The following is a 72089-nucleotide window of genomic DNA, read 5'->3' as shown; positions in this document are numbered from 1 at the left end:
TAAAGTAGAAGTGGACAATGCTGAGGATAGAAATGGTGAATATTATCTGTTTGCTGAAGAAATACAAAACTAGCTATAGTTCCAAGTTCAGCATTTATGTCATGAGGGAACGTAAGATTGGATACTTTCTTGGAATAAAATGAGTGCATAGTGTGGAGCAAGGTATGTCTTTATGTTCAATTACTGTTAAGATAATGAAGGTTCTAAATATGGTTTAAGAGAAGAAAGGGCCTTGCCTTCAATGTGAGTAGAGTGGCCTGGTGGAAATCTAGAGGTGCAGAGATGAAAGGGTGAGGGAGATTGGTCAAGAGACTTCCTTAAAGTTGGGTAAGGTGAATAAATGAAGAAACGCAGGGCAGAAAAGAGAAAGGATAAATGAAAGTAAAACATTTGTGTAGAGGATAGGAACACATGTGAGGAGAGAAATGCCTTCTGGAGTGTGATTGATTCATTGTCGAGGTAGAATAAGTATGAATAAGACCAGGAAATAAGTTGCAAGCCTGGTAAACTAAAATGTCATTATGTGTAACTGAGCCAGGTAAGTAGGTATTTAACCATGTACTATCCTATAATTTGCATAAGGGTAATTGTTATGGTATGTAGGTCAGGTCATGACACTTTCTTTTGTATTGTTCCTTTTGTAAAGCAAAAGGTCGATGTGTAGTATCTCAAAGTGCAACTGAGCGATGCAGCACAGAATAAAGAAGTGTGGAATTCAGGTGGAATTTGAATATGAAGGGCTTCTGAGGGACAACTTGAAGGAATGTGGGATCACAGGAGTTGAAGGCTGAAGGTTTCAGATCTTTAATATAAACCTTCTACCTATGGCTTCTGTGATGCTTCAGGAGGGAAGGAGGAATGGAGAAGAAGCAGTAGGCCTCGCTGTTAGCAATAAAATATTGAATTCCAGGTCACTTAAAAAGTAACAATAATTGACAGAGCAAGGTTTTCTTTTCTTACTTCTCAAGAGTCACAGAGAAGCGCATATTTTGTGACTGGTAAATATAAAAGTGTGTACGGAAAAGCCATGTTTTCAGTGCCTTGTACCCTCCAGAATATTATTTTAAGATTTTGGGACTCTTTCTTTCTTTCTTTCTTTCTTTCTTTCTTTCTTTCTTTCTTTCTTTCTTTCTTTCTTTCTTTCTTTCTTTCTTTCTTTCTTTCTTTCTTTCTTTCTTTCTTTCTTCCTTCTCCATTATGTGATTAGTTTAGAGTCCCTGTTGTGTTCTTTGGACACACCAATCAGCAGTCTCTTTGGTTGGTGTGTTGGATTGTCAAGGTGATTCTTTGTTCGGTTTGCAGCAAATGGAGTGATTTCAGCGCCCTGCTGATATGATCTCATCTTGTTAAGCCCAAGATCCATGCTGTGGTTGAATTCAGAAAAAACAAAATTAATTCAACATGTTTTTCAGTAGTGTGCTGTTAAGGATTTCAATCAGGCGATTGAATCAGTCTGCTCCCAGCCTAGTGTACAGCGCAATGGAAAAACTTATTTGAAATATAGATTCAATTATTTGAAAGATGTTCCACTTGTATCACACCCCGTATTTAAGATACCCCGGGTAACGCTGGACCAGAAATCAGGCTGGTGTGTAAAAGGTATTATTTGTATTATTTATTTACTTAGTTAAGATCAAAAACACAATGGGGGTCATTCCGAGTCTGGAGGTAGGGTACAAACCATGCCGGTATTGATTTACCGGATTGGTTTTCCGCCGCATGCCATTCCGACCCCTCAGACCGTAAATTACGGCACCGTAAACTACAATGCTGTAATTTACGGTCTTGGGTCGCGCGCGCGCACCACCATGGCGAAATTAACGCCATGGCGTAAACCGGAGCTGATTCCAAGTAAGGACCACACGTAAATTACGTCCTCCTCAAGGCCGTAAAGTACCTTACCGGCATGGAGTACATACAGGCATCTCAGAGAAGGAGTAAAGAACCCTGAGCAGTGGGACCCAGAGCCACAGGTGCACACATGCAACACAGACGGAGGCCAGGAGTCTGGCATAGTAGAAAAGGAACACACCCACACACCACCACCCTCCCACACCAAGATGACACCAATTGAACAATCAAGTCCACAACCACACAAACCCCTGCAACAACACCAGGCCCCCCCACTGAGGAGACACAGGGGTAGAAGGAGGGGGGAGACAGGCCCTGCATGCAGCACCAGTGCATCCTCCGTTACCACCCCTGCAGCCCCCAAGCACACGTAGCATGACTTGACGCTCTAGGAGAAGGCCTACCAGACAGACACCCCTGACCACCTAGACTGTGACACCGTCACCACCATATTCCGGCACAGACACAAGACAAGCGAGCACCATACAAAAGTACAGTGCCAACCCGGCAGAAGTGATGGTGTTGCCTGTGCCCCACACCCATGCCAAAGGCACCCACCAGCACACAGTGGCATGTCACAACCGTCCATTATGCGGCCACATACCCAAGTGTCCTTACACCCACCCAAACACATCCCCAAACACACAAGGGTCCACCGATCCCCAACATGGACCACCCATGAGACACACAACAGTAAAGCTGGACCAAAAGCAAATGGAGGCATGGCAAATAATGTTGCCCCTGACAGCACTCACTGGTCGTATGTGGACCAGCTTGGCATGCACGTTGCGGACATCAACTGCAAACAATACCACTCCCCCTACATGTAGATGTAATGCAACACTACCAAGAACCGCACACATGGGTGGGCCCGACACCAAACAACTACACATGACTCAAAGGTCCTGCTGAAATGACATGATATGATATGATATGATATGGCATTTGGAACGCGCCCATACACAAGTGTCTCAAGGCGCGACGAGGCAGGGGGGGGAACAAGGGGAAGACAGACAACAATCCCACCAGGCCAGGTGTGACACAGACCGCGCAAGTGCAGGGGTAGTGAGAATGGAAAAAGTGCAAGTGCAAGTGGATGGGGGAAGTGCATTACAAAGTAAGTCGAATATCAAAAAATAAATTAATAGGGCCAGCTGGTGGCAAGTGCAAGGTAAGTGCAGACAAGTGCTGGGAAGGGGGGGCTGTAGGGATAGAGAGACAGTCCCGCAGTGCAGGGGTTGCCAGGGAGGCAGTGCAAGTGGAGAGTGGCTGGGCCCAGGACCGAGGTCGGCGAGAGTGGCCCAGATCCAGATCCTGTGCAGTATCAGTAAAGAATTCAGCAGGGGAGAGGGAGAGAGAAAGCAGAAGCAAAGAGGAAGGTCATGAGGTGCTTCCGGAACCAGAGATGGTTCTCCTCAAATATCAGGGATGCGGGAAGGCTGTTCCAGAGGGAGGCCCCTGCCGCGGGGAGAGATCTAACCCCAGCTCGTTGCTCTGAGAAGCGGCTGACCCTGAGTGAGTCGGAGACGGATGAGCAAAGGTCTTTGGAAGGAAGACATTCAGGAAGAGAGAGTAGAAGGAATTCATGCCCCAGGCCCCAGAAGGCCTTGTGGACAATGCATAGTGTTTTGAACTTAAGGGAAGGAGGGAGTGGGTGTGCCGATGAGGAGAATCTCAGTCTTACTAGCATTAAGGCAGTGTTCATTGGCTGCACACCATTCCTGGATATCAGACAGACAGTCAGAGATGAGGGAAGGAGAGGAGGACGCCAAGGGTAGGCTGAAAATTTGCCGGGTATCGTCCACATAGCGCTGAAAGTTTGGGCAGAGGGTGGCGATGCAGTGGCCAAGGAGTGCCAAATACTGGTTGAACAGCCAGGGAGGGAGATTAGATACCAGGGGAACACCACAGGTGGAGGAAAAGATGTCAGAGAGGAGGGCCCCAAGTTGGACCTGGGAGGGTTGATTGAAAAGGAAAGAGGTCAGCACGCTACCGCGCCGCATGGCCCAACATGCAGGATGACCTGTCTGGCTGGCTGTTGAGTCGTCTGACTGTGTCATGCAAGTGCACTGGTGACACAGGGTGGGTGCTTGCATGAACCAACTGCGTAAAAAAGATGGAGCCATTGTACGTTGTTCACCCTGACAACAAACCTGCCAAAGAACCAGGGCAACGGCACATATGAACATATTTTCACTTTGCCAGAATAAGGCACCCACATCACACTACATCTACACCAACTGACAAGGGATAGGCACACTACACCAGCACCACTCATTGGCGGACACCACAACCGCAAGTGCATATCCGAGGGCACACTGCACATTCACATTGGGGCATCCCCCAGCCTGGCACCACATTGGAGACCCACCCCTGGAAGTGGAATTCACGGAGGACAGCAGGGGTACGATATCACGTCACCGGCATGGCACCCCCATAGGAGTTTTGGGAATCACCATAGAATGAATCAGAGCTGGATGATGGACATGATCCACAGCCAAATGAGAATGTACACAGTACACAGCACCAGAATGATCCGACATCAGAACAGCAGCATGCGACAAAGGAACATGTACCCCAAGATGTCCACACCACCGTTCACGGACCATCATGTAGACACGACACCCCACAACATTACATTGCATGGGACACATATTTGTGTCCCTGATCGTGCCGAATATATCTATGTACATGTACATATGGCCATCATCGAAAGCCTGCCATGACAGCCAAGTGCTGTTCACCACCATGACATTCCACACACCCACCTCATTTTGCGACACATGCAGCTGTCGGTGGATGTACCCTAACAGCAAGCCACATGGCCCCTGTCATGAACCCCCTGAACAGGCCCATGGGGCAACCAGACCATGGCCATACCCGTGCATGCGTGTAGATGCAGCAGTCACCAGGTTTGCGTGATGCACATATGTGCCCGCGAACCAGGACTGGTGGCTGACCCCTCCACTGATATCTGGTGTCGAATGGGCCCATGCCATATGTGCAGATGGACAAAAAGTGCAATGAAGAATGTCCACAACGGTTCAACTTTGCAACACCAGTTGTGTATTGAGATAACAAGAAATGAAAAAACAGTGCTTACTTCAACAAATGCCCATGCCCCCTCCCCCCTACCCCCAACTCCAGAACACAACATCACCCCCCTCCCCCCAACTCCAGAACACAACATCACCCCCCTCCCCCCAACTCCAGAACACAACACCACCCCCCTCCCCCAACTCCCGAGCAGTCGTCCCATGTAGGATCTTGGGACCACATGTGGCAGGAATGGCTAATGTCCCTTGGAGCCCTTGTCTGGGGGAGGCAAATCCCGTTTGAGCAAGGAACGCCGGAGGCGTCTCTCCGGGCTGCCTTGCGTGGCCTCACTTGTCTCGGACGTGCCCTCCTGCTGCGGCTCCGTATTTTGACTCCCTGCCTTAAGGGCATTAGCATTGCGGTTCAGGACATGGCATAGCCGGGTTGTATTATCCGTCAGGGAGTCGCACAATCTGGTAGTGCAGTCGTTGAGGGACTGGCGCATTTGATCGAGTTCCTCATGCAGTCCAGACCTGGTCTGGCGATTATCCTCAATATAGTTCCCTATGAGATCGCTCAATTGCTGAACTCTGAACTGGTCAGGTGAAGGGGGGCCATCGGATGATCTACTTGCACCAGCATGCTGTGCAGGGGGTTGTATGGGTGGACTGGGGGGAACGACGTCACACCCCAGCGGATCAAGTTCAAGGCTGTGCACTGGTGATGGTGCATCCCCGGAGTCACTGCATGACGCAAGTGTCACGAGGCATGGTTCCAGCATTTGCATGCTCTCCTGGTCGTCCTCCGACATGGGCCCCTGGATGGGTGGCGGCCTGGGCTCCCACTCATCTAGTGCGGTAGCGGCAGCCTCCCCTGAAATGCTCGATTGTGCTGAGGTAGGGGTCTGCTCGGCTGCTGCCACGGTTGTTGTGTGGCTTGCTGGTCTGCCAGCTTCAAGTGGCCTTTCCGGTGGCTGAGGGGTGGTTTTTTTGGCTGCTGGCTTCGGCCTGGCCCTGCCAGTACCCGCAGAGATGCTTGGCCGGCTTCCTTGGGGCTCTGTGCTGTCATGGTCTGTGCCTGTGGGGGTAGGAGAGAGGGACAACATTAGTGTATGTGCTATGTCCTATTTGCATACATGGTTGCATGGACATTTCAGTCATTCACGGGTTGTTCAGTTTGGGGGGTAGCTATGGCAGTGGTACATGTGCATGGTGATGACACATACACATGTTTGGGAGTGATTTGTTGTGCCCTGTTCATGTACATTTCGGCAGGTACTATGCCTACCACGCTGGACGGTGTGCATGATGGGCTGTGCAAGTCAGTCCAGTATGGTTGATGTGCGTTATGTACTCGCACTTGGGCCAGCATTAGGCGGCACTTGCCTCAGCATTTGTTGGATGGGGGGATGCGTTAGATGGGGGGAGGGCAACATGAGAGGGTGCCTTCGATGGCCCCTGGGTCAGTTTATATGACGCAATGGACATTGCCAGTGTGCACTGTCAACACTCACCTCCTTCTGCAGAAGTCGTTCCGCCACACTCCATGGTCCCCACGCCCTCTATGGATTCCGTGCCAATGAGCTGCGCGCAGGTCTCCTCCCACGGCTCTAGTTGGACCTGTGTACTTGGCCCACCTCCCGTCTGCAGGGCCTGGCTGCGGTTGGTGGAGAGGAGGCCCCGCACCCGCACCGCAGGTCGTCCCACCGCTTGCGGCAGTCCCTTGGGGTGCGGGGGGTGCTTCCAACAGCGCTCACCCTCTGTGCCAGTTCTGCCCAGATGGTCTTCTTGCGGAGGGTTGATTCCCTGCGCATGTCGCCACTGAAAACTACATCAGCATGCTCTGCAGGTGGTCTACCATGACCTGCAGTTCGTCGGTGGAGAATTTCACCTTGCGGACGCGATCCGCCGCCCTTTTTGGTGCTTTCGGCATGTCCTGCGGTGCCTGGTCCGGTTCACGACTTTACTTTCCTCACAGGGCTGCTGGCAGCTGCGGATGGCAATGGATTGTGTTTTTAAAGATGGCCGCCGCTCTCCTTCCCGTTCCTGTGCGATGTCGTAATTTCCGGATCCGTTTTTCGGCGGAGACCGTAATTTACGGTTTCTGTAAATTACGGTCACCGTAATTTACGGTCACCGTTATGCACTGTCGCTAATGCTTACAGGGCGGTGTAGTACTTTACGTGTCGGTTGCATGTCGGTAGGGTTTTTCGGGGGATTTTGCGGCAGGCCGCGTGGTCCTTTTCCAGCATGGCGGAAAGCGCGTGTCCGTGAGCTCGGAATGGGCCGTAATTTTCGGACTTCAACCAGCACGGTGTCGTACTTTATGCCATGCCGGAAAATACAGTTACTTACCGGCATGACTCGGAATGAGGCCCAATATATATATTAATAGGTAAACAACAATCACCAAATGGGTGACAGAACACAGAATGATGTTTTTGATACACTAGGACTGAATAATGAGAAAAACAAATGCAGCACAGCAAATAATACTTTTGTGTTGGTTTCAGATCAGATAGCACAATGGTTAGAAATTCCCCCTGCAACACTTCTCAACCCTCCAATAGGCAATGCAGAGAGCTGGAAGGAGAGAGCAGGTATTCAGGAATAGTACAGGTCAAACAGTGTCTCCCTTCTCCCTTCCCCCCTTACACAGAAAGAAAAAAAAACAAAGTGGGCTTTTCAACTGTCAGGATGACTTTTAAAGCGGCTGAGCAAGAACTCTAAATGTGTGGAAGAATGGTTAAATTGTTGTAAATTCCTATGGAAGCCACTTTGAACAGTTGCACACAAACATAAGCAATGATTTAGTCAGCAGAAAACATTTGCAATCTTAAAATCCAAGTCGGAAGTAGTGTAAATCTATTCTTTTTCATGCGCAATATTCACGATAACGGGTGAACTGCATGGTTTTGGGCTCTATGGATAGATATGGATGTTAGCTACAAGTAGGAGTTGAAATTTCGTTCCTATCATACAAACTGAGGGAGTTATAGCGATTTGCGTAAAGGTCGTTTTTGCGAGATAGGCGCGAGAATAGAAAGAGGCTTTAGTTTTAAAATCAGAAAATATTAATATAGAGCATCCAAGCTAAGCCACCAGGGTGGCAAAGGTAAGAGTCAGGAGTGATTTGCGACTCAGTCCTGGTTCCTCGCTGTCCACCTTGGAGCGCTAGGCTGGTCACTCGAATTAAATTAATAGATCAAGTTGACAAATGACTTGGAAAAGATGCTTTTACGGATAGACAGAATAAGATTTCACTACAGATTTTGACAATATTACTGATTATGGAAGTAAGGATAGTAAGGATAGTTCAGAGGTTAGGAGGGGACAAGATAATGCACAGAAATCAACAATTTCTAGCTTTCTGTTAATACTCACAAAACAAAATGGATTTAAGATTTCAGACCGCCAGGATTTTGGACCATCAGGATTCAGGACCTATCAGGGACTGACAGCTGGGCACATCGGACTGGACAGGGTCATCAAGGCGCTTTGGTCACAGCATGGCACAGGACTGGATGGGATCTGCCCTTCTTGGTTCTGAGGATATTTCAATTCCGCAGGCAAGCAGTAACAGCACAGCCCAGCTGTATTATGATGCTTCCCCTAGGCTTTTGGGGTTCTGTTCTAGAATTTGAGGCTTAGCTGAGGATGGTTCAGCTATGCAATAGGTCTTTGCTTTGCCAAGTTTCTGGAGTCTGGTGCAAGGAAGATGTAGATTTCAGCAGCAGGGCTTTGTAGGTTTACTTTGGAAGTGTTGGTGTGAAATTCAAGTCCATGCTGTATCTTTGACAAGGTCAGTGTTGAAATAGTCACGTCATTACTTGATGCCTATTAGATAAAACGATATATGGCATTTTGGTGGTCATTTTTCTACCTTTTTCTTTTCTTCCTTCTTTGCTATCATTCCACGGTTTATCATCACGCACATAAAATGGGATTTCACGTATGTATTTTTTACATTATTTTTACTTTTTTACTATTGGTATCTGTTGGTAATCTTATGGTTCATGACATGTATGGACTCTTTATTACATGTAACCTTTCTCCTGGTATGTGTTCAAATCGTGTTGTTCATTGCAGTTATTGTCATTGAACATGTGCATCCATATGGCCACTTTGGGCATAATGTATCCACACCCGGCATGCTTGAAAAACTCCTAAATCATGATGAGGATGATGAATACATTGATGACTTTATTTTCTTGCCATGTTATGATCCCTGTGGATTTGCTTTATAATTACTGTATGTTCAATTAATTAATGTTGCTGACATATTGTGGGCTATCCAACAGATTCGTTTGCTCAATTTTTAGCACTCGAATCTGATTAGTTTGTGAATGAGCTGGCCCTGACGAAGGAACAGGGTTCCGAAATGCATTGGCCAATTGTTTGAGCTCGCCCTGCACATCTGCTTTTTCTAAGATGTACAATTTCTTAAATTGATGACGAAAATCAAGTATTAAACTATCATTTTTTGCAGTAAACTGACAGAAGTTAATTATTTTGTGCTTTGAACCACATTGAATCTATACACCACGAGTGGTGTTTGGGAGTGCAGCCCGCACCGCTGGCTTAACGGCCTTGGTCCTTACATCCTGTTTTCGTTGTGTGCCGTTTCACGGAGGCACCTTTTCCAGCGGGTTTGCACCCTTCTTTAAATTCCAAATTAGTAGTGTTTTAACCATAAGAGTTATCTAACAAAGGAAGGTTGTGAGCGTTCACCACACACACTTCTGTTCTTGTTCCCATCCGTGGATTCACTTGAACGTGGCACACCACTGAAAAGATGTCATATGAAGAAATTGAGCATATCACAGACAATAGAGCGACAACGCTGGGTTTCTCAGCTGAAGAAGCAGACGCGATTCTGGGTCTCATCAAGGAAACAATACGTACCCCAGGTGGGGCAGACCCGCACAGCAAGATTAAACAGCTTGAGTACAATGTCAGAAAGCTAATCAATCGTAAATTACATGCAGTGACTCTGAGCAGGTATTACAAAGCACAAAGGATTCCTCGAGGTCTTCAGATTCCATTACGACCCACTCTTTGCAAAGAGAACAAGAAGTTTGTTGAGAAATGGGAACAAATTCTCAATAGATGCTCCCTAGAGTTGATCCTATTGACCATACAGGAACTATCTAGCAACGTAGAACAGCTTGAGAAGGAAATTGAAAATCTCTCTAAAGATATCACTGACATTACTGATGCCGAATCCTTTGCCGAGATTCTAGCTGATATCAATAAGAAGCTTAAGAGCTATCAAGAGGATTTTGAGGCTCGGAAAATACGTATATTTCGTCAAGATACCTTCGATTACTTCAATAACGAGGTTTATACATGGGCTGACAAGTATCAGCAGCAAAGCACACGCCCGAACAAGACCACAAGTGGCAATAGCAGCTCCGATTCGGATATCCCTGAGCAGGAAGACAGAGCAGCGACAGATCCTCAACCAGCCAGTACATCAGCCCAAGAAACGAGACCAGCGCAACCCAAACGTACAACTAACACTGTTTTTTTAGAAAGAGGAAGAGGACAAGGAGGGGGAGAAAGAGGAAATCAAAGGATGCAAACAAGGTTTCAAGCGAATAGCAATTAGTGGTTAACCTATCTAAGCGAGCACTTTCCTCTCGAGAGATACAAACCCTAGAGAAAGGGCTGAAGTTTGTACCCACTTATAGTACCAATAAATTTCAGACGGAGATTGAACTATTCAAACTGACTCGGAAGCTCAAGTTGAAAGCATTTTTTGCTGAAAGTGCACCATCTGCTGCAACAATGGAGTCAGAGTATGTTGAGTTCAAACCGAACAGTACTTTTTGTCCACCAATACAAGTACCGGCGATAGACATTTTTCAAAAAATGGTACTGAGTGACCTCAAGAAGGTTCAGTTCCAAGCACCAAAAAGAACTAACCTCAACAGAGGAGAACTTTCACAGATACGGGCCTTGTTTAGCGATGACACTATAGCTATCCGTCCGGCCGACAAGGGCGGAGCAATGGTGATCCAAGATGTATCACAATATCATTCAGAATGTCTACGGCAGCTCTCAGACACCAACACCTATAAATTGCTACCGCAAGATCCTACTCCAGAGATCAAGAAGAAACTAGATGAAGTTCTTGACAACGCTGTAGAAGAAGAATGGATCAGTATGAAAACTAGGGCGTACTTATCAACCACATTTCCAGTAATGCCTCATCTGTATACCTTGCCTAAGATCCACAAGAGCTTGATTAACCCACCTGGAAGGCCCATAGTAGCGGCCACAAAGAGCTTGCTACAACCGCTTGGAACATATCTAGACTTCTTTTTGCAGCCAATCGTTCAAGCCACAAGTACATATGTGAAAGATACAACGCACTTTCTCCAAATACTAGACACCATCTCTTTGGCCCCGGAAGACATCCTATTTACGATTAATGTAGTCAGCCTCTATACGAGCATTCCGCATGATCTTGGACAACAAGCAGTAGAATCTCTATTGCTTAGTACAACAGAAATTGGAGCTAACAAAGAATTCTTAATGATTTTGCTTGACTTCATTTCCAAGAATTCCTGCTTTAGGTATGATGGAAAGTTTTACAATCAAATATCGGGGACAGCAATGGGAGCAACTATGGCACCTTTATATGCTAACAGCTTTATGCACCATTTTGAAACCACGCATGTGCTATCCAATCCAAGATGGCAACACCAGTTGAAGACATGGGTCAGATTCATAGATGACATTTTTGGCATTTGGTCAGGTAGTAGACAAGATCTTCAAGAGTTTCTGATATTCCTTAATGGGATCGACCAACGTATCCAGTTTACTATTGAGATAGGTAATCCTAATGTACATTATCTTGACGTACAAACAATCATCCAAGCCAATAGAATTACCACTACGCTGTACACAAAGCCTACAGACCGTAATAATCTGCTCCATCGGTTCAGCTTTCACCCGCCCAAAACTCTTCAGAATCTGCCTTATGGGCAGATGTTAAGGGTTAAAAGGATTGTAAGTGACCCTGAGGACTGCCGCTTGCAATTACAGAAATTACAAGAGAAATTGCAAGCAAGAGTATATCCAGAGACTGATTTAGCTATTGCCCGTGACAAAACCGATGCACAAGAATGGCAGCAACTGTTGGTGAAGAAACCGGTGAAAGACAGTCCTGAATTAGTTTTCGTTACCAAATATTCAATACAAAGAAAGCAAATTAAGGCCATAATACACAACAGATGGAATGTTCTCACAAGCGACGAACGGACTGCTGACCTGTTTCCTACTCCACCAACATTTGCGTATCAGAAGAGCAGTAACCTGCGGAACTTATTAGTACAAACCAAAGAGAAAATACCCGCCAAGAGACCAGACAAATTCCCTGGGACTCATCCTTGCATGAGCTGTGGGAATTGTAACAGCATCATCAAAGGTAGCACAGTTACACATCCAAGAACTGGCAAAAGGTTAGCACTAAGACAACATGCTACATGCCTTTCTGAGAATGTCATTTACGCGATAAAGTGTCCCTGTGGAAAGTATTACGTGGGAGAGACCTCACGCAAAATCAGGATCAGGATAAACGAGCATAAATCAAACATCAGGAATAACAACAGGATGTCAGCTGTAGCCAGACACTTCAATGACAATGGGCACACGGTGAGCCAATTGAGATTTCTTGTGCTAGAAGTTATGTTTCCCAAAGGACAATCTCGAGACATCAAACAGTGGCGAGCACAGAAGGAGGCTTTTTGGATCAACAAACTCGACTCGCTGTCACTGAATGGAATGAACAAGGAACTGGACCTCAGTTGTTTCCTTTGATGCTTGAGTAACTGTATTATGATATACTGTGGAGTTGATAATGTATGATATGTCAGAATTTACCATGACATTGAGCCAATCCTAGGCTCACTTAGGATATGCCAACAGGGGTGTGGTCAAGAATGTACTTACTTCTAAAGATATACAACATGGCCTTTATGACCAATAAGGTACTGTATACTCGCTTTGGATTCATCCAGGCTACCATCTCCATACTGTCGGAGAATTTTGTCTTAAGTTCCTTCTTTTCTTCCTTCTTGCTTTCATAGGATTATTTCACCTGATGATAATCTTAGATATAGTACCCGGGGCATTCGCAACGTTGATCTGCTCTTTACTCTCTTTTTACCTCTTTTACCTCTAACTAAGGATATTTACAGGGGAGCTTACAGCTTAAACTACTCTCGCCTGTGCCAGTGCACACTGTGGCGATAGGTTTCAAGACAAGGTAGGCGTATTTTTAACTATAGAAATGGTGTTGATCATTTATTTTTTATTCTTTAATTTTTCTCTCCCTCATTATGCTTGGTTTCACATTTCCCAGTTTGATTTTTTTATGATTCTATATTATTATTTTGTCATTATTTTCATCCATGTAGAAATGTTATGTAATTACGCTCCTATTTTATTTCGCAATGTGAACTCAACCATTATTACTACGAGCTCACGTAGAGTGTACACCTTATCAGACATGTAATACTCAGGATACACACCAGCAGCCTTTCCAACAAGGCTTGCGGCTCCATGTGTTGCTTGGCAACGTGACACGAACACAACATTTAGCACTATGGCTACCGCGAACGCGTCCTAGTGGCGTCTTCGCATGGCTGGCCTTCTTTCTACTGTCAGGTAAGAAGCAAGATTGAGCGTTATGGTGCTCGTAGGCATCTGAACCCTTCTAATGGAATGGAACTCTGACACGGCGCGTCTCGCGCTACATGTCAACTTTAGAGCCTTTGTTATAAGATGAAATAATGACACGCCGGGTGCCGCGCTGCATGGCTCTCTTATGAGCGACTATGCTCGTAGGCGTCCGTGCGTCTTTAGTTAAATGGTAACTCTGACACACTGCTAATCGCGTTGCATGTCTCTTCCAGGCAAGAGTCTGCACGCAAAGTAAAACGCCGGCACATGCATAGAAACGCCACTCAAGCACGTTTTCTTTGGAAGTGTTGGTGTGAAATTCAAGTCCATGCTGTATCTTTGACAAGGTCAGTGTTGAAATAGTCACGTCATTACTTGATGCCTATTAGATAAAACGATATATGGCATTTTGGTGGTCCTTTTTCTACCTTTTTCTTTTCTTCCTTCTTTGCTGTAATTCCACGGTTTATCATCACGCACATAAAATGGGATTTCACTTATGTATTTTTTACATTATTTTTACTTTTTTACTATTGGTATCCATTGGTAATCTTATGGTTCATGACATGTATGGACTCTTTATTACATGTAACCTTTCTCCTGGTATGTGTTGAAATCGTGTTGTTCATTGCGGTAATTGTCATTGAACATGTGCATCCATATGCCCACTTTGGGCATAATGTATCCACACCCGGCATGCTTGAAAAACTCCTAAATCATGATGATGATGATGTATACATTGATGACTTTATTTTCTTACCATGTTATGATCCCTGTGGATTTGCTTTATAATTACTGTATGTTCAATTAATTAATGTTGCTGACATATTGTGGGTTATCCAACAGATTCGTTTGCTCAATTTTTAGCACTCGAATCTGATTAGTTTGTGAATGAGCTGGCCCTGACGAAGGAACAGTGTTCCGAAATGCATTGGCCAATTGTTTGAGCTCGCCCTGCACATCTGCTTTTTCTAAGATGTACAATTACTTAAATTGATGACGAAAATCAAGTATTAAACTATCATTTTTTGCAGTAAACTGACAGAAGTTAATTATTTTGTGCTTTGAACCACATTGAATCTATACACCACGAGTGGTGTTTGGGAGTGCAGCCCGCACCGCTGGCTTAACGGCCTTGGTCCTTACCCCCTGTTTTCGTTGTGTGCCATTCCACTGAGGCACCTTTTCCAGCGGGTTTGCACCCTTCTTTAAATTCCAAATTAGTAGTGTTTTAACCATAAGAGTTATCTAACAAAGGAAGGTTGTGAGCGTTCACCACACACACTTCAGCAGCAGGGCACTCCACCATTATCAGGAGAGTGAGTGGATCTGTCTGTCTCTATGTGTGGTCAGCTGTCTCTATTTATGCTATAAAATGACATCATAAAGGGGGTGTGTGGGCCGGCTTAGCTAAGCTTGCCCCTTTGAGCTGGGATAGAGTCAATACTTCATCTCCGCCTTGCAATTTGAGTGATTGGCTCAAGTCTGGGTAATGTCAGGTTTTATGATTTGCTTTACAATCCTCAGAGACTACCCTTTAGCCATTAGTCTCCAAGTCTGATTTTATATTAAATGTACATTTCTACATTGGTCACCGTTATACAAATCACACATAACAATGCCATAATTTACATAGCAGCTATTCCTCAAAACCCTGCTGTGGTGGGATCTTGTCTCCCCTTTCTACAGATTTTTGCCCTTTTCGCTATGAACACACTTTCCGGTTTTTCTGCAAATTTGCACAAATATGCGTGTTTAACATGGAGACATGCGTGCACATTTTCCCAATTCTAACAGTCATACATTTCGTGTAAAATCACATATCTTGACATTCCTGTCCAGAACATGTCACAAAGTTCTGCCGCCTCTTCACACGTGCAGCCAGAAATTAAATTAACAGCTCTGTAATTTTTTATATTTTTCACCATTTTGGATAGCAAGTTATAAGTCTTTTAAAATGTGTTCTTTGTTCAGGTTCAGCAACAGATGGTCGCTTGACTCCACCCCTTTGTCTCTCTTGGGAGCCCAGTACATACCCCTCCTTGGGGGAAGCTCCTTCCAAGAGAGTTTACAACTGCCTTCACACTTCCAATTTCATGGGTTGCAGGATGTCCATTGTTTAGTCCTGGGTTGACCAGCAATTAGCATCTCCCAGTGAGTTTCAGCTGAGAGGAAGGCCCACACTCTGGGAAAAAAAAACTGCCTTTCCAGTTCTTGCAGCTCAGCCAGGTTTAATTTAATTGTTACATTATTTTGGCTTTTCCTTAGCACAAAACAAACTTGATGTATCAAATAACAGATAGAATTCTCACTCAAGATTTTAACCTATGGGATCAAAACAATTACAATATGGGTTACTATCAGTAACAGCCCTCTTATATTGCAAACATTTGACTTTCAGTTTATAACATGTTAAGGTTTAATCAGGAAGGCCCCTGACAGCTGCCATCACAGGTAGCCCTCTGCTGCACAGAGATTTTTTTACAGATCCACAGGCAGGCCAATTTTGCTGTGTAGATCTCTTTATACTCTTAACCTTTCAGGACCTTGTAAATTCACAGTGATTCCTCAACCTAAGTGAATTGTAGCACCCAGCGAGAATTTTGAATATTTGGAAGGTGTTCTGTACTGGCATTCTGAAGTTTCAGCAGCCAAGAAAAGGTGATTTAAAGCAATATTGGAGTTTCATTTAGCAAAGCACTGCTTTTTCCTTCTGCACTCCACTTTCAATTGTTGTGGAGCCCAGTGACACATTTTAGTAGTGAGTGCTCTGTTCCACCACTGACAACATGCGTGGCAGATTGGGCAGCCATCTTTTTGTGCGTTGAAAAGCGTGATTTCCAGGGGTTTTGGCGCGCACAAGGGTTTTGCGGCCATTTTGCTGTTTCTGGCACCACCATAACAGAGTGATACAGCAAAGCAGAGCAAAAGTGGGTCAATACATCCCACAGTGCATAGTTACCATAGTAGTCTAGTCTGTAAAAAACTTTTTAGAAGTTAACTAGTGTTAAAGAAAGCAATGAATTGTAAAATTCTTTGAGCAAATGCAGTTTGAGATTGGCACTTTTCAAGTGTCCATTTGTCTGCAGAATGATACACAGTCATTTATGATGCCTAGCTTTCTTTTGCTATAACCAATGGGTTTGATGAGGGCCCATTAGATCGTGCCTCAGAAAGTGGCATTTATGTTACATTCACATCAGAGCTCTACCACAGTTTCATTACATTCTAGCGTGAAGACGCATGTTGCTATTGTTTTCAGGATGTCATTACCTTTTCATGGTCAGATCATGGTATTGAAATAGGTTCCATGAGATTTCCTTGCTGGCCACTTAGGCACGGAATTTCGATCCATTCTCCTACTCCCCCTCACTGCCACCCCTCTTGTGCAGGGGACACCACCACAACCCTTGCCCATTGGCCCCTCATACTATCCACTTCCACCCTACTCTTCCATGGAGGATACCCTGAGCTCTGAAGAGAACCCCGAGCTCCAGGTGAGTCCTGTTCACCACGTGCTGAGAGTCTGCCCCGCTCTCCTCGTTGTCCACGTCCCCTCAGAAAATCACCCCTATGCCACTGCTTACCAGTTGCCTGCACACGCTGATCCTTCATCATCTCCATGTCCTTTCCCGCAGTATAGAAAAAGTACATGGGACAACCGCGACACAGGCAGCAGTTGGATCAAAGTGGCCTGTCAGGAAATAGGTTGTGCTAAAACTCGTCACTCCCTATTAATCAAATTGTGTTGGAGGAACATTGCACTGCCTTTAGTGGCGGTAATGAGTTTCTTCATATACACATTGACGATAACTCAGCAAAGATGAATCACATTCGCAGGTCTGTTCAGGCCGTCCTTTCGACCACAGGCCATCAGTAGGATGACAAAAATGACAAAGTTGCTTGAGAATGGTAATTCCATGCTTAATGGTGTTCAGAGAAATTGTTAGCCTTTCAAACGTTGCGTTTCATTATATAGTCCGAACTTGTTCAGTGGTTGAATTGTTTTAGTTTGAAGGAATTATTTGTAATTGATTGGGTTCTATTTCATCGTATCCTGCATGCCAGTTTGAGTTGGGTTGAGAGGGGGTTCGTCAATCGGTCTTTGAGTGGTCCTGCTGCGCGTTTCTGGCAGCCATTTTCTCATTGCCAGATCTTGTCTATTCTTGCTCTATTTGCTATGCTCTTTCTCTTCAATATATTTTGGTTGATAACAAAGCTCTACCTTGAAACAAGATGTGTGACAAACTGTTATCTGTTATCCTACCTTGGGCTATGTTACAAACGCGTTGCACTGGTGCACATTCCATTGTGCACGGCATTAGAACTAGGGCGCATATTGCCATGGCACAGAAATGTATGGAAAGAGTATGCTTTTGCACTAGTGCAATAGTTTCCCCAGTTCTAGTACTGTAAACACACACATCACACTTGTTCTGATGTCAAGTTTCTGCACTACTGCCCTGAAGCGCTATTCTTGGGGCATCAATGCCCCACCTTTGTGTGAAACATCTTAACTTTTAATAGAAAAACACAAGCATAAGTGAAAAGCAATGAGTCATTATAATTATTGACATATTGGTGTTTTACGGATCAACATTATACATGCAATCCTCATCTTCCTTCCACACCGCAGACTTGCTAAATTGCTAGTGCAGTGCAAAATGCATACACTTCATAGGGCCCGATTACACGTTTGGCAGTTACATTAAAATGATCGTCGGTTATTTTAAAATACCGGATGTTTTTCCCCTCTGTCAAACTGCTAGTTTTAGTCCTGAAAATGTGGTACTTGTTGCACAAGGTAATTACCGCATAAAGTGATTACCAATCCCCATGGAGTCCTATGGCACTACATATTGCACAGTAACTGTGGGGTTTGCATGACTTGGAATCATGCAAATCCTTCAATGTTTAACGGTATTTGCATTGGAAACTGTACAACTTTTCCAACTGGAACTTAAATCTCTCTACAAAACTCAGAGTTTCCGGAGACTACTTATAACTAATCTTTGAAAATAGAAAATGCCAAAATAGCTCTAATCTGACAACCTCATTCAATGTAATTTTACAAACTGTGTGAGATTGCATATACTTATTTTTTCAATCTTGAATCTTTTGCCTAAATTGCTGTGGGGCATGGTGTGTATCACACCGGTCTGCCTTTCATGTGGTTTTCGGGGTCCATACATCATATCTACAGCTGGAAATGGAATAATCACATTGCGGGGAAGCTTGATTCGGCACTGTACCCTGAAGCATGCATAGACACGGCTTCTTATGCAAATGCCCATGCTGGAAATCTAAGCGTGCAAGGCATTTATTGGCAAAAAGTCTCACACATTCTCCTATTCATACTGAACTGTTGATGGTGCTTGCCCTAGGGCCCAGTGCATGAAAGAGAACAACAGTAATTGCGAAGAAGCAGCGAGCTTGCTCTGGCTGTCCACCTTTCTAATTAAAAAAGTTAATTCTGCTACGTAAATGCTATTTCTGTACATAGCATTTTCTATTTAACAAAGTCGTTTTATGCTCTGAAAGCACTGATCTTCTTAAAATAAGGCACTGAATTATTTTAATGAATGTACCGCATGTTTAAGCTTGGAAAAACAAAATATTGTTACACAATCATGTTTATATCCTTTCTTTTCCTATTGCCATTCTCTGACACATCTGTAAGCACACATGTTCATACATCGAGCCATACATAAGTTTACAATTAAAAATTTGCAAAAGTGCAAATAAAATCAACAACACACACGCACTGAAGGATTTATCCACTCCAACTTGTCCTTTAGGACGATGGATGGGGTGGTCACTACATGCACCATAATGATGGGCCCGGTGAGGGACTGGGCGATTGGAGAGAAGCTGCTTGTCAACCCCTCGATGCCCAGCGTGCAAGGCTGGAACTAATTAAGAATGCCCCAATATGATTACATTCCTATTAAGGACTAAGAGCCCGATTCATGGAAATGTGTGCAGAAATCACGCAAGGGCCACGTGCCAAGAAGGACACTGCACGAGCCTGCACGCAATTAAAAAATGCACGCCCAGCGTATTCATGGAATTGTTTGTGCAAAGTAACTGTATTTACAAGTCGCGGCAGGAACATCCACGACACGCCCACATGCAAAGCATAAACAGAGAGATCAGCTCTTTGCGTGCTCCCCCATGCATGAATACATGCATCCTTCAAACAGTATGCAGGGTCTGCCGCAAGCAGACCTGCATCTCGTGGACCCTGCCCAGGGTCCCCTGTAACTTTTTCCAGCACCCCAACAACCTGCGTATTAAAAATCATAACTCAGTCTAAACTCGGAAAATCTGCATGCGAACCCCCGTAACCCGATCCTGCACCCCGCTACACTTCTTGCTTGCACCCATAAGTCAAATCCGAAACCCGGTTGTGTACACGCATCCAGAAATCCGCCATGCAACCACCTCTGCCCTGCAAATCCTATGCACAAGTATTCTTATGCCTGCCTTCGGGTGGCGTATCGACGACTTGCATGGCCATTTTCCCGGCCGAGATGTCGTGCGATTGAATCCATGAATACTTCTCGTGCCGCGCAATTGTAGGCGTGCAAGGGACTGCCTGTAGGCTGTTTCCGTCAATCTGGTATGTTTATGTTGCAAGAAGCATGTTGTAAGCGCAGTAGCGATTTTACTATTTCCTGGATATCACAATTTGATCCTGTTTGCCCTTTGTATTTCTAGTGATGGTTTGAATGCAAACTTGAGGAGTTTGGTAAACAATCTTCAAGAAAGAAAGAGGGTATTTTCACTCAAGTCCTGTACAAATGCTGAAAAGAAGACTGTTATATAATTGTTATCTTCCAGATCTATGTTTGCTGCTTCTAATTTCAAAACCTTTGTCTTGTTCAAGGTCCTGATAGGCTTTGACTTTAATTCAAGTGCCCTAATCTGCTAGATAAAGAATACTCTACTTCTAAGGTCCATGCTGCAGCCATTGCCTATATTCATGTATTTTCATATTGTTATATTATCAAAAGAATTTCACTAGGCAGTTTATGTTTAAATATGTACATTTTGTGATTCATGGACTAGATCATCAACCTTCCTATGCTGGTAGTACTAACCAACACAACCCATGTTTAATTGCTGCAATTTAGTAGTGCCACATGTGATGTAGTCAGTGATGTCATCAATGCTGCCATTTGTAATGTCATCTTTGCTGTCATGCTGTTAGTCTGAGCAGTGCATGGTAGAGGCATGCCTTAGGAGTGCATAGAGTACCATAGAGTACCATAACTTGCACATTTTGAATTTGTGCTGCAACCATAACGCCCCTGTAACAACGTTTTTTGATGAGACATTCTTTCTCTATTTTTTACCCCTTTCTTCTTTTCCTCTTCTTTTCAGTGTATACGATTTTTCATCAAACTCAGTACTGATAATACTCTTGGATAAACAGCATAAATGTAATTGCATGTGATTAGAATGAGTTTATTCAAAGTGTTCAGCGCCACTTCAATATCATTGAGTCATTAGCCACCTACAAGGTATGTAAGTACAACAACTTGTGTATATAAATGTACGGAACCAGCAGATCTGGCTTCATAATTAATAATAATGGCAACATGAGGGAATTGCTGAGCCAAACTAGGCCCACTGCGAATCTGGGCTATCCAGATCAATAATTATAACTTGGGAAAGGTCCTGGATCAACCAGCAGATAACAAACTCCATCTTTCATCTTGATGAAGTGCCATCATAAAGACCAAAACAGGTGTAGTCTGTTTTGAGTTATGCATATCCATGGACAACAAAGTGCAAACTTAGAATTAAAAACACCTTTGAACAAACACAACAGTTTAATTTGAATTCACTGACTCCTATTACTGAATGCATGTTTTAGCTCACTGGCTCAGGACCTTTTTAGGACTTGTAGTTGCATGCCTCCATACGATGTGATCTTGCAGAATGAGGGTTCTTTCAGACAACATGGATTACTGTATGGACATGTTTGAATTCTCTTAAATGACCATGCACTGGAGATGCTTTCTCTGCATCATAACAATCACCAAGACAACAAACAGGGATACAATGATCAACCAGTCTCTACCAAAGCATGACTCACATCAGAAGGACACCCCACAAGCTGGTAATATGTGTGGAATACAGAGAAAAGAGTCCTGCAAAACCTTCAAACTGCATCAACATCGATTTTTACTCGGAGTTAAAGGCAACCAAGAGGCTGTTTTCAGCACTTAATAATTTTAATATATTTTGTTAGTACTTTTTGTATATAAATGAATATAAATGTATATAAAGTTGCCAAAAAAAATGTCATGTCAAAAAATGTTGATATCAATTTGATATAAAATGTATATCAATCTTATATGAACTGAATATGAAGTCTATATGTAGTATAGATGATGTCATGGCATTTGCGCCTTGAAACACTTGTGTATAGGCGCGTTATAAATGCCATATCATATCATATAATTCCAGGAGTTCAACAGAGTCTAAAAATAACCAGTTGTGTGATCTTCCGCAACAACTCCTGATTCCATTGCATGCACATGCGTGATCCTGAACAAATTCCCACGGTACCAGTTGGCTCTCTCTCTTTACTGAGTTAGAGAGACCGTGACTTTGCCCAAAAAAATGCAAGCATGGAAATTTCCATCAAGCTACTTACTTTTCAAAGCAATGCCTAGAACTGAGACTGTTCAAATCGCATGCCGAGTAATCAGGCAGCGTGTGTCTTGCAAGAGCACAGACAGTGACTGTAAAATTCAAGGCAGACATTTCAAAGCTGTGCAAGACCCGTTCCATTTGCTTCCCCTCACAACAGAAACTTGAGCGATATTCCTGAGCCGCATGCCGTGAAAGTGTCAATGTATGTGGCATGGCATGGAAGCGGTCTGTCGGGATGGCCCGAGATGGGTGCGCAAAAACAGCTGAAATGCAAAGAGGGGTGTGTGAGAATACTTTGTCTGAAAACATGTCGGGGTACAAATCCTTCAATGCACAGATGGTGTGTGTTTTGAGGGGTCGGGGTGAGTGGATGTTATATTTATGTATAATTGCACGTATTTAAATAAAACACATGGGATGATGTCGTCGATGACATGAACAAAACACAAGGTTGGGATATTTTGCTTTTTGTGAAGAACCCCTGTGTTGCATTTTTATTTGTGAAAAGCGCATCCATCATTTCCACAAACAAGCAAGTTTGGCCCCTCTTAAAGCACCAGCTGCTGATCCTGTCTGGGGGCTGTCACAACCACACACCTCTGTAAGCCTGAACAATAACAAGAGGTCAGTCGACATTTTAGAACTAAACATTGGATTCACATTGTAATCAATTTGAAAACTGTCTTAACTTAGCCGCTGGTAATCAAACATTTAAGAAGTTTGAAAGTCAGCAAAGGAGTCCTTTTGTCGATGGGGGTTTGAAGGATTCACCTTGCTCTCCCACCCCCGGTCAGGCCTTCAGTCAGCTTGGTTCACTGTCCCTAGGCTTCCAGATGCACAATCCAGCCCTTCACAAATCTCCCAAGACATGTGTCATCTACATGCAGACCATGGATCTTTTAAGGACATTGATAGCCCCCAGATAGGATCAGCGCCAGTGCTTTAAGATTAACAAAATGCAACAAAGCAGTTCTTGGCAAAAACCAAAGGCATCCCACCCTTTTGTTTGTTTGTGTCTTTACAAACATCGGCCACACCATCTCCAGTGTTTTATTTAAATAAGTGCAATTATTCATAAATATAACATCCGCTCACCCAGACCCCTCAATCACACAACATACGTGCAATGAAGGATGCATGCCTCGACATGTTTCTACACAAAATATGCTCCCCCCACCCCTCTCCGTATGCACCCCTCTCCGTATTCCAGCTGTTTTACAACCCATCTCGGGCTGTCCCGACAGACCGGCTCCGCCCCATGCTGCATATATGGAACCTTCCACGGCATGCGGCTCCAAAACACTGCCTGCTCCTGAAATGTCAGGGGGCATATCAAAAATATATGGGTGTTTATGAAATGGATATAAAATGCATATCAAACTGGTGGGTTTAGCAAAAAATATAATTTTGATATAAATGGATATTAAATGGACATCAAAGTGATATCGAAAGGGGGCGGGGCTAAGGACACAAACGGGGCATGGCCATCTGTCAAAATTCAAGCGTGAAAGTACTCCCATATTTAAGTTTCTCAGTGTGTTACTTATCCTTATCATGTAACATGTAGGGTGCATTTTTGAAAAATTGTGGCAAATTAAAGCCCAATAAAGGATGACATTAGTTAGTCAAGATGCCTGCTGCATAGATCTCCTTCATAAAGCTGTCACGCATTAATAAAGGCCCACTCCCACGATCTTTCGAGCATTGTCCTATAGGTCAGTCTAGGCCTTCTCATAGTGCAAAGTGCATGAGAGACATCAGTCCCAGTCATGGGTCTGAATCACTTTTGAGAGGCTGAGACTTGAGGAGAACGAAGACAAATTGGGGCAGGCACGCAGGAACTAGAGGGTATGGAGGAGGATGTATCGCTCCACAGTCCTCTTTGGGGGGATGCAATATGACTCCCTATTGTCTGAGTGGAGAAGGTGCAGGCAGAGAGACGGTGAGGAGAACCATTTGTTGTTTTCATGCACTGTCCTCTTCCAGTGTCATGGATAAAGAGTTGTTTTCAGCTCAGGCATATTTTTAAATACAGTTGTGCATCTGCTCTTCTGACAATGTATTTTCATCCAATCACAATTGTGAAGAGCCGAGGAAAGGGCTGATTTGTACTAATTGACAGTTTCCAAAATAAGCTACCCACTATTTACATTTAACCTCCTATGTCCACACTTACCAATTTCCAAATCCCATCTTCCATCCCCACAAACTGGTCATTTACTGAATGCATGAGGAAATGCAAAACGACTGGGATGGAGAGGAGGCGCTCTTTTGTAAATAATTTAGTCTCAAACAATTGCTGTCAGTATTATGTCACTTGGTTCTCCAGCGTGTACTCTATGTTAGAAAACTCAAATATACATATTTAATCAGGCTCACAACAGAGAACCTGCCACATTTGATATCATGGATCTCTTAGATATACTTAAAATATTAAAATATTTTGTCAGGTGGGCTGAAAGGCTCAATACAAGTTTTATATTTTAAACAAATGCGCATAACTATTGTTACACATTCAAAGCAAAATAAATGCAGAATTTGATAAAGACAGTTGCCAACCCTACACAGAGTGCTCTATTTACTTTTAAATATCCACTGTATATATTGCAAAGACACACTCTGCACAGGTATTAGTATGTCTGGAAAAGGACCATGCCCTGCTTGTTAACTAAATGTTGAGTTCAGTTACACCATACTTTGACCAAAGACAAAATACACATAAATACACATTGGTTTGTGATGCAGAGCATGCTTTTATGTGTCTCTCATCATGTCCCGATAATTGCAATAGATGCTTCCATGAACCTACCCGCATGTCATGGATAACCAACCACACCGTCATGACTCAAAATCTACATTTTTAATATTGCTTCTCATTTGCAGTTTGGAAATCTTTAACCGTTTCACAAAAGTTCCAGAATTACTTCTAAAATGTAATTTATGAGTCCTGATGTAGTTTATTATCAAAGAACCCCATGTAGACATATGTAGAAATATAAGAAACTTTGTGGGTTACCTATAAAAGTGCCTTGGGTGTACAAAACAACTATTTCATCATTTAACCTTTGCCTTTAATCGAAGTATGATATGAAAAACATTGAACACCAAATTATGAACTTTTTCTGCATATCCTGTGAAAAATGATCACTGACTAAGGAAAGACAGGCTGGGAAGATGGGGCGTAGTAACGGACCAAAGGACAGACAGACACACTGTGCACAAATTCCTTTTCCATCACTGGTTTTATGTACATTGTAAACAACTTATACCAACAAGAGGGTAACGTTCTTTAAATAAATCTAACAAGGGGTGTGTTTCTGGGGGCCAGAGGCATGCAACACTCAGGCATTATATTTTGGGTTGAATTGGCTAATTTAATTAGCAAATTCCCCATGTTGTACTTTGTCCCCCACTGATGTTTACCCATCAGGGCAGAAGGGTATCATTGCAAGTATTTGCATTTGTGGAACAAAGGGGGATTGCGGTTCACATCCAAGGGGAATTGGTAGCTGCAAGTAGCGTAGCAAAGACAAATTTGACATGGGTGTAATACAGCGGGGCCATAGAGAGATTCTCAACAATCTGAGGCAATTGCCCGAATGGACCAGTTCAGAACACTTAAACAATGCAAGCCCAACAAGTTTGCTTAAAGATGCTGAAATTTGGTGGTACAGCTGCAGAAAAGCACTCAAAGTAATCGAGTATAAGAATATCTGGGAACATCAAGGTTGGCCACTACTAGCACAGTTTATTGTGAGTTAGCTTGGTTTAGCCGTGGGTCTTGTGTAGTGGGAATTGCAGGACCCCATCTATGGCTGGGTCTCACACCCGTGACCAGAGCTCTTCAAGGGGACCCCTATTTCATCATCTTTGGTTGGTTGCTCCTTTTTCCATATGCATGGGGTAAAACAAGTACTTGCCTGCCTTTAGACCATACATGTGGGCTTGCCTGTGGGCGGTGTCCCATTAATTCCTATTCGAATTGTGTGAAATTGTTCATGAGTCCAGTTAGGTTCTTTGGAGTATTCTACCAAAGTCTGGAATTTTAGGAATCATCCTTTATCTACTGCAAAGGTAAACGTTTTAAATCAATGCACTTATATCCTGAGCCAGAAACGTATTAGGATACTGTGTGTTACTGTGATTAAACTGTAGCTATTCATTTCTGGGTGTTAAATCATACATGATATGTCTGGTATTATTAGTTTTACCATATTCGGAATGTTGGCAGCCCTTAGTGGTATGGTTTGGAAGTGGTAACTCCTCTCCATCTAGCTAGTAAATGAGTATGTAGTATACATGTTTAATAATTATTTCAGAATCTACTGGAGGTTGTAGAGATTACAGTAACTTTTCATACATTGACATTGTTCATTCTAAACATGACTAAGTAATGTGTGTTTGTTGTGTCTAGAGATCCCTTTTTCTAATTACCCCTTATTATTATTATGTGTATTATCATTATTGTTGTATTTATTAAGCACATACCTTGATTCTGGAAGCAACAGAGTGATTTACAAGTCATAGGGAAAAGTACAAGGTTGGGAAAGCAGATTGCAAGGGATCAATGCAAGGGAGGGGTGTGGGATGTATTTACCCATGCATCCGAGCCATACCTCAAAAACTGTGCAGTACTGACATGGAAAACATCATGATGGCCAGAGCTTCCCAGAAAATGCACAGGGAAATGCATGAAGAATAGGCTGCCACCCATTTTTGCCGATGTTATGGGCACAGAAGGACACTGCCTAAAACCACCAGTGGACTACCCACACAGTAGTCTGAAACCATTGGGAGTGGCAATGCTGATTGCCAAAAGCAAACCCATAACTGTTGGGAATTCATTTTCTTAAATCCCAAAAAGGGGTGCAGTACCAGTACTCACCACTATCCAAAAGCCGGCGTTTTAAAACCACCAGATTTTGTAGAAAACTGAATAAATGAACCCAAAACATGCCAAAGAAAGACATTTTAAGAGGTGGATCCAATGTAAAGTTATATTCTGAAGTGACTTGAAGGTTTATAACAAGACTGGCTGAGCTGTGGATTTCAGCAGTTTAAGTACATTTGGACTGAAAGACACTAAAAAAATCTAAATGTTTAAAAGAAATGAGTGACCTACTTTGAGTGTCACATAGGTTGCAATTGTTTAAATGTCATAGTTTTAAACTTAGAATCAGCATCCTAGCTGCATATGTAAAAAAATGTATTGACTTAAACTGGGGAACAAAAAGTGACATTTTATCTGAAAGCTGGCTTAAGAAACTGAATTCTGCCTGACAACTACCCCCATCAGGAGTGAAACTTGAGTCACAGCTGTGTTCCCAGGCCTATCTGCCTTTTGCTGGCCACACTAAGGATATGCCATCTCTCTGATAATTGAATTAAGGGGAGCCCCCACAGAATACAGGAGCTCTGAACAAAGCCCTGTCCTGACTCAGGCAAATGTTTTATTGGCGGGAGTCGTAAATGGAGCTTCCTCTTGGCAGAAGCTGGGAGGGGCAGGGTCTCTGAGCTTGGCAGAAACTGGAAAGACTGGTTTCTGTACCATGTGACATGAAAAGACACACCTCTATAGCCAGAATATGGTTTTAGAAAAAGATGAATAACTCATAGAGCGGACTTGTGAAAATTATTTAAATGACATCATAATTCTTGTGATTTTTCTGCCCACATTTTAAGAGGTTTTTAGAACCGGTGGCATGTTCAGGGGGGTTTTAGCGGAAAAGAGGATATTACTCAAAATGTGTGCATGTGAAAAATCTGACACTTCATCAACTAATGTCCATACTCCTTGCGCACATGTGTGTAAATTTGGGGTAATGTCCGGTATTGCAAACCAGTTAAAAAGTGCAAAATATTGCCATTTCTGAATGCAAGCTCTCAGGAAGAGCAGATTTGGACAGGGTATACCTCCTGTAATGCATGATGGGTGCATATGATTTTAAAACAATATGTACCTCTGCAAATATGTATTTGGTTCAAATCTAGATTTGTGTGCAAGTTGACAGGAGGAGTGGACTTTCTGCAGGCTGTAAAATGACATCACTCTGACACAACTTAGCTTCCCCAATCAGGGGAGAAATGAAAGCTTGGCCAATGATAAGTGGAGAGGGGTAGGGCTAGTGATGCTGCTCACACACACCCATTTTAAAAACACATAAAAGCAGAGAGACAGGACAGATAGGGACCTTCAAATCCATTTGCAGCTGGAAGCTCTGCCGGGAAAATCCATACTTTACCTCCATCAACCTTCAGAGACCCAGACCAGACCAGCAGAGTAGAGCTGACCTGTTAGCAGAACCAGAGAGAGCAGACCCAGATCACTGTGAAGTGCAGAGACCGGAGTCCAGTCCAAAACCTGACCAGATCCGTGGCAAGGCATATTTCTAAATATATTGTGAGTACATAGCAGAACTGTGCAGAACCAATCTCCTAGTTAAAATAATATAATTCATCCTATTTTAATCTAAGTAGAACTGTCTCCTAACTGTCAACTGTCATTTGTAAAGCTGTCACTTGTCATTTTCTAGTTGCAAGCTGCACTTGTCTTTGTGAACTTTAAAATTTCAATCTGAAAAACGACCTTTATTGAATCGCTCATATCTCCGCGACCGTTTGTGCTAGAGACTTGCAGTAACTTTCATCTGGAAGCTGAGATCCTAGGCTTTCATAGGACCCCAAAACGATATAGCCCTTGTAGTTCTTCTGTAATAGCACCCGGCGCATTCGCGAATTTTGCCACGATTTGAACATTTCTCCACTTGCAAAAAGATAGCTGCTTTTGCTTTCCTCTGAAAAAAATCGTTTGCCTCATAAAAACTATCCCTCAATCATTGCAAGAGTGAGCCTGGACTAATATTAACTAGATACCACTCACCCTGAACCTCTAGAGGGAATTAAAAGCATTTTAGCATATTTTTTTTCTTCATTTCCAGCACATTTAAAAGCATTTGGGCCTTTGTTTTCAACTTCTGTAGTCTAAGTTGCTGGGTGAACTGAATTACATTTGAATTGCATTTCTGAGAATTGTGTGCCTTTCTTCCATTTCCTTGCATTGCATAAAAGGGGGGGTGAATTGTTCAAGAAAGTGATTACATTGTATTTTGCTGAAATCCTATCAAGTTATTTTCTGTACTGCATTTCATTGCACATTGTATCCATTTGAAACCATAAAAGTATTGTTGCTATCTTATCCATTTCATGTCAACTCCTTAGTGATTATCAAGAAGTGTGCTAGTGCCAGATTCTCCGTTGTTAATCTTTATCATCTCAGATTAAGTGTGATATTCAATTATTAATTTATTATAAAGTCTGATATATATATATATCTATTGTTTAAATTATCAAATAAACCTTTTAACTTGCAAAACAGAACTACTTCTTGGCTCAGTGGGGTCAGGAGGATTCCAAGAGAGGGGTGTTATATAGGGGTAGTCATCCAGAACGCATGAACTGGACATAAAGATATATCAATAAGGGTTTTCATTCAGTATTATAGACTAGGCGTTGACTTAGCTGTAGTGTTGAATTGAATCCTCTTACAAATTGGGGGCTTGTGCCGGACGTTTGGATTAGATCTATCACTTGTGCAGATTAATACAGCGTGCCAGCTGACCAGATACACATATCCAGTCGGAACACACGCTGTGTTACGCTGTAAAGCACTTCTCAAAGGAACGCTCTAAGAAAAAGGTCTGTTTTGCAAAAATAAAATACAAACTTCTGTAAGTCAGGACAGAGACCAATCTCTAGAATGACGACCTTAGTAGACATGAAAATAGCCAGAGAGCACTTCTTACATAAGTTATTTGTGAGAGGTGAGTGGACTCACCAGGACCAAACAGTCTGATTGCAGGCCATCACACCCCAAATCACGGAAACAGGGTCAGATATATGGAGAGACCAGGGTCCCTTACATGTGGCCCTGAGTGAACTATATATGTCCTCTAAGGCCAAGGATGAGCACAACAAGATTGCCAGGGTAGCGGCATATTTATATTTACATATGGGAGCCATGCAGGACAAATGTGCTGAAGGCCAAGATCTGGCGAGTAGGCAACTGCTGGCATTACAGAAGGCCCAATCTGAGCTGGACTCTTCTGAGCAGAGGCTGCTCAGGAGCCAGGAGTCAGAAAATGACAGTAGGCAGTATATCATTAAAATAAAAGAGGACATGGATATACTGCAACAGGAAAAGGCTGACCAGGATACTAGATTTCTGGCCCTGCAGAAGGAGCACCAAGACAGTTTGGACTCCTTACTGCAGAGCCAGAAAAAGCTGGAGCAACAATTAGACTTTAACAGGGCATGCACGGAGCAGGTAGCCACCCTGCAAAGTCATCTAGATAGAGTGAAGGTAGAGAGCAACAAGCTGATTATGAAAGACCTGGATACCCAGGCAGAGTTTGATGAAGAACGCCAGAAAGCTGGTGCCTTCCAAAGGCAAAGGGACGGCCTGGCGGCACAAATGCAGGCTCTTAGTCAGGAAAGAGACGCCTTAGGCCAGGAAGTCTGCCATTTAAAAAGAAAAATGGAAGAAAATCACCTGGCCCACCAGGGACTGGGTGACCTCCAAAAAGAACACCAGAACTTGTTAGAGCACACCAGGAGGGTGGAGGATGCTCTAGCAAGAAAGGAGCAGGCCAATAGGGACACAGCTCAGGAGGTAACCCTCCTGCAGCAAAGACTGGCCCAGTGCTCCAGGACCAATCAGGAAACACAGAGAGAGAATGAGGCTCTCTGCCAGCACAATGATAGGCTCCAGCAACAGGTAGCGATGCAGGAGAGACTGATAGAGTCTAGTAAGGCCTTAACTGAGGAACTGAAGGCACAAATGCAGGCTCTTGCATTGCAACAGGGAGCAGGGGCGGATAGAGATGAGGTTCGCTGGGAAAGGGAAGCTCCGGAGCATAACCTCAGGAGCCCTAGTACCAGAGGCCCTCATACCTCTCAGTCACTGGACTCTGCCACCCCCATATTCCCTGGCGCACATAAGCACAGGGCCACAGGGATGGCAGATTACTATCCAGCCAGAAGCATGGGGCTCATAGGCCAGTACCACCCAGGAATGGAGGGGCGGGCATCCGGGTATGGGCACCCAAGCACAGTGCAATTTAATGGGGAACCCCAGGAGAGTAGGCCCATTAAGGGCATCCTGAAAACCTCTGCCCAGTTAGGTCAGTGGAGGGGGTACCCATCAAAACCTGGCAGCAAGGAGGAATCTGAAGACTCCTCTGAACTGCGCAGGACACAGGAGACCAGGTCCCCACATTCTGCCAGCCATTCCCAGGCTCGCAGAATCCGGGAAAACCTGGAAGAGCAGACAGGAACCTCTGGGAGCAGTGCCTCTGAGTCAGAGGATGAATGGACAAGGGTTACCCGAACCAAAAAGGCCAATAAGGCAAAAAGGGCCTTGCTTAAGGACCCCTTAAAGCAGATTAAGGCGATCAGGAGCGTCATCACGCCTTACCATAAGAACGCTAAGTATTCTGTTTGGGAGCACTTAGAGTTGTTTGAGCAAATGATGGAGACTTTCCATTTGAAGGACAGCCAAAGCTGTATTCAATATGTAAAGTGGACCTTCTCCCCGGAATACTCCAGTTTCTTTGCGGGGCTGGAGGACCAAAATCATTTAAGATGGTCCACCTATAAGGCGGCCATCTTGAAACATTTTTCTGTTCACAGAAATCCTCAAGAGGCTCGCAAGGCAGCCTACAATTTGCAATGTGGGGAGGATCAGGCCCCACAAGAATTTGTGCAAGAACTGAAACGTGCTTTTGCGCAGACCACCAGAAGGGTGCGCACAGACAGTAGAGAATTCATTAATACATTTTTTCATGCCTTGCCCAAATACATAATGACCCAGCTCGTGAGGGATTTTCATGAGAAAAGATCTTTAGACTGGGTCATTGAACAGGCTACCCGGATCTACGAGGTGCAGAAACCGGTAGATAGCAAAAGTAATGCCCAGAAAAACCCCAAAGCCAACAGCACCCCTGCTGCTGCCAAGGTGGCAGAGGTAAAGGTCACCCCCGTTTTGGATTTGGAGATGGGGGGGCCTAAAAACCTACCTGCACCTAATAATGCTAGGCCCAGAAGGTCCTCGGGCCAGTCACAGACAGGGAGCCAGGGAGGCAGCCCCACAAATGGGGTCCCTCGCTCTCCTGATTATGTAAGTCCCTGTTACAAGGGAAATCGACCCATCCTGGGTTATGTGTGGACTCCTCCAGCCCAAGGGGGGGGATCCAGCCAAGCACCTAACCCAGGGAACTTCCCTCCCAACTTCCCACAGGAGGGCAGAAATTCTCCAAATCCGGGGCAGAACTTTTTCTCCAGGTATCCACCCAATTTCCAACCCCAAAATCATCCATCCTTCTTTCCCCAATTCCCTGAGCCCAGACAACCTAATCCGGGAGAGGGGAGGCCAAGGGTGGAGGGGTACCCAAATCTTCCCAATCCGGGGTATTACCAGAGAAGGGACAGCTACCCTTCCCGGGATCAGCCCAGGGGAGAAAACAGGGCCCCGTATCAGCCTGAGCGGGTTTCCCAGTTAGAGCGCCAGGTTCAAAACATGGCGCGGGATCTGGGTCACATACTGAGGGCTCAGCAGAACCCTCAGATGGGCGTGTCGGTGCAGAACGCACCCAACTCTGGACCTGGTGCTCCAGAACAATGACGGGGGCAGCACCCCGATAACTCACCGGTTCCCAGGGAGGAGGCACAAGGGGAAGGGGGGTGTAAAGCCTTGGAGGAAGCTTCCTTCCTCACTTGTAAACAGCCCCTGGAAACCCAGGAACCGGAAACAAAATCTCTTGCCCCTTAAAGTCTGCCTCCTAAGGAGCAGAGGGGGGGAAGGAGAAACAAAAGACCCAAACAGACTCAGTTTGAGGAGTAGGTACAGATCTTCCAATTTGAGGGAGAGGGATCCTCAGAGGATCCTGGGAAAAGGATCTTCTCCTTCAGAGAGGGGGGAACTCCTCCCAAAGAAAAATGGGTCCCTAGGGATGCAAATCCAGACTGGGGAGATGTGGAGACTGAGCTACCGCCGCCCACCATCTCATCCCAGAACCAACAGCAAGAAAATCCCCTGGTTCAAACCCATCCTGGTGACTGCCTCCAAAAAGGGGGGGGCGGCCCAGAACCGGAGCCAGGGGAACCCACAATGGCTCTGATCTCCAGTTGCCAACTTTTTCTTTCAGATTCCCAAGGCTCTCCGCAGAATTCCGCCCAAATCTCTTCGCTAGCAATGTCCAAAACCAGAAAGTTAGCCCACCAGTTGTCCAAAAATGTGCATTATCTGTGCCCCCTTGAGGAGAAGGAGGGAAGATATTATGCCCCGGTACAAGTACAGGGACAGGGTACAATTTCAGCGCTGGTGGACACGGGATCTCAAGCTACCCTTCTGTCCAGAAAGGCCTTTGATGAACTGAATGCAGGAAGGGGAGAGAATTACCAAATTCCTCTCACCTCTCTTCCTGGACAACTGCAGAACTTTGACGGGAAGGAAATTCCCGTCGAGGGGACGGCAGATTTGGACATTAAAATTGGGCGACACAAGTTGAAACACCCAGTCATAGTTGTGACTCCAGATGGCACCCCTTGTTTACTAGGGAATGACCTCCTGAGAAGGTTGTCACCCCTAATGGATTGCGTAAACAAGGTCCTCTGGACCCAGACTAGCCGACCAATAAAATTAAAACAGAGTGTCAACCATGTTAGTTTAAACGGCACCTGCCACATGGTTGAACAAAAATCTGACCAAGTAGAATTTCACTTCCAGAATAGCCAAATTCCTGACGTGACAGTAATAGCAGTAGGACAACAGACTGGTGATAGAGGGTCCTCTCTATTTCTGAAAATCAACCTTCCTTCCAGTCTAAAGTGGTATTCCACGCTGGAAGGAAACACTCTGAGATTCTACACTAATCCACAATCAGAAACTCCCACTCCTATAGTCCAGAAAGATGTGAAATCAGCTCAGAGCCTGGCTGATATTCAGCAAATTGGAGAGCAGTTGTTCATCCCTGTTCAAGTAAATGATGGGAAGGACTCTGTTCTCGCTCGAGTGTGTGTGAACAACGGTAAGAGCTTCATCAGCGAAGCCATGTTCCGCCAACTCCCAATAGATCCAGCCATTCCCACATTCAAACTGATAGACAAATGGGAAATGGACCTGGAAGCACCTAATTCCAAACATCTCCTGCCAAGCAGGTGTATGCTCAAAATCTCCATTGGCAACAAGAGCATAGTCCACAATTGTTGGGTCGTGCGAGACGTCCCTGCCGCCTTTTACTTAGGCAGTGACATTCTCAATCGCTTTGCCATTAGTTTGGACCTAATAAACTTCAAAGCTTGGTCCCGATTAGCAGATAATCCCATGGGCTTTGATGATCCAGAAAAAGCATTTAGGTCAGCTCAATTGCTACCTTATGCAGTTGAAGTTCAGATTAAAGAGGAAGTCACCATACCAGAAAGGACTCGACAATTCTCCCTGGAAGTGAAAGTTAAAAGAGGACAACATTTGAAAAACCCTGATGCTTACATACATCTAAATGCTTCTCTCCAACAGCAAGGGTTGGGGGAAACCCAACACCATTAGTCAACATAGAACATGACACCATTCCAATAGAGGTGGATGACAGCGACTTAAAGAGTATTACTCTAGCCGCAGGCACCATTATTGGAATGGCGGTTGATGACCGACATTTCTCCATTGATCTTGGAATTGAACTGTTAGGACCAATCCCCAAGGACTGTTTTGACAGTGACAGTGATGACAATACAACACCAGACAGGATTTTTACCCGGCATGGGGGGAACTTCCTGGTGCACAATTCTTGCCCTTATGGTAAGGAAGATGTGACTTGTGACTTCAGGAGGGATGAGGTGATTTTCCAGGTCCATGAGGGCTGCCTTTCCCACCTGAAGCCTCCAGTCCAAATCAGCGCTCTGACCAGGGACTTCTCCACTCAGCTGGAGGAGGCCGCGGAGATAGCCAAACCAGAAGTCTTTCCAGGCTTCAGGCAGATGGTGGAAGAGAGAGTCAACCTAGCTGATGCCTGTGTGACTTTGGAACAAAAGCAAAAGTTGAAACAAGTTTTCTTGGATTTCCAGGATCTCTTTGCGGTAGACTCATATGACTGTGGTCGCACCGACATCCACACAACAACAATCCCCACGGACCCTTGCATGACTCCTGTGTTTGTGAAGCAATATCGCTTGCCTCTCGCATCAATGGAGTCCCTTACTGAAATAATTAAGAACCTTGAGTCCCGGGGAATAATCCGTCCAGTCCACAGCACCTTCAATAATCCGGTGCTGGGAATATTAAAGCCAAACGGCCAGTGGAGACTCTGCGCTGACCTTAGGGAACTCAACAAACGGGTCCATACTTCCCGATGGCCTCTGCCCTACATTGACCAAGGGCTGGCCCAGATTCAGGGGTCACAGGTATTCACTGCAATAGACCTGACCAATGGATACTGGACCGTGCCGGTCAGTAGGGAGGACCAATACAAGCTGGCTTTTACCTTTGGGGGCCAGCAGTATACATGGACCCGGACTCCCTTCGGATACCTTAACTCCGGTAATGAGTTCAATATTTTCCTACATAAGGCCATGCCCGACCTGGGTGCAAGGGGTAACCTGGCTTATGTAGATGATGTCCTCATTAAAAGTTCATCTGTAGAGGAACACATAGCGGAGATCCGTTATGTTCTGACACAGTTGAGGGCCGCCGGAGCAAAACTTTCCTTTCAAAAAGCACAGTGGTGCAGAACCCGTGTTAATTTCTTGGGGCATGAGATTACTCCTCAGGGTCTCTGTCCCCAGGAAAAGAAAGTGGAAGCACTTCAGAAACTGAAAGACCCCACAACTCTGCGAGAACTAAGGAGCCTCCTTGGACTGACTAATTACAGCAGAAAGTTCATTGAGGGCTACGCAGAGATCACCAGACCCCTGACTCATCTCCTGAAGGGGGGGGTCAAGTGGGAATGGGGTCCAGAACAAGCCGAGGCAGTAAGACAACTCAAAAGAAGCCTCTCACAAGCGCCCTGCCTAGCTTACCCTGTCAGAAACAAGGAGTTCTTCCTGGAGACAGGGTTCTCTAATACGTGCCTGACGGCAGTATTATACCAAAAGCATGACAAGGTCAATAAAGTAATCTCCTATGCGAGCAAAACTTTATCCTCTGTGGAGGAAAAATTCAACGATTGTGAGAAGGCACTCCTGGCAACGGTGTGGGCATTGAAGAATTACCGCCCGTTTATCCAGGGGGAACACATCATAGTGGAGACTCCACACCAGCCTCTGCAATATCTCCAAAGTGACAGAATCCGGGCCGGAAATGTGAGTAATTCCCGGATTACTTCCTGGATTCCATCAATGCAAGGCTTTCCTGTGGAGGTCAGATATGGCCAAAACAAGAAGAGTCCCCTCGCGCAAGGTCTGGCTGACTTGCATGATTGTGCCAGAGAAAACTGTCTCGAGGACGAAAGTCTAAAAATCAAGGACAACACGGAGGCATACCTTAATTCCCCACACAAAGTCTTTGAAGAGGACAAGTGTGAGGAATGCCCACTGTCTATGTGGATGGATGCTCTTACCATGTTGACAACAACGGGGAGAAAGAACTCGTGGCCGGCGTAGGGAATGTATGGGTGAATGAGTCCCCAGAACCCTCCGCTGGATACAAAATTGGTCCCCGAAGTAGTCAGGTGGCAGAATTGATGGCTGTGCATCAGGCCATTCTCACTGCTGTCCAGCATCAACTCCACGAACTGGTCATAACCACAGATTCGGATTATGTACGGAACGGGTTCGTGGAGCACCTGGTTAATTGGAAAGCCAGGGGCATGTTATGTGCTAACAACAAACCCTTGAAACATGGGAAGTTGATCCAAAACATTGATGATCTGGTCACCTCGAATGAGATGACCATCTATTGGAAAAAGATCAAGGGTCATTCCAAAGTAGAGGGACCAGACAAAACTGGAAATGACTTAGCTGATCAGCTGGCCAAAACCGGGGCCATCCAAGGGGATCTAATTGAGATTGAGTCCCTGTTGGGGGAAATCCAGGTCACTGCTATCACTAGGTCCCAGACAAATGCTCACAACGACCTTTCAATTGCACAATGGAGATAGGAGACCCCTGATGCTGATTTGATTACAGCTCAGAAGGGGGATCCAATAATTGGTAAGTTTTACCAGCACCTTGAGGACCCTGAGAACTTTCCCCTGACGGATACCGATTACACTGGGAAAGAGGACCTAAGAGTGTTGATGAAATGTCCAAAAATGTTCCGAATCCAAGACGGTTTGCTGGTAAGGAAATCCAAAGCTGGCCACGATCAGTGGGTGGTTCCTACCTCATTCCGAAGCGTGATGTTAAGTCACGCCCATGATGCGGCCACCGCCGGTCATAGGGGGTTTCACACAACATTGGAAATCTTAAGAGAGGTTGCATACTGGCCACACATGGGGCAGGACCTCGACCAATACTTGAAGGGGTGTCTTGTGTGTGCACAATTTCAGCCAGCATCCCTCACACACCGTGCGCCTCTCCAAAAGAGGGGGATGACACTGCCATGGTCAGATTTACAAATCGAATTTGTAGGCCCCGTGATTCGCTCTGCTAGGGGGAATAAGTACATGTTGACTGTGACATGCTTGTTTACCAAGTGGGTGGAATGTCTCCCAGCCCCAAATTGCAAGGCAGAAACAGCAGCTGCCCTGATGATTAACCACATCTTTTCCCGTTTCGGTCTACCTCAAAGGATTGAGTCAGACAGGGGTAGTCACTTCACCAGTGAAGTAATGACAAAGATGTGGGAGATACTGGGGGTCAAAAGGAAGTTGCATATTGCTTATAGACCAGCTTCTTCTGGGGCAGTAGAGAGATATAACCGGACAATTGTGAGCATATTAAAGAAGTTTGTGGCAGATTCTGGGCCAAGTTGGGATATCCGATTACCTCTGGTCCTAATGGCCATCAGATCTACCCCTTCATCTGCAACCAAAATGTCACCATTTGAGTTGATGACTGGGCGCAAGATGGTGCTTCCGCAGCATTTGCTCTACAGGACCCAAGAGCAGACACTGATAAATGCCTCCACAACTCATGAGTATGTGGAGAATTTAAGGAAACACCTTCAACATGCTTTTGCTTATGCTCAGTGGAATCTAGAAAGATCAGCTGATAGCATGAAGACCCACTATGACCTGAAGACTTCCAGGAAGGAATATCAGGTGGGAGACCGGGTCTATCTATACAACTTCCAAAGGAACCAGGCCAAGCAGCGCAAATTTTTGCCTACATGGAAGGGACCCTTTGAGATCATCGACAAGATCTCCCCTGTGGCCTACAAAATCCACATCCCCAAAGGTCCTTTGGCAGCGGGGGAAGACAAGTGGGTCCACATAAACCAGTTGAAATGTTGCCATCCCAGGCACGCTCTGCAACAACTGGAGGAATCCTCTTGAATCCTAGCGGGTACTGTCTCAGATTAATTCAGTTCCAACCATAAAACATACCACATCTAGTCTCTAAAATATTGTGATTTGCATGAAACTGTCTCTTAGTTATACTGTTTTTTTTTCAAAATAAGAATGTAATGTTTCTTTATGATGAAATGCATATGCTGCCCCACTATCTCAATAGTGGTGGAAAAACGTCTATGAATAGGTATTGCCGCTCTTCCTTTGTCGTCCTAGGAGAAAGAAAACCTTGAGACGGGCCAAGGAGGACGATCCGGAGACCGGGAGCAGAGACGCAACGGGCCCGGGGTACCGCCCAATATTCCCATCAGGACCGGCGAGGAGAACCGATCGATCCGACCGGATGGAGGAAAAGATGTTGAACTGTGCCATCTATTGGAAGAAGATGAGGAAACATCCCAGGTCTTGCGAGTCTCATTAGTGAAATAGAATGGCCATCGCTAGAGGGGGGCTTGTGGGATGTATTTACCCATGCATCCGAGCCATACCTCAAAAACTGTGCAGTACTGACATGGAAAACATCATGATGGCCAGAGCTTCCCAGAAAATGCACAGGGAAATGCATGAAGAATAGGCTGCCACCCATTTTTGCCGATGTTATGGGCACAGAAGGACACTGCCTAAAACCACCAGTGGACTACCCACACAGTAGTCTGAAACCATTGGGAGTGGCAATGCTGATTGCCAAAAGCAAACCCATAACTGTTGGGAATTCATTTTCTTAAATCCCAAAAAGGGGTGCAGTACCAGTACTCACCACTATCCAAAAGCCGGCGTTTTAAAACCACAAGATTTTGTAGAAAACTGAATAAATGAACCCAAAACATGCCAAAGAAAGACATTTTAAGAGGTGGATCCAATGTAAAGTTATATTCTGAAGTGACTTGAAGGTTTATAACAAGACTGGCTGAGCTGTGGATTTCAGCAGTTTAAGTAAATTTGGACTGAAAGACACTAAAAAAATCTAAATGTTTAAAAGAAATGAGTGACCTACTTTGAGTGTCACATAGGTTGCAATTGTTTAAATGTCATAGTTTTAAACTTAGAATCAGCATCCTAGCTGCATATGTAAAACAATGTATTGACTTAAACTGGGGAACAAAAAGTGACATTTTATCTGAAACCTGGCTTAAGAAACTGAATTCTGCCTGACAACTACCCCCATCAGGAGTGAAACTTGAGTCACAGCTGTGTTCCCAGGCCTATCTGCCTTTTGCTGGCCACACTAAGGATATGCCATCTCTCTGATAATTGAATTAAGGGGAGCCCCCACAGAATACAGGAGCTCTGAACAAAGCCCTGTCCTGACTCAGGCAAATGTTTTATTGGCGGGAGTCGTAAATGGAGCTTCCTCTTGGCAGAAGCTGGGAGGGGCAGGGTCTCTGAGCTTGGCAGAAACTGGAAAGACTGGTTTCTGTACCATGTGACATGAAAAGACACACCTCTATAGCCAGAATATGGTTTTAGAAAAAGATGAATAACTCATAGAGCGGACTTGTGAAAATTATTTAAATGACACCATAATTCTTGTGATTTTTCTGCCCACATTTTAAGAGGTTTTTAGAACCGGTGGCATGTTCAGGGGGCTTTTAGCGGAAAAGAGGATATTACTCAAAATGTGTGCATGTGAAAAATCTGACACTTCATCAACTAATGTCCATACTCCTTGCGCACATGTGTGTAAATTTGGGGTAATGTCCGGTATTGCAAACCAGTTAAAAAGTGCAAAATATTGCCATTTCTGAATGCAAGCTCTCAGGAAGAGCAGATTTGGACAGGGTATACCTCCTGTAATGCATGATGGGTGCATATGATTTTAAAACAATATGTACCTCTGCAAATATGTATTTGGTTCAAATCTAGATTTGTGTGCAAGTTGACAGGAGGAGTGGACTTTCTGCAGGCTGTAAAATGACATCACTCTGACACAACTTAGCTTCCCCAATCAGGGGAGAAATGAAAGCTTGGCCAATGATAAGTGGAGAGGGGTAGGGCTAGTGATGCTGCTCACACACACCCATTTTAAAAACACATAAAAGCAGAGAGACAGGACAGATAGGGACCTTCAAATCCATTTGCAGCTGGAAGCTCTGCCGGGAAAATCCATACTTTACCTCCATCAACCTTCAGAGACCCAGACCAGACCAGCAGAGTAGAGCTGACCTGTTAGCAGAACCAGAGAGAGCAGACCCAGATCACTGTGAAGTGCAGAGACCGGAGTCCAGTCCAAAACCTGACCAGATCCGTGGCAAGGCATATTTCTAAAATCCTAGGCTTTCATAGGACCCCAAAACGATATAGCCCTTGTAGTTCTTCTGTAATAGCGCCCGGCGCATTCGCAAATTTTGCCGCGATTTGAAAATTTCTCCACTTGCAAAAAGATAGCTGCTTTTGCTTTCCTCTGAAAAAAATCGTTTGCCTCATAAAAACTATCCCTGAATCATTGCAAGAGTGAGCCTGGACTAATATTAACTAGATACCACTCACCCTGAACCTCTAGAGGGAATTAAAAGCATTTTAGCATATTTTTTTTCTTCATTTCCAGCACATTTAAAAGCATTTGGGCCTGTGTTTTCAACTTCTGTAGTCTAAGTTGCTGGGTGAACTGAATTACATTTGAATTGCATTTCTGAGAATTGTGTGCCTTCCTTCCATTTCCTTGCATTGCATAAAAGGGGGGGTGAATTGTTCAAGAAAGTGATTACATTGTCTTTTGTTGAAATCCTATCAAGTTATTTTCTGTACTGCATTTCATTGCACATTGCATCCATTTGAAACCATAAAAGTATTGTTGCTATCTTATCCATTTCATGTCAACTACTTAGTGATTATCAAGAAGTGTGCTAGTGCCAGATTCTCCGTTGTTAATCTTTATCATCTCAGATTAAGTGTGATATTCAATTATTAATTTATTATAAAGTCTGATATATATATAATTATTGTTTAAATTATCAAATAAACCTTTTAACTTGCAAAACAGAACTACTTCTTGGCTCAGTGGGGTCAGGAGGATTCCAAGAGAGGGGTGTTATATAGGGGTAGTCATCCAGAACGCATGAACTGGACATAAAGATATATCAATAAGGGTTTTCATTCAGTATTATAGACTAGGTGTTGACTTAGCTGTAGTGTTGAATTGAATCCTCTTACAGGGGGGAGCTTCCAACGACAGGAGGCAATTTGGCAGGAAGGGACCTACAGGTAACCAGAAAAGGAGATCACCTAGTTTCATTAATTGAAGAAGAGGGTCTTGGACTCCTTCCGGAAATGTTAAAGTGAGGAAGTTTGGTGTTGACAGGGTGGAGATTCCACAGTCTGGGGGCATAGAGAAAGAAGCCCTGTCTTGTAGTTCTTTCCCTCTTGCAGGTGCAGATGTCTTTGCTTCTGGTGCATTATAGACCCTTCGGAGATGCTGAGCTTCTCAGTGAGGTAGCTTGGGGACTTCAGGGTGATGGTCTTCTAGATGATGCAGCAGAGTTTGAAGGCGATACATGCTTGCAGAAGGAGCCAGTGCGGTTCAATGAGGACAGGGGTGATGTGGTACCATTAGCAGAGTCCTTTAATCAGTGTTGCTGCAGAATGTAAGGAACATCTGCGTGGATTTCAGGGTGGTTGCTTGAAGACGTTCCAGGAGGGCAATGCCACAACCTTGGTGGGAGAGGACTGTACCAGGGGACTTCGGGTAAAAGTAATCGCAGGAACAAAAACAAATTGAAAAAAAGAAGCATACACCAAGCAAGAAGTAATACAAATGTATTGGACCCAAACAGCTGCAAAGCATGGTTCAGACATCCCTGTGGAACTGAACTGAATGAAATGAGCTGTCAAGGCCATGCAATGCGGCTAAATACCCAAATTACAAAATTATCATACAGCATTTCAGTTACATTTTGAGGGCAGGTCAAATGGGATGATTGGTAAAATTACACCAGTGCCCTGTAAACATTTCAATATTAAATGAACCTGATTGGATAGAACGTTTCTTTGGAAGAAAATTGCATTAACACCCCACGTGATATCACAAACCTTCCCACATTGCCCCTCAATTATGTGATTGTACTGATCGGTCATAAACACTTGTTTGCCATTGGTTGGCAATGCCCAATATCCAAAATGACTTGAAATGCCAAGGGGCGAAACATTCAGACCGAGTCCGACCAATCATATGCCCCATGGTCATCAGCGAGGACACTGTACAATGTTACACCCTAGGGACATCGAAACCTCCCTCTGCTGATTGGCTGCATGTCACATGCCCCATGACCCTCGCCCCACTGCTCTGGCCTGCAGCACCCTTCCCATGCCTTGTTACCAAGCGTTGTCCAAAATAAATATACCACACCATGGCTGGATTTTAATTAACTGTATTTGATTTCTTTTTCTCCGCCAATTCTCCTTGTGCACCCAGGTGCCTAGCTCATTGATCTTGAAAGTATCTATTAGAGTGACTTTGCTGGGGCTGCGTTCTCCTGGGAAACTCCAGCTGTGCAACATTTCTGCACACTGTTTTTGCTGAATGTTCAAGAAACATATACTGCTTGTCACACAAAAGCCTGCAGCTCTTTTATTATGAGCTGTATGCGAGAAATGTTTTCGCAACATGGGCCTACAAGATAGATGGATCCTCTACTGTTCACATATTGCTCAAAAGCCCCTCCAATCACATTATACCCCTAGGTCCCCTCTACCCCCACCTCGTGCCCAGTCTATACAACTAGCCATTACTACGCCCAAGGCACCTACTCTTCATTGCATTCCACCATGTGACTTCTTGCGCTGAGCCTGCTACTGTATCCCCTTATGCAAGCAGTCCCACGTTCATTAACAGCCCCACCCACAAGTTCACCACCAATGTCACTTTCAATATCACCATGTTACTTGCACACATGTTACATATGCACCCCCGATACCCAGGCAGCGTTGAACCTGGATCTTTACAGGCTTGGACATCAGATCTGAAGTTATTTGCTGGGATTAAGGGCTGGTTTTCCGCTGGAGGTAAAGTTGGTACCAAGCTGTTTGTTTCTTCCTTGCTATTGAAAGGGGACCCTAGGGGTCCTTTACGTCTATGGAAACAAGCCGAGTCACCACACACAATAGATACACCAGACACGAGGTTGTATTCCCAAAGCTAGGGTTTATTGCAAAAGCAAAAGTCTCAGTTGGCCAACTCGGTCTCAAGCCCTGCAACGTATATCTCTAGACCTCGAGGGACGCAAGAGAGTGAATTACGTACATCAGTTACATATATACAAAATGCATATCAAACAATCAGCTATGACATGTTTAACACCCCCCTTTATTGGCTTTCTTTGAACTTGGTGTGATGATGGACACTTTCGACAACTATGACACCTTCAAATATCTATTCTAGTAACAATTTGCAATTTGTGAGTGCGGAGGCATCTTTCAGTTGTTGAACAGAACACAGCGCTTCTGTTCTTGGAAGCGAGCTACATACGGGGGGAGAGTTGCATTCCAGACCTTGCTATCTATGAGGTGCTATTCGTGTCCTGGGAGCCGACACGCTCTAACCGGGCTCAGCAAAGGGAGGCCATAAGAAGAACATAATTCAAGCCTTTAGCTGCTTTATTCTATCATATTCTACCATATAATGAGACTGGCTGGCAGCTGTGAAATGATTAAATGCCCTGCAGCTCTGCTTCAAGGCTACATTCGGGAGGGAGCCGGGCATTCTTCCTGGCGCTGCCTACGTTGTGTTTCAACAAACTCTTGTTATCCTCGCGGCCCTGCGGCCTTGTCCTTTCGCGTGCAGACAATAATGTTTTACAGTCGAGCAGTGTAAGAAGAAAAAATACTGTGAAGCAATAAGAACAGAAAGCAATGAGCAATGGTTAGAAAACAAAATGGCGATTCTTGTTACATCAAAATGGCCGTTCATTGGCAAACTCGGAAACCTATATTCTGTCATATCGTGCATGAGACGGTTGGCCCACGGCCATCAAAATACATTTGCGGTCACAAAGTAGAGGTATCCATTTTTCTAGACTGACAAACCCTCCTTTGGCCGTATGCCAAACGTCTCATCTATTTATTGAAACCTCCTCTAATGATGATAAGTCTGAAGTACTTATGTCTGAATTTTGCATGCTATCGTAAACATCATCATTTTCATCAATATCTATAGCCATCAATTCTTTTACTGTTTTCATCTCATTTGTTTCTTGGTCAGCCCGACCATGAGTTTGTTTTCTTTCTGTCATCATATGCATACATCCCTTAGTACATCCCTCAGTTACCTCAGTGTAAACTATTGGTAGGCAGTGTATGCAACAACATCACGTTATGAATATTCCAAACACCATTACTAATATCGAAATCAACTTCCATCCCCAAGAGCGCAGTATTCCCCAAAACCAAGACCCTATTCCCCAGCCTCCTTCTCCAGTAGGGAGTTCCGAACTTAGGACATGCATTTTCTTTATTGCTTCAAAGATTGTAGGGGAATAGTTATCTACATATACACAACACGCTGATCCCACTATTTTGCAAATTCCCCCACGATCAACCAGGATCACATCGAGAGCCATTCTATTTTGCAGCGTCATTAACCTGATTCCTCTTTCTTCCAACGTCATGTTAAATAGTATATCTGTCGTTGTGTTTATGGTATTTTTTAGTATTCTGGACAGCTGCCTTATATTATAGGAGTATACTATCTGCCCCAAGAATGGAATGAATGATTTTGCTACGTCAGTTGCTATCAAAACATCTTTGCTACTCCTTTTGCCTCTAGATCTGGATAGTCTGGCCATGTCTGCTGTTTCTAAGAGTAACACTCCTGGGAACAGTAGACCTAGATAACATGTATCTCCCCAGTTTCTGGGAAAACACGGATATACTTTCTCTCCGCATATAAAATAAACTGGATCTCCCACATATATTGGTTCTATTTCCCATTTCAATACCACTGTTTTCATGCACCCAGTAAATGTTCCGACTGAAAAGGAGTCTTTCTTTTTTAGACAAAAAGGGACAGTTCTTGGGTTATAATTCACTGTGTAAGAAGAGGGAACTGCATCTTTGTCCTTGTCTGTTCTTACACGAAACATCATCACAGATGTTTTAACTGGTGGGGAGAATCTATCTTGTCTATTTTGTCGGGTTATTTTTTGCGTATTTTTCCTCGTAGGCTCTGGGGCCAGTACTTGTGCTTCATGGAATATGGAACAACCCACAGTCTTCATTATTATTTCCTCAAACTCATTCATGTTGGTTCTGTCTAATTGACCCGTACTACTCTCATTCCATTTCCCATAGAACATTGCACTTAAAGATGCACTACATGCAGAACTTAATGGTAATGGCTGTACATACCAACCTATTCCCTTCCCAGTATGCTGCGGTAAATGGGCACATACCCAGCAATTTGTTTTCTTCAGAATTGCATGTGTCATGTTCATAATTAATAACAATGTGTTGTTACCAAACCCTTCCCTGTGTCTTTCTTCAATTGGGGACAGGGTATAAGTAATCACCTGAACTAGGCTTTCAGTAGTGGATATATTAACTATTGGTAAAAACATTCCCAATGGGTGTATCGATTCCACATACCATAATACTAGGGCTGTCGTTATTGGTGCTACCACACTCATAAAGCACATAATTATTGTCAGTGCCAGCATACAATTGTTTTTACCATGCGTTTTTCTTAAGCTTACAGTCTTTATAATTGAGTCATTCTCAGCAGTGGTGCAGGAGGAGGCTGGAACCAGTCCCAACATGTTTCTCATCGTCTTTCTTCTTCCTTATTACAGTTCGTCGTGGATATCTCTCTTCGTTGCACTTGCTCTGATGTCAATAAGTTCAACGGAATTGTCACAGTTCAGTTCTGCCAGTCCTTCATAGCCTGAATTTGCTTATTTATTTTTTTGGCAAGATCACTTGTCCTTTCTCATAATGCTCAGGGGACTTTTGATCAGTTATTTTATTGCCTTAGTACCATGTGCGCCCAGCTTGTCTGCTCTGGTTCCAGACACATGTACTTTTATGATCACACCGAGGAACCGCGAGTCTTGAATTGTCTGACTTGCACCATTCTCACGATTCGCTTCTCTACACCTCTATTTCCTTCTCGTCCATGAGCAGAACCAGAGGTTGATATGAACGCCAAAGAACTGTGGATCACTTTGTCTTTCGAGGCCGCAAATTGTATCGCCTTACTCCTGGTATTGTGTGATCCGTGAACAGTGCCGATGCACTTCCAGATTCAGGCTCAAAGTCAGCCTGTGGTGCTACTGCAGGTGCTGGTGTGCGCCGCACCAGTGATGCAGATTTGGTCTTTGGCGTGCTGGCAAGTGCTGGTGGGCGCCAAAGGGGTACACGTTTCATTTCTGCTGGTATTTGCAAGGCAGATTTTGTGACGGCCAACAGTGATGTCGATTCTGCTGGGCAACGTTGGGGCACTCTTGGCCCTTTCTCCTTTTTGGCAATCGTCTCAGGCTTTGTTTCGAGTTTCACTTCTTGTTTGGGCAGATTTGGTGGCTGCTTACTGGCAACAGTTTCTTCTGTTTCTGGGACCGCTGCCTCTTTCCGGTCGTCTGGGTCAGGTAAGTCTTTCAGTGAAGTTGGAATCTTTTTTGGCATGGGTGGCATGGATCCACGACTCCCGTCCATCCACCCGTATCGCCGTCTGCGTTGCCAAGAGTACTAGATAGAGGCCGCGCCACCTGGGTGCTAACGATGACTTTCTTTCAAAATTTTTAAGCAGCACCCAGTCTCCTGGACCGGTCTATCTCACAGGTAATGCCTCCTGCACCTGCTGATGAATCAAACACAATTTCTGCATTAAGAGGCCACAATAAGTACTAAGCACAGGATGTTCTACCTCTCTAAGTCGTTTTGGCTGAGGTGCACACCATACATTTGCCAGCCTCCCCATTACGATTTCGTACGGGGAGATCCCAGTTTTAGCCTGTACAGACATACGCATGCATAACAGCGCTATTGGTAATGCATCCACCCAACTCAACCTGCTTCCTGCACATATTTAACTGATCTTTGACTTGAGATTCCCATTGTGCCTCTCCCCAAGACCGGCCAAACTCGGATGCCTTGAACTATGGAATCTCTTATCGATCTGAAGACCCGCAAATATCTGTAACACCACTGCACCCACAAAATGCGGGCCATTATCTGACCATAAGACATGGGGCAAGCCAAAACGGGAAAAATATTCTTTAAGCATTACTTTTGCTGTGCTCATTGCTGTGCAGTCCTTCAAGGGATATGCCTCCACCCACTTACTGAATGCACAGATCACCACTAAGATATATTTCAAATTTTGGCATTTCTCCATCTCTAGGAAATCAAAATGGATCACCTCAAAAGGCATAGAGGGCGGGCCAAAACTGCCTATTGGAGTCACTGTTCCCTTTCCTACATTGTGTTGTAAACATGTGATACAGTTCTGCACCAACCTCTCTGCATTCTTCTTTATGTTTACATTCTGCCATACTGTAGATAGGTGTTGTATTATCTTTTTCGCACAGATGTGGGTAGGGCTGTGGGCCATTGTGACCATTGCAATCACATAGGAATTTTGCAACATCCAGTTTCTAGTTCCCTTGTCCACCCAACAACCTTCCAGATCTAACTCAGTAGAGCCCTCTGCCCACCCTTGTATTTCATCGGCCGTAGCTTCGGCCTGCATTTCTTTGACAGTGGCAACTCCATTTTCTATCATACAGGGTACTTCCTCAGTCTCAACCGTCATCCTTTTGGTATTTAAATCAGTGGCAGTTTGTTTCGCAATTCTGTCTGCAAACATGTTTCCCTCTCCTACTTTGCATGTTACCTTTTGTGTGCCTCGCATTTCACTATTGCTAGGCGTTTTGGAAGCATGAGTGCAGACAGCAATCGTCCAATCAAAGGGCCATGTTGAATTCTGGCACCATGTGATGTCAAAAACCCTCTCTCATCCCAGAGTCGACCGAAGTTATGAACCACCCCAAAAGCATACTGACTATCAGTATATATATTCACATTCAAATTTTCAGAAATCTCGCAGGCTCTGGTTAATCCTATTATCTCTGCGGCTTGTGCCGAATTGTAGGGGATTCTTTTGCTTTCTACAACGCTCTCTACGGTAGTGATAGCGTACGCGGCAGTTGTCGTGCTGTTCAGGTAATTTAAAACATGAGCCGTCACAAAATAACTCTCCATCTGGCTCTTTCTGTGGGGTATCACTTAAATCAACTCTCCCCTTGGTTTCCTCCTCAGTGACCATTAAGCAATCGTGGGGGGGTGATTCATTCGCCCCAATTTCTTTTATGGGTAGTGGCATTAATTCTGCAGGATTCAAAGCGCTACACCTTATAATTTGGATATGGGGCGCAAACAAGATAATCTCATATCTTGTCAATCTAGCAGAGGTGAGGTGTTGCATATGTGTCCTATTTAATAGAACGTCTATGGCATGTGGCACCATCAGAATTAAAGTATGCCCCAATACCATCCCTTCCGTTTGTTTCACTGACGCAGCAGCCGCTGCGACAGATCGCAAACATTGTGGTAGTGCCTGCGCTACAGGGTCCAGCACAGAAGAAAAATAGACGCATGGCCTATTTCTTCCACCTTGTTCCTGTGTCAAAACGCCAATGCACATCCTTCACTTTCACTCACAAACAGTCTAAAAACCTTCTCATAATTCGGCGTGCCCAAAACTGGAGCCGAACATAATGCAGTTTTCAATTGATCAAATGCTTTCTGACATTCCTCATCCCACTGTAAAGGCATAACCGCATCCTTTCTAGTCAAATTCAACATCGGTTTCACAATTAACGCAAAATTACCAATCCATTGTCGGCAATATGAAGCCATGCCTATTATGGCTCCGACTCCTTTGTGTGTCTTTGGAATAGGCATACAAGAAATACTTTCTATGCGTTCTGGCATTAGCCTTCTCCCTTCTTTCGAAAGTAGGTAGCCCAAAAAGGCCACCTCCTTTCGATGATATTGAAATTTCTTCAAACTAGCTTTATGGCCATGCGCCGCTAGGTGTGACAGTAGTAATACAGTGCTTTCTTTACAAATCTCCTCTGTGTCAGCAGCTAATAATAGATTGTCTATGTATTGCAAGAGTACGCAACCCACTAGTAAGTCTAGCATGTCTAGCTGCTCTTTTAATGCTCTACTGTAAATACTCAGACTTTCTGTGTAACCTTGCGGAATCCGCGTGAATGTAAATGATCATCCTCCTAATGTGAACGCGAACAAATATCTGCTGTCCTTGTCCACTGGAATGCTGAAGAACACATTTTTTAGATCAACTACACTAAAATATTCTGCTGAAACAGGTATCATTGTCAATATTGTAGTGACATCTGGCACTAAAGGAAATTGTGGATCTACTACCTTGTTTAATGCGTGCAAATCAATTATAAAACGGTATGGTACTTCATTGCCTCCTTTTTTATAAACTGGAAGAATCGGCTGTTGCATGTACTGCTTGTAATTTCTTCAATTACCCCTAATTTCACCAAATCTGTAACAATACTCTTCAATTCTTTCTCACCTTCAGCCGAAATTCTGTATTGGGGAATTCGCGGTAAGGTAACACCTTCTTTCAAAATGATCTTTACTGGCTCTATTTTCAAGCATTCTACATCGTTGTCATGCATTGCCCATATACAGGTTGGTACTTTACTTAGTTCTCCTGGTAAAGTTTCAGACATGAATTCTGACAAAGGGGCATCTTGTGGCCAAATCGTTAGGAACACCCCGTCTGCCGTGCAATGTATAATGGAACCTAATTTTTTCAACAAATTTAATCCCAACAGGTTCTCCCCACAATTTTCTGTTAAAAGGAAAGGACAATTTTCAGTGAATGGTCCTATAGTAACTGGGACTGGTTGGGACACTGGGTTTATGACTGGTGTACCTGCAAACCCTACGGAAACATTCTTTTGCCCTGACAGTGGTATATCCGGAAACAAGTGGTGGTCTATTGAACACTTTCGTGCTCCTGTATCTACAAGAAAGCGCTGCTCCTCATTCCCGACTCTCATTTCTACGTAGGGTCCTCTCTGATTCATGGGAATAGACACTGGTTCTGACCCCTGTCCTGGGCTGTCCTATTGGGGAAATAACACATTGTCCGATGTGTAATCATTACTGTTACTGTAATACGTGTTTGGCTGTGTATCGAAAACGTTCCCTCTTTCCTCTATTTCCCCCACTCTGGTTTCCATACTGTTGGGTTTTGCTGTCCCTGACTCTGGTTAGGGGTACTTTGGTTTCGGGCTTGGTTTTGATTACCTCCATTATTGTGGTGCTGCTGCATACTATTCTTATTTGGTCCATTCGCTCCTTGGTTCCTCTATGCTGTCTCCTCTGACCAGACCCATTTCTATTCTGCAGATGCGGACATTGCGCTCGCCAGTGTCCTTCCTCCTTACAATATGCACACTGATTTGGTCCCACCGTTCCCCCATGCATATTCGAATTACTCCTTCCTTGTGCGTTTCCTCTCCCTCCAGTATGTCCTACTACTTGCTGCAGTAGTACCCGCGTTTTCAGATTTACCCTGTCCTTCTCCTCTTTCTCTTTTTCCGCAGTCACTCTGTGCTCATAATATTGGGCCATGTGTAATACTTTGCCCAGCATTTTTGCTTGCCATGCACTCTCTGATGTCATTATTAGATCCTGGATTGCAAGTTTTAACCCCCTCACATATTTGTCAACAAATAACCTCTTTTGCGCTTCCGAGCTCACATCCTGCCCACTGAAGTCTGTAAATACTTCTTCAAATCTGTAAAAATAATCTGTAGCTAACTCATCCTTGCCTTGTACACATGCAGTCAATTTGTCTCATTGATTTCTTTTCTCTGGGACAATTTCTTTCAATTTCTGTACTATTCGCGCTGGTAAAGCTACCAGGTTCGGTCCCGGTGTTCCTCCAACCGCTTTATTCCTGTCTTCTATTATCAATTCCACCCATGTGGCGCCAAAGGTCGTTGTGTCATCCACCTTTCTTATTTGTTTCCATATGTCTGTTGGCAGGATCACTGGGAATATTAGGTCTATGTCACGCATGGTAAGCACGGATGATTGCAGGCAGGACTCTACTTCCTTGTAAAATCCTGCAGGATTCTTTCTTATATCAGGAATCGTCTGCTTTGTGTTGTTCACCTCCTGTCTGGAAAAGGGGACATGCACATATTGGGCGGTATAATGGGCTGGTGTTACCTGAGCCGCTACATTGCCCGCTGCGGGAACCTCTACTTTGGGCACAAAGGTAGGTGGGACCTCTCTCATAGGAAATGCCCCACTTAGTGTCCTTCCCCCTTCTCTCATGTGTGACAATATTCCCAGATCAAGCGATAGGGCTGTTTCTCCTGTCCCTCGCTCTAGTGCTCTTTTATATACTGCCATCATTTTGGGTGGGCTGGCCTTATCGTTTTTTATATCTTTGTCTTATAGATGTTCAGCCATCGACTGCAGTGCTTTTCTTTTCATGGGCATGGAATATTCATCAAATATCTCATGTATCTCCATTGTGGGAATACTGGGATCTGACATCCATCCAAACGCTTCTCGTATACATACTTTTAACTTGTCACCCCTCTGCACTGACGACATTGAATGTCGTCATTGTATATACGGCTCTACATTTTCCTTCCTATGTCTCCCGATATCCCTACTCCTGTAACCAGGTGTAGTAAACATTTCGGCATAATCATTATCTAATTCATCTTTAAGTTCAAAAAGTCCATATACATGTCCTCTCACTTGTTCATCCCTCTCCCTACAGCGAGCGAATGCATTCAAATCTAACAATCGCTGCGGTGGTAATTTCCCAATTAACTGTTTCCATTTCTCCACCAAATATTCACCCATGCATTCCAACACTACCTGTCTTTCGTTGCTTCTTCGGAAGTCATACATCGAGGCCAATGCTGCCGTCCCATCATTCCTGTCTATATACATTTCTGCCTGTAGCTGCAATTCCAACTTCCTTTCTTTGATGATCGCACTGTGAGTTACCCTCTTGCATCCCCTTTGTTCAGTCCCACCTCTCGCCCCTGTGGTTTCAACTTCAACCCCGGGAGGAACAGATGGTACCGAGTCTGCGTCTAAGGCGGGAGGTGCGGATGGGACAATGGGAACAGGGAGTGTCTGTTGTGGGCCTGGTTGGCTAATAGGAAGTGTTACGTGCGTGGTCTGTGGCTGTGGAAGGGCTTGAGCTACCGGAGGGAGAGCTTGGGCTCCGGGTGGGGTTTAGGCACTCTTTACTGATGTGTCTGGCCTCACTTCTGATCTTGGGCCATGTTTTGTATGGGTCAATATGTTTTCTATCAATTCATCTGCTATGTGTAATTCTCATTGTGGGTATTTTCTTTCTATATTCAACTGGTCACGCCTACCTGCCCTTCTTAGACTCTCAGTCCACTCCTCCTCTTCTTTCTCTTCCACTACTTCACCTTTGGATTTATGCCTGCGCGCATGCTTCGCTCTACTAAATTGGAGCATTTATTCCCTTCTCCAGTCCTTAACAATATCAAATGCTGCAGGATGCGCTTTCTTTCTTATCAACACCCTTTCCAAGTTATCTATTCTTGCTATCTCAAAACTACCATTAATCGGCCACTGATGGTCTTGTTGCTTTCTGGTTTTCCTATGCCAAGTCTCGCAGAATATTATCGCACCCACTCCATACTTCATATACATCTCAAAAGCCGGCGTTCCCCCAGGTGGTACAATTTGGCCATCTTCCAAAGATTGTCTACCACAGCGGAAAAACCCTGCTTGGGTGGACAATACCCCAGGCATGTTTCAACCTTCCCCCTGGTTAATCAACCTTACCAAGGGTGTTTGATTTTGCAAAGTCAACTCTCAATCAATATCAGGATTACTTTGAATCAGGGAATGACTCACCTGATAAATCAAGTCGTCTGTATACTGACGCACCAAATGACATCGTGTCTGCCTTTCTTGGCTTCCGCCTCATTTCGGGACCCTCACTTCCTTGTTCTCTAGCCAGGCACATCGATCAGGGATCAGATGTGTGCAGGTCTGCAAAGGAGTCTATCATCACTACCACAGGGCGCCCCAAACACCTCTTGATCCCGGCTCCATCGTCCCGTCCTCGTCGTTCTCTGCCTTACTCAATTACAACGTATGCGATGGAACAAGTGGGGGAGGGTCCCTATTCGGGCGCCATCTTGAAAGGGGCCCCTAGGGGTCCCTTATGTCTATGGAAACAAGGCAAGTCACCACACACAATAGATACGCCAGACACAAGGTTGTAGTCTCAAAGCTAGGGTTTATTGCAAAAGCAAAAGTCTCAGTTGGCCAACTCCGTCTCATGCCCCACGACGTGTATCTCTAGACCTCGAGGGACGCAAGAGAGTGAATTACGTACATCAGTTACATATATACAAAATGCATATCAAACAATCAGCTATGACATGTTTAACACCCCCCTGTATTGGGTTTCTTTGAACTTGGTGTGATGATGGACACTTCCAACAACTATGACACCTTCAAATATCTATTCTAGTAACAATTTGCAATTTGTGAGTGCGGAGGCATCTTTCAGTTGTTGAACAGAACTCAACGCTTCTGTTCTGGGAAGCGAGCTACATACGTGGCGAGAGTTGGATTCCAGACCTATGAGATGCTATTCGTGTCCTGGGACCCGACACGCTCTAACAGGGCTCAGCAAAGGGGGGCCGTAAGAAGAGCATAATTCAAGCCTTTAGCTGCTTTATTCTAACATATTCTACCATATAACGAGACTGGCTGGCAGCTGCGGAATGATTAAATGTCCTGCAGCTCTGCTTCAAGGCTACATTCGGGAGGGAGCCGGTCATTCTTCCTGGCGCTGCCTATGTTGTGTTTCAACAAACTCTTGTTATCCTCGCGGCCCTGCGGCCTTGTCCTTTCACGTGCAGACAACAATGTTTTACAGCCGAGCAGTGTAAGAAGAAAATGTACTGCGAAGAAATAAGAACAGAAAGCAATGAGCAATGGTTAGAAAACAAAATGGTGATTCTTGTTACATAAAAATAACCGTTCATTGGCAAACTCGGAAACCTATATTCTGTCATATCGTGCATGAGACGGTTGGCCCACGGCCATCAAAATACCTTTGCGGTCACAAAGTAGAGGTATCCATTTTTCTAGACTGATACTATGTGGTACTTGAGGAGAGGTGTCTGTCAATATGGAAACCAAGGTACTTGGTGCAGGTGGTCAGCTAGGGTGTGATGCCCTCACAGTTCATAGCAGAGAGCGAGGTTTAGATGTCAGGGTATTTAGTGCTGTTGGTCAGCAGTAGGACTTTGATCTTGGAGGGGTTGGGCTTCAGGTAAGCACTGGACATCTATGACTGGATCATTGTGAGGCAGTACCTGAGCCTGTAGATGTGTTCTATGGAGTGTATCTTGAGAGAGAGCTGCATATCATGTGCATTACTGCATATTGGTGGATGTGGATGTTTTGTGGAACCAAAGGTGTTCTGAGTGATTCCATATAAAGATTCAAATTTAATGGCAGGAATATGCATCCTAATGGGACTCCGCACATGATGGGTACATTTGGTGATTTGAAGGAATCAATTCAAAGGAATTGGAGTTGGTTAGAGTAGTAGGATTTAAACCACTTGAGAACTGTCCCGCTGATGTCCATGTCGGTATGTAGAATGTTGATGATTGTCACTGAGAGTACAGAGTTTACCATCAGGTGATGATCATACATTTAGCTATAGGAGTAGGATGGGCATGTCCAGGCCTTTTATCCTTTTACTGTTTTTATACTGTAGTGGAGGTGGAGCTTTGTATCCCCAATCATGTTGAAATACATTGGGTTCAACAGCTGTGCATTGCATTTGTTATACACTGTAAATTAGATATAGAGCCTCATTACAAGTAGGGCGGTAAGGGATACCAGGCACCGGCAAGGAGACCGGTGCCGGTAATCCCCTACCGCCCTATTCCGAGGTCCCTTGGCGGGGACCGTAAGGAATGTGTGGTCAGACCACACGTCCCTTACGGGTCCCGCTAAGGGACCAGGGCGCTAATAACGGGCTTGCACGTCGCAAGCCGTTATTAGCTCCCTCCCCATTCCCATTGAGCCCTATAGGGCTCAATGGGAATGGGGAATGGCATGTTCAATGGGGACTTACCGGTCCCGCCAGGGTCGGACTAGACCGGTAAGTCCCCATTGAACTACACCGGTGCCGGACCCGTTATTGGTGGCAGTCATGGCGCAAATTGCGCCATGACTACCACCAATCTCGGAATGAGGCCCATAGACTTTAGATTACATATTCTGATTTCCTCCGCCTCATGTATAATACGGGTCGGCACACATTTCATAATAAAACATGCACCCTTCCAAACTATACAAGTATGGTTTTCCAAAAAGGATATCTAAGTATCACCAGAAACAGAGCTTAAACAGTCCCATTCATTTTGGAAAAAAAAAGCAAAAGCACTTTGCAACATGTATATCTGTCTGCATGAGCAATTGACAAATTACACTGGGCCTTTCAGTCTCTGAGAAAGCATTGATATAATATAAAAAAAAATCAACTGCAAAATACTTCATATGGCATAATGCATGGTTAACAACAACAGGAGAAACACAGTGGATGCAGATTATTAGCTTTTTCGGGTGTCTGCATGTCTTTCACATGGGGAAGACAGCCAGGGGTCTAATTGTCCTGCACTTCGAAAGACAGAGACAGTACACAGTGAACTATGAATAGCAATTTGCTGAGCCAATCTATAAAGGCCACTGCCTATTTATCATTGTTTCCCTTTTTATAGTAAATCGTACCTGAGTACTAGCATCCTAGATTTACTGCATGTCAGGTGGCCAAATGTGACCTTAATAGGCAGAATTTAAACAGGTTTAGTTCCCCTTCATCTCTTGGCATTGGGTGATATTTACGTTATTCAATGTTTGTAGGAGAGAGTGCAAAGTTATGTGTGTGGTGTTCACCCACTACAGCAAGGTACACTGATCTTCCATCTCTGGAATGGGAAGTGGCTGACAAATGGCTTATGTGTAGCCACCGTAATGTGTTGTGGAACTCTGCATGCTTACGTATGTACTGTGCCCACGCTATGAGATGTGTTTAGTATGTTTAAAGCCCTCTGCCTACAACTGCAGCACTATCATGTAACCTTTTAATATTGTTGGTATCCTAATCCGACTAAGGTCACTGTACCTGCTGCTTCCATGTTTTGTATCTTATAATCGGTTTGTGTTCCATTATATGCTCAATTACATCATATATATAAATATCCACTGACAAAAAACGTTGTTAAAGGGACGTTATGATTAAGTTGCTCTAGTAAAAACCTATGCAATTCAATGGACAAACGTTGTTACAGGGACGGTATGGTTACACGTAAAACCCGAAAACCCCCAGAAATTCTCCAGTTATGGTAAGCTAAGTAACCATAACTCACGCTACCACTGGGCACTGCAAGGACTAACACCCATGACATCAAAGATGACATCACAAATATCATTGATGACATCACTGATGACATAACATGTCTGGCTCCTTCTTTTTTGTTCATTGACATATCTAGGCCAGGTTGTTTTCTTCACTGACAGTCAGAAACAAAATTCAAAAGGTACTGTATTTTCAGAGGTTCCCTTCTCATATGTTCTTACAGTACTTTCTTTAGGGTTCAGTCGCATCTTGTGATGAACGGGGAGCATGAATGTTTTCTGCTGATTCCCAAGTCCGAGCTAAAGCGCTGCACCCCTTCCAAACCTCCAAGGTAATGCAATTTTAATCTAATAATCTTGGAATCTAAGATGTCCCATACCTCAGACTATTTCTCCCCATTTACAATTTCTACTGCCTGGGTCGTACCCTTACCACCATGGTGTTTACACCATGGTGGATGGCGGATTTACCGCCCCATTCCAAGGTTAGTGGGGCGGTAAATCCCCATTTCCCATTTTACCCTTCCCCATTCCCATTTTTGCCCCATAGGGCATAATGGGAGTGGGGAAGGCGCTAATTACGCCACCGTAAATTACGGTGGCATAATTAGCACCATGGTCCCTTAGCGCCATGGATTTTAACGCCTGCAAAAAGCAGGCGTTAAATTCACCATGGCGCAAAGGGACCTCGGAATCAGGCGTTAAGGGTCGGCGCCGTTTACGGTGCCGTTAACCCCTTAACGCCTGTTTCGTAATGAGGCCCATTGAGTTTTGTGTGCGGGGTGTACTGGTTTCAGTAACTATGCATGGAATACAGGGTGGATCTTCAATGAGGGGGGTAGCCCCAGTTTAAGTACAACAGGGTTAATAATGGCTGTCATGTGGTAGGGACCAATGAATTTTGGGTGAAACGTTTTGGGGCCTTTTAACCAAATATGTTAGGTGGAGAGTCAGACTTAGTTGCTGACTTCATAAACTGGTAAATTTCTTCTTTTGTTATGAGCAAAATGTTTCTGAGCAGCTTCGGCATGGTGCAGGGTTCTGTTGGCTTTCCTTACAGTTTCTCTGATACTAGTTTGCAGAGATGTTACGACTGGCATTTCCAAAGCAGTAGTGGGATCAAGAGCTGTGGTATGTGAATCCCTTCCATGTAAAAAGTGGAAGAGTGAAAAACCTGTGGCACTGTGAATACTGTTGTTGTATGCATATTCTACTGCCCACAGCAGATTATCCCAACTGTCCACCTGGGTAAACATGCAACGCAGGTATTGCTGAAGCATTTGTTTAGTTCTCTCCGTCTCACCACCTGTTTGTGGATGATGGCGGGTGGCTAGTCTGATTTCAATTTGGGCCTCATCACAACAACTCCTCCAAAATGTAGACATGAATTGACTCCCTGGGTCCGAGATGCTTACAGATGGAAACCCATGTAATCGTGCAATGTTTTTTAGGAAAACGAGCAACATTTCTTCCATTTGGTAATATTTACAATGCAATGAAATGCGCCATCTTGGTTAGGAGGTCTACTACTACCAGGAGGGTGTTTTACCCGTTTGAAGGAGGTAAATCGGTAATAAAGTCCAGTGATATTGTATGCCATGGAGCAGGTGGTATGGACAATGGTGTAAGTAATCCTGATGGTTTAGTTTTAGAAGTCTTGTTGCGGGCACACACATCACAAGTCTTGACATAATGAATGAATGACGTTCATTCGCTGTTTAGGCTACCAAAAATGTTGCACTAGAGTTTTGATGAATCAAGTATGGGCAGCGGTTAAAGCATTGTGGTAGGTGTGTGAAACTTTGTCTTGCATGTTTGTCTCCAGTAAGTAGAGGCGCTCTCGATAGTACGGTAGGCCATCTTCTATGGTTCATTGAGGGTCTTGGGACACGCAAACCTGTAACTGTTCTGGTGTTAGATATTGCCTAATTTCAATGCCCAGCTGATCTAAAGGAGGCAGTGTTCCACTTGTGAATCCCAACAACTTACTTCCTGGAATAATAGCCATGGGGTATGGAACTGCATAAACATCTCTTCCTTCCAGATTCCATCCGATGCGGGATAGGGCATCCACCTTTCCATTTTTGACTCCTGGACGGAAGGCTATGACAAAGTTATATTCCAAAAAGAACTGGACCCATCTAAGCTGATGGGGCGTTTGGGCCTGTGCTGTTCGTAGATATTGTAGATTGCTATGGTTGGTGTAGACAAAAACTGCATGTTTTGCACCTAACAGATGATGACGCCATTCTTTGAAAGCAGCTTTAATGGCAAGCAACTCTTTGTCAATTATTGTGTAGGCCAGTTCTGCAGGGGAGAATTTCTTGGACCAAAATGTCACAGGATGTAATTAATTAGTGGTCAGATCTCGTTGGGACAATACAGCTCCCATCGCCACTCTGGTCGCATCAGTTTCAATGATGAATGCAAGTTCAGGATCTGGTTGTTTCAAAATTGCTGCCGAGGTAAAATGTGCCTTGAGTTGTTGAAACACTTGTTCAGCTTCAGCGGTCCACATGAAGGTTTTGTCCCTTTTCAGTAATGTGTGATGGGTGTGCAATGGTCGAAAAGTGGGGTATGAATCGCCTTTTAAAGTTAGCAAATTCTAAGAAACTTTGCACGTTTTTCATAGACGTAGGCAAGGGCCACATTAAGATTGCTTCCAACTTGTGATTCAAGTACTCCACTGTGGTCACGTGAAAGTTACATTTCTCCAACTTTGCATACAAATGGTGTTAACAGAGCTTTGCTAGGACAGCTTTAACGTGACGCACATGTTCTTCTTCGGTGGCTGAGTAGATCAATATATCATCGATATAGACCATGACACAAACATCCTGGAATTCTCGTATAACGTCTGTCATAAACAACTGGAAGGCTGCCGGTGCATTACACAAGCCAAAGGGCATGACTGTATATTCGAATAACCCAAATTTGGTGTGAAAAGCAGTTTTCCACTCATACCCCTCCTTTATGCATACTAAATGGTAAGCCCTGTGCAAATTCAATTTGGCGTATATCTTCACTTCTTTAACTTGGTCCAACAATACGGGAATGAAAGGTAGAGGGTACCTATTCTTCACAGTTATCTTATTCAGTCCCCTATAATTGATGAAAGTTCTGGGGTCCCCTTCCGTCTTTGGTGTGAAAAAGACAGCAGAAGAAGCTGGGGACTTGGAGGGTCGAATAAATCTGTTTGCCAACAACTGGTCCAAGTATTGTAGCAAGTTCTGGCTTTCTTTTTGCGTAAGAGGAGAAATGTGGCTACATAAACCTGCGAGCCTGGTATCAAATCGATTTGGCAATCATAGGGCCGGTGAGGAGGAAGGGTATTGGCTTGTTCTTTTTGAAACAAGTCTTCAAGTTCCTTGTATATGGCAGGTCGTTTTTTATCTCCATTGGGCTGTATCACGGCCCCCAACTTTTGTGTTGTAGACGCTGGCTCTTTGGCCGCCGCTCGTACAAATGGGTCAAAGATGACCCCAAGGTTCTTAGCCTCACAATTAGGAGCAGGATAAGGGCCCAGAGTGGGCATCCACAGAGGGAGAGGAATGGAGGGAGCTGGTGTTCCGATGAGGAGGATCTCTGTCTTACTGGCATCAAGGCAGAGATCATTGGCAGTGCACCATTGCTGGATTGTGTAAAGACAGCCAGGAATGAGAGAAGGAGTAGAGGTGGCCGAGGTGTGCCTGAAAGAGAGCTGGGTGTCATCTGCAGAACACTGAAAGTTGGAGCATAGAGCAGTGATGCAGTGTTCAAGAGGTGCCAGGTATTGGTTGAACAGCCATGGAGAAAGGTCAGACCCATGGGGACCACCACAGGTAGAGAGAGAGTCAGAAGAGAGAAAGACTTAACAAAATGTTGTTGAAACAGTCCCCATGGGTCTAGCTGCTTACAACATAGGAGGTGTAACTTTATATCGGCTACTTTTCCTCCCAGTAGAGCACCAAAACAAATTAGAATACTACAAATTATTAGCAGAAGCTGCTACGGAAGTAGGCATAATTCTGAAACAATTGAAAGTCCTTCTGATTGATGAAGTAAGCATGGTTTTCACCCTCATGCTGGCTTTAATTTATCTCAGAATGCAAGCAGTCCGAAAAACCGACACGAAGAACTGTTTGGTGGAAAACATGTTATTGTTTTCAAAGATCTCCTACAGTTAACACCAGAAAAAGTTCAACCCTTTTTCAAAACATTAGGACACAAACAATGCTGTAATAAACTTGGCAGCATTAGGAATTTAAATCCCTGGCAACATTTTCCCTGCAGAGAACTAACTCAAAACATAGGTCAGTCTGCAAATCAAACATATGCTAATATTTTGAAAAGCATTAGATCTGGTCTGCTTACTAAAGATGCAAAATCCATCGCAAAACCTATTGTAATACATGAGCTGAATGGACAAAGGTCATCTTCCCCTGATACCATAATACAATTAACTCAACTAAATTTAAAATGCATGTGCTCCATGTCAATGCATTGACAGTAATTTGCCTCCAGCAACCTGCTTCCTGATCATTTAGTCTAGAACCGGGTACTCAGTCCAGTGTCTCTCAAACTGTGTGTTAATCTGTTTAGGCCAGTCCTGTGCCCACCCAACCACGCATTATATTGTATTTCAAGCCCATGAATGCCAAACCCAACCACATACTCATTTCTACCCAGTCACAAGTTGAATATAGTTATGCTATTTTGGTAATTCTTTGCCATTTGCCCATATTGTATTGAACCAGACGGAACTCCCTGGAATTGATAGGACTATTCGCCTAAGATCACGCAATAAGCCTCCTCATTCTCACCACACCCTCTCCCCCAGAACATCTAAAATATCCAACTCCAATGACCTCTGCCAAAACAAAAAATATGAGCCACCTACTACCCTGACCAATAACAAAACCGCAAATGCCGTTCAGCTTCTGACACCCAAGAATGCCACAACAGCTACTCCTAAGCGACCAACCAGCCTGAAAAGTGCCCTTATCAACGCCCGGTCACCAGGAGCCCATGCTATTGAAATTCACAACCTAATCATTGAACAAAATCTGGACTTACTGATAATCACAGAATCCTAACTTCACCAAGTTTCAGGACCTCTACTCACTCTAGCCATACCGCTTGACTATAACATATTCATAACCGATAGAACTCCCACAGGAGGTGGTGTCGCCATCATATTTGCTCAGAAAGAAGAGCCCAGAGGAGTTTACTTAATTAACAAAGTATCACAAATATATTGTGTCTGATACAAAATTTAAATTGATGAATTAATTGTGATTTAATCTGCACTTAGCATAGTAATTACATTGCAGGAGAGTAAATAGTAAAAAACAAAGTGATCTAAACAATTCCTACAGTTGACAATAAATCATTGCTTGTTAAAAATCATGACTAGCAGTGTTTAAATATTTTTTGGTAAAGTGCAATTAATGTACGTGACCGCTCTAGTTGTCATAAAGAGTGGTCTACTCCAGGGGTGGGTTCAATTAGATGTCAGAACATGGCCACATCCCCAGTTTTCTCAAGAGAAACTGGGGATGTGGCCATGTTCTGACATCTAAACATGGATACTGCCACTTAACATTAGTCTAACTATAGATTCAATCACCCCCCTTGACTGGATGGACCACTTCTGCCTAAAATGTACCTTTATGAGTGAGGAACCCCATCCTCCAAAGACTAAAACACTGGACACCATCGAAGCAAGAAATCCCTCTAAGCTAACAGCAGAAAACTTTGCCCCGAATTCTCAAAAAATCTTTTGAAACTAATCTAGTCATTAGCAATGACCCTAGTATCATTGCAGACTACTACCATAAATGTCTCACCCTCACTATCAACAAAGTAGCACCTCTTTTAACTAAAACATGTCGAACCGACAAACAGAACCATTTCTGGTTTGACGAAGAACTAGTTTCCTCGAGAAGAACTAATCACTCTCACGAAAATGCCCACATCAAATATCCCACTCCTGAGTCTGCTAAAGCTTTCAAGGACTCTAACAAAAGCTATAAAACAGCCGTCATCTCCCATAAAGCAAATGCATGTAACACACGGATTAGCAATGCCTCATCAGACTCCAAAGAAATGTTTGCCATTCTCAGAGAATTAGAAAATCCCACCCCTATCGCGACCCCTACTAATTCTAGCATGAATGGTGCATCACTATTCAAGATGCACTCTGCAAAAAATTGTCCTGCTACAAAATAACATTTCTGCCAAAAGACTGGCCTTAGTTGATAAAAAACACTTCTACCATCAATACCCTTCTCACCCCTTCTGAAAATCCCAAATCCTTATTCCACTTTGCCCTGGACATCCAAGAAATAGTGCTTGACACCATCTCCAAACTAAAAGCCTCCAACTGCAAAGGAGATAGCGTACCAGCCAAACTAGTGAAAGCTTGTGCAACCACCCTCACCCCCACCATTGCCAACTTTATCAACTCCTCCTTCACTACCAATATAGTCTCAGCCACCATCAAAGATGCCTGGGTCACCCCTCTTCTAAAAAAAGTAACTACTTACCTTAATTATCGGCCAATAGCAACGATCCCCTTCCTACTTAAACTCATAGACAAAATAGCATAAACCCAGATTCAATCATATCTTGAACAGAACCAGATCCTAGGAACCAGACAATCAGGCCTAATCATAGCACAGAAACAGCCCTCCTGGATCTCAAAATCCAGATGGACACTATCAGAGATTCAGAGGATCACAATAAGCTGTGCACATCACTAGTCTAGCCAGTGATTTAAATTTCTCCAATGACACTACTTTGTGGGTAAAATCTTTCCTTGCTGAACGGACATCTAGAGTGAACATAGGCAAGGAAGATGCTGACCACATACCAGTACCCATAGGAGTACCCCAGGGTTAGTGCCTCTATCCAACACTCTATAATGCATACACAAAACTCCTCTTCTCTGCTCTCGACGACATAGGTGTCATCTACACCAACTTTGCAGATGACATCCAGATCCTCATACCTATCTCAGGGAACTACGACCAGGATACCCTAACTGTTAACTCAATATACACCATCATCCAGAACTGGATGGCACTAAATAGCCTCTGTCTTAATGATGAGAAGACAGAAGTCCTCATTTTGGGATCACAAACTAAAATAGCAACTCTTCATGCATACTACAACTCTATCAAAATTGACGGCACTCCGATCCTAGCCCTCAAGCAGGTAAAAACATTAGATGTACACCTAGACGCTAACCTCAACATGACTAAACATATGAGCTCCCTGTCATCATCCATGGCTTACACATCCAAACTGATCACACTAACTCGACAATTCTTGCTGCCGAGCAACTTCCTTACCCTGGCTATAGCCTTGGTATTATCTAAGTGGGACTATTGCAATGTGTTGGTACTAGGGACTTCTAACACCAACCTCTGCAAACTGCAACTTTTGCAAAATAAAGATCTAATGGCAGCATTGGGGATGAAAAAGTGTGAGCACATCTCCAAGATCAGGAAGGATGTCCACTGGCTACCCATCAAAGCTAGAATCATTTTTAAAACTCTCTGCATCATGCATAAATGTCTTGCCAAAAAAGCCCTGTTATATCTGGACAACACCCTACAGAAAAAAAAGAAAACATCAGAACGCTGAGATCTAATGACAGTCAACTCCCAGTGTCACCCCGCTACAACAATACTAGAGCAGGGGGCAGCAGTTTTCATGTCCTAGCCTCTAAACATTGAAACTCCCTCCCCATCAACATCAAAAAAGAGACTTCCTTTGCTGGTTTCAAAAAGCAGCTAAAGACATGGTTGTTCAACCAATACTAGTACATTGAAAAACCAATACTAGTGCAACCTCTTCTGCTTCCTGTACATATTGCTTAATACTATTATGCTGGATGTGTTGCTTGTAAATAATGTTTGTATGCTTTTCCTTCAAATGTAAGACCAATTACCAAGATGCCTGTAACACCACCGTGATACCCCAGGGTCTGCGCGTGTAACAAATTAAATAAATAAATAAAATAAATAAATGCTTGCAAGCTTTAAACAATTCAATGATACTATGTTGAAATTAGAAATGCAATCCATAATGCATATTAGCTCCACAGACAAACTAGAAGTGCATGGCATGACACTCCCTGTGTGTCAACAAGCAACAACACGGCTAAATAGCGTAGAAAAATGCATCTCCAACACAGCTGGATTAGAAAAACTATTAACTCTGTGTCTAAACTGCAGATTAATTCTAAAACAAAAGCTTGACGTAGAACAAAGTTTACTCAATGGACCAATGTGTGCAGTTGTTGGCTTTCAAACATATCCACATAACAACAACATTCAGTTTGTCAACATCCATGTTGACAAACTTGCAGAAGTTAAAAGAATAGGCCGCGCAATAGCATATTTCCTTCTTTTCAAAGACATGTATGTACGCAGAGAACAATTTTCTCTATATCTTGCATTAGTTGTCACTATTCACAAGTTGCAAGATTCAACTCTAGACCACTGACTGATCGACATTGGATGCACAGTCTTCAAAGAAGGTATGAGTTACATAGCACTTCCCGTCTCCGTATACTTGACGGTCTCTTCCTATTTAACCTTGATGCAAACATCGTCAACACTGACATTCCTTGCATCCTAGAATATAACAGGCTATGTGCACTGTACACCCCCATCTAGATATGTACCCTGTACCTCAAAAAACAAAATCTTTAACAAGAAAACTAATAAAAACATAAGCTATACCAGATCTCCCTGCAATAACACCAAAATAGGAAAGTGCAGCGTCCTGTTGGGGGTTCACTCTAATAGGTAGGTTTGAAGCGGCTTCATGAATATTAATTGAGGAAGGGATTAAAAAGTAATGAAGGGATGCATTTCTCATACACCACAGGTGTGTTCTATGGTGGAAACAGATCAGTGCCTCAGTGAAAGTACTCCCTAATTATGTTTTTCTTGGTGAAAAACCATGCAATATTTGTAAGCATGGTGTGTTCTTTTGTCCATGCAACAGCCCTTGCACACATTAAACACTTGGCATATGATGTTGCCTGGAAAGCTTATGCAGTTGGTGCAGTCATTGGAATTTGTATCCCTTTCTGACATTGTGGTTGAAATGTATTCATATTCTGAGTATTATTATTTCCATCTGAACAAATCAGCCATCTCTTCTGTTTAAGAAAAGGTGGATGTCTGGCTAGTGGCGAATATCCTTGATTTGCAAAATGCTGAGTTGTTGGGTACTCCGCAAGCAAAATATTCATCCTAATCCGATGCTAATGTGCTGTTATTCATACTCAGAGAGTGGCTGGATAATGGACATGTATTGTTAAATATGCTATATGCTAAGCCAGTGAAGTTAATGTGTTTGGTTTCTTTCTTTTGAGGACTTATCTAATACCAATCTGTACACTTTCTTCCATAGCACCTCCTCTTCAAAGCCCTTTGTTCCCTATTTGTTTGCCTCAAAGTTTGGTTCCCATTTGTTGGGTCCTGGTGTTCTCATCTATTGCGATGTGCACTCCCTTCTCTTTACTTTCCAATTTCACCTGCCACACTGCTGCATGGTGTTCTATTAGGCTTGTGTTCATTTGTTCTCTAGTACACATCATATATAACTAGCTCGATTCCATTGCCATGCTTATTTGGCACACTAGTATCGCACTGCCTTCGTCTTACATGAAGACGTTGTGTCGTGATTGTTTTTCTTGCAAACTGCAAAGGTATTGTGTGGTGACTCTACTCTAATACAGCATGTTAGTGTTCTTCAAACATATTTACAGATCCAATACATCATGGCTCTGAAAATCTCATCAATCATTGTAACATCTTTGCCCTGCCAAATGTTAAAAAAAGTATTGCTTTTCTCATTCTATTTCAAACTTATCCACGCTCTAAAATGAATTTCAATAAAATATTTTAGATTGTGTTCCAACTTTCCCTGTTCGGAGGCACACTGCGAAATAGGATGCATATTTATTTCCGTTCCGTGGCAACATGAGAATGAATTACTACAATGGAAATGCAATGTGATTAAAGCGTATGCCCAGGCTGGGATTCAAGACGATAAAAATACATCATGTCTTTAAAAACTGTTCTTACTTGGAATGTGCATATCTTATCAAGGGAAATGGCACAGTACATTTGAGGCAGTGACATTCAGCTCATCAGCAGATACCTAAGAGTAGAGAGCAGAATCATCTCACTTCAGAGGACTACTAAAGAATGTCCACTATCAATGCATTTTATGTACACACCATAACCTTTTCACAATCCATGTGATGTCTATAATGAGGATTTAAGTGTACTGTGGCCACGCTAGCAAGTAAAGACTGTGGGCCTCATTACACGGAATGCGGTAAGGGTTTACCGGTACCGGTAAGGGCACCGGTACCAGTAAACCCTTACCGCCTTACTACGAGGTCCCTTTGCGGGACCCGACCTTAAAGGCTGGTTTTACCAGCCGTTAAGGAACGTGCCCGCAAAGGGACCTTGGTGCTAATTACGGTACTGCAATTTGCGGTACCATAATTAGCTCCTTCCCCATTCCCATTGAGCCCTGTGGGGGCAAAAATGGGAATGGGGAAGTGCCTTGGTGAATGGGGAATTACCGCCCCCGCTCACCTTGGAGTAGGGCGGTAATTCCGCCATCCACCAAGGCGGACACGGTAAAATACCGGCAGCAACCATGGGGCTAATAGCGCATACCGTGTAATGAGGCCCTGTGTTTTCTATTCAGACTAAAGGCGGTCTCTCCTGGGGGTCTCAAAGAGATGTAGATTTTCACTTCCATTCCCTGCAGACTATCACGCCTCTGTGTTCATTTAAGCAACTGCACACAATTAGCATGAAATCTTCCACACCTTCTGAAACAAGTATTTGCCCCTGAGGTGTGCGGACATGCTGCATTGGGCTTTGGTCACTGGCATTTGGAGTGATGGTCTCTGCCTCTGTGGTGTGTTCCCACTCAATTAGACTCTCACTGCTGATGGGTTGTTAGTGAAAGAAGCAACTAGCCTCAGAGCTGTATAAGCACTCTGCGATGCTGGCTTGCATTGGGAATGATGGGTTAATGAGAGAAGTCTGCCTGTCTTACCTTTGCATGCACACAAAATTAGGTTCTGGTGCTGGGGGTGTGGGGGGCTAATGGGCTACCGAGAGAAACTCCCTGAATCTGTGGTTTATAAACAATTAGGCTCTCGTACTGGTGATGGGTTGATGCTCAGAGAAGTTACCTGTCTTCATGTGCACACTGGAATGATTGCTGGTTTTAAGAATGGGGTGTAAATGAGAGAATATCTATACCTTTGATCTGTGAAGGTACTCTTGGGACCGTTTTTCTGAAGTCCAACTGAGGGCTTAGTAAAACCATTCAACTGAGACAGTACAAGACTCCACTTTTAGTATAAGACTGTACCACCTGCGTTTAGGGTAGCATAGACAGAACAGTCAGACTTATCTCTGGAGGGAGATAGGGCTGTGGAATCAGTACAATTGAAATTGTAATACAAATGCTCCAAAGAAACACTGAAAAACTATGCATTGTAAAAGTAAATGGTTTATTTAAATACAAGTAGGCCCAGATAAATCTTGGCGGAAATAAGTACTAACACATTATATGTCAGTCCGATAGGACAGCGAGTAGAGTGCTTGCTTTGACAAATCTGTGCAGAGCCTGCTGATGCAGGTTTGAATCCTGGCAGAGCCAAACCTAGCCTTCCAACCTTCCGAGGTCGATAAATGAGCACCACACACCATGGGTAATAATAAGCAGTGCTCAGATGCCTGAAGGCTCGTAGCGTTATATAAATGCTAAATTATTATTATTATTATTATATATAGCCACAATGATAAAATCACAACACTATTCTTTAAAGTTTGCAGACCAACGCATAGCCCTTATTTAGAGAACTAACAGTAAGTCTAGGCAAGTCAAACCTTTTCATACACATGGGGCCTCATTACAAGCATGGCGGTCCGGAAACTATGGTACTGGTAAGCATGCCGGTACCGTAGTTCCCGGACCTCCATACTACGGGCTGTGCTCGCGGGTGCCTGAGAGCCCACCATTTTTCCTGGCAGGCTGACCGGCACCCGCGAGCACAGCACATCAGATGCACCGGCACAACTCTGCATGTGCCGGTGCATCCGATGTCCCCAACCCATTCAGCCCTATGGGCAACCCTATGGGCAACTCTGGCGGCAACTGTGCCGTTTTTAATGTCACGGCCACCGCTACAGTTGTAATGAGGCCCATTCAGTAAAGGTCACACCTTTTCTTGGGGAGTAAGAAGCAACGGTTACTTTTGGATTCCCTTCAGTAATACAAGGGTAATAGACCCTAACAGTTGTACCATGACACTCAGCAAGAAATCACATAGTTATATGAACTGGACAATTGATTTTTCTGATCTAGTGAAACACGGATTCTAGAAACAGTATTCACCAATATCTCTGATTCAGGATAACACAGTTATTCTAGGGTAGTTGGACCGTGGGTGTAATATTCAATTACAGTTGATTTTCACTTCATAGACTAAGGGAAGCAGTAACTCTAACTTATTTTAGTATAAGACAGTTATACTCAAGGTAAATAAACCCTTTTGATGTAATATTCAATTACAGTTTCTTTCAGTTCACAGACTAGGGGTAGCAATACCTATAACTTATTTTAGGATAACACAGTTATACTCAAGGTCAGTAAAACCTATACACTTTTTACAGGCACTATAAGCAACTTAATGGCAAGTGTAAACCTAAGACTGTTTTTGTCTGTCTAAAACAGACCAGGGAAAGCGAAACCCAATGTTAGTCTATATGAATGACTCAAGGTTATTCTATGTTGGTAAAACCTAAGGCAGTCTTATTCTGGACAGGCTAACAGCAAGTGAGGGGAAGCAAGACCCAGTTGGGGACACTCATACATTTTTCCCAACAGGAATAGTGCAGTGAAAACAACAGCATTACTTTTGGGAACAGGCACAACCAAATCACAGGTCAGTAATATAACCTTACATCTACTTTCTGTTAGACTGGTGAAACAGTTTCAAAGAAAAGAAAGATGTTACTTATACTTTTCAGAATGGCAAAACATTTCTAAGGTAAGTAAAACAACCTTATATATACTTTTCAGAATGGCAGAACATTTCTAAGGTAAGTCATAACTTTTTTAACTGTTCACATTACCAACCAACTTCTTTTGCAAGTAAGTCAATTTTAAATTCATATTCTCTTTTCTAGGCAAAAAAGTCCAATACTTAAAAGTATTTCCCTTATTCTCTGAGCATGAGTGGTCTCAGTGGCAGAAGGGGGTGTCACTAAGATCTAGTGTCCAACAGGTAGGTCAGGATAGGTTCTTAAGTAGCAAAAGTCAGAGTTCCTAAGGAAGACTGTTAGAACAGGTAAGTACTTTAAGGTAAGTACTTTACTTTACAGTTAGTTGAGGGTCCATAGGCTTCACAGAAGACACCCTAGGCATATTTCAGCAGGGGCCTAGGTGCACTGGACAAGAGGACACCCAATCACAGAAAACACACCAAATCTACAAACGAATCACAAGAGACGCAAGGTACGCAAATACCCAAGTCAGCACAGAACCTCAGCACAGAAGAAGATTTTGCAGCAGGAGGGCTTTAGGATCTGCAGCCAAAAACCTTGTTGTTGAATTCCTTCATCAAGAAGACAGAAGACAGGACGCTGGAAGTATTTTTACAGCAGGGACCATGGGGAATGCTCTAAGCAAGGTTTTCCTCATGGCTGGATGTGGTTCTATGGATATGCTGCTTTTTTCAAGAGCACAGAAGAAGACAGAATATCGCTGGTTGGATTGTCATCGTTTGCAAGGTCCATCAGTCTGGTGAGGGGACTTTTTGGACTGGAACCGTGCCTCTGGAGATCCAGCAGGATGCCCATGAAGTTTCAATGAGTTTTCGAAATTTGGTAGACTGTGCACCAGACAATGGCTTGCATCCCCATAAGGTTGTAGCACGGCGTGGGATGGCTCAAAATTCAGGTCCTCTTTCATCTAGTGGGTCTCTTTAGGCACTGGGTCAGGGTCGTCATTTTTGGAGTCCTCAGGTTGATTGGAAGGAAGGACTACAGCAGGCTACGGATACACAGCAGGCTTTCCGGTCACTGGAAATAATTTCTTCCTCTTCAGTTTTGGTTCCAGTGGTTGACTACCTCTTCAGCTTCCAGATTCAGACACAGATTGCAGGAACCCAGCCAAACAAACAGCCTTGCAACATTCAAACTTGAGGGGTTGGTAAACCTTTCCAGGCAGCCAGTCTCCCAGTATGAACTGGAATCTCGCAATCAGGCTGGAAGACAAAGGGCTGCAGAGTGTTGGACTCCTCCCTCACTTCCTGCCTTCACATACACTCTGGAGCCTGGGCGGGGAGCCCGAAGATAAAAATTACACAAAGGAATTTCCTAACTTGGACATCAGGGAAAGGAACAAGAAAGGACAAGGAATACTAAAATGGTGAAAAAACAGGACAGGGGCCATTTTGGTAAAATGAACACCCAAGGATGCCTTTACCAGGGCTGTGCAAATAGCCTGCAGAAAAGGTGCACCAAATTAATAGAAAAGGTTCACTCCCACCAGCCATTAAAGGTAAGTTTGTCCTTGTAAGATAAATGTTACATTTAAAATGAGAAAGGTGATAATCAGTACCTCCCCAGCACTCCACATAAGGTGGGGGGTTCTGGTCTCACTTAATAATATGTAAAAGGGATCATAATACTTTCTACCCTTCAGAACCGTAGTTCTAGGGCAACCCAGCAACAATAGGCACTTAGTGCCAAATGTTGTAAAATAAGATAACTTTTAAAATACACCATGGAGAGTCTTAAAAATGACATCCATGAAAAGAATAAAGGATTTTGGGAGTGTGGGAAAAGGTTCTCACTTACAGAGGTATAAGGAC

This window comes from Ambystoma mexicanum, chromosome 3p (genome assembly GCF_040938575.1).
Source record: "Ambystoma mexicanum isolate Mex_15411 chromosome 3p, UKY_AmexF1_1, whole genome shotgun sequence".
NCBI classification, from domain to species: Eukaryota; Metazoa; Chordata; class Amphibia; order Caudata; family Ambystomatidae; genus Ambystoma; species Ambystoma mexicanum.
The sequence above is the reverse complement of the archived record's forward strand: the minus strand, read 5'-3'. Positions refer to the sequence as shown.